Below are 52500 nucleotides of genomic sequence, written 5' to 3' on the forward strand. Positions count from 1 at the left end.
GAGACGAATGAAACAAAATTTTGCTTAACTAAGGTAATAAGATATGAAAAAACAAAAAAAAACAAAAAAAAACCCACCTCTAACCCCGATACCTAAGGAAATGTTTTAATTAAAGATAGAGGGACTCCCCACTCATTCTCGGCCATTGTGAGAACTTGAAAACGCGGGAGTGGTCAAGCGTGGCAGAGGAAAGATCACGCTTTCTCGCATTACTGGTACGCTGTCTGTCACTTTGTGCAAATGACTCCGTTTTCGTTTTTGTAACGCGCTTCGAATAAATTTTTGTCTTTGACCGAAGATAGGCTCTGTGCAGGTATCAGTAATGTTATTAATAATATAATAATCCAGGCAACATAGGTATTAAGCCTATATATGGATCATACATTGTGACACACCCATTAGTGTTTTCGTGCCGGCAACACCTATGGCCTTGGTAAGCATTTCTCCAGCGAAGACGGCTACGTCACACGTCTTGTCCACATACTGCAATCTCTCGCTGTGTCGATACAACCGCTTGTGAATACTCTAAAATCTGTGCCAAAATTTCTAGGACGGAGCTGTGCATGTTGGTAATGAAAAGCTGTCGGTGTTTAGTGTTGTTGTTTTTTTCAACTATTCTCTGCTGCCCCATTTTGCCAGGCTGTGATTCCCCCCCCTCGCCCCCCTCGATCCCCACCCACCCCCCTCAAAAAAAGACCTTTCATTGGTTGTGCTGTGTTGGCAGAAGGTCGCTGAAATCTGGAAATGTGGAAAACGTGCTCGGGAGAATTTACTGACATCGCCTTCGGATTGATCAGCACTGTACGCAGTTGCATAAGTAAATATCATCGGCTCCGATCGTCAAACGAACAAGCATGTGTTCTTTCTGAAGGACGTACCATATGAACAGATACATTGAACTGTTTTTTCTTGTCCGGCGAGATTGATGGTTCAGAAATGAAAAGTATTAACCACGGTGCCTGTTTTGTTTGATCACAGTCTACCAACAACCAAAAATGATGTCAGTAAGATTCCATGTTTCTTCTGTGAATGAAAAGGGGCATGGTTATTCTGTTATAAATCTAAATGACTATTTAATGTAATTATTTACAATTTTTGTAAACTCCAGGAAGACATGAGCCATTTTGAGATTTCTTTCTTTCGATGATTTCAACTGGGGCTTGGGGGAGGGGGTGGAGGCTCACAGAAACGTATGTCAGTGAACGTGCATAACATATCCAACGCCTCCAACGCCAACTTTCAACTTTCTGGCAGCCCAGACTTCTTTGTTATTAAACATTCATTACCCGGACTTCATTATCATTAAAACAACCGAAAGGTATATATACCACCCATGTCGAGTCTCCCAGCCAACGAGTTAGCTTTCACCATCGTCGTAGGGCTCATTCTGACAATCTCCGTGGTGTGCAACATTATGGTGGTGGTGGTAGTGATGGTGAACCCAGGTCTGCGGAACCCCACCAATCTGTTGATCTGCAACCTGTCCGTCGGCGATCTGATCCTGGCATCTGTGGTGCTGCCCCAGAATCTGCACGACCTCAGCCACGTCGATGAAAGCTACTTTGAAGGTGAGGGTGTGCTGATGCGACGGCGAGAGACAGAGAGAGAGAGAGAGAGAGAGAGAGAGAGAGAGAGAGAGAGAGAGAGAGAGGAAGGAGGAGGAGGGATAGGGGAGGAGGGAGGAGGAAGTGGGAAATGTTTGCGCGTGCTTTTTTTCTTCTTTTTTCTCTCGGAGAGAGAGAGAGAGAGAGAGAGAGAGACCGACATCCATTCCATGAGCGTGTATCCGTGTGTCGGAAAGAAGGAATGCGTGCGTGTCTAAATCACCTTGTATTGAATGGGGGAGGGGGGAATGAGAAAAAGCAGGAAGAGTTTTCGTTTCTGGACTTTGTTTCCAGGGGAATTTCGTTTCTATACGGTGTTTCCAGGGAATTCCGTTTCCATGTGATGTTTCGAGAGAAATTTCGTTTCCATACTATGTAACCAGAGGAATTTTGTTTCTATACTGTGTTTCCAGGGAAATTCGTTTCTATATGGTATTTAAGGGGGAAATTCATTTCGCTTGCATTTTCTCCTCCTCCATGAGACCAATGATCGGTGGTCTGGACGCTAGTCATTCGGATGAGATGATAAACCGTGATTCTATGTATGTTACGCACCTAGTGCACATAAAAGAACACACGGCAACAAAAGGGCTGCCCTCGGAAAAAATATTCTGTAGAAAAATCCACTTTGATAGGAAAACAAACACGCTTTCAGGCAGGAAAAAATATTTTTTAATGGGTGGCGCTGCATTGTAGCGACGCGTTCTCTAGCCCAAATTTCATACAGAGAAATCTGTTGTGATTAAGTGTAATACAATACAAAACAATAGACATAATGCGTTACAGTGTTTCCATAGGAATGTTCGTTTTTATACGGTACAGTGTTTCTAGGGGTAGGGCCTATCTCGTTTCTAAACCGTGTGTGACGAACTATTATACAATACAAAACAATAAATCCAGAACTGTACGTCATTTCCAGGAATGTTCGTTTCTATATGACACAGTGTTTCCTCGTTTCTACACCGTGTGTTTCCAGGTGCTTTTCTGTGCAAGGTGGTCTACACCTGCCCCCTCATCTGCATCATGGCCTCCATCTACTCCATGGTCGCCATCTCCTTCGAGCGGACACAGGTCATCCTCATCACCAGATCCAACAAACTCACCATCCGCCGCACTGTCATCCTGCTGGCGGTCCTTTGGATATTTGCCGTCGTCTTCGCTCTGCCCACCGCGCACGAGCATTCCGTGTACGTGCGGGACAGGAAGGAAAACGGGACGACCATACTGGGATGTGGGACGGACGGGGTCAGCTACGAGTACAGCGTGGTCAACGGGGTGTGGTTGCTGTTCGTCGCCTACCTCATCCCTTTGGTCATTCTGCTGGTCAACTACTGGAGGATTCTGCGCTATTTCTGGTAGGTATTAGCCCTCATGCTCAACACTCGGTACAGTGTTATAATTTGGAAATGCTTTCCAGAAGATCGCAGATGCTTAAATAAACTAATGACCACAGACACAGCCATAAGAAAAATATGTTATGTACACCTAGACCACTGAAGAAATAACATTTACAAATCCAGCTTCCTGTAATCGAGTAAAACGTATCAACTGGAAACTTAGCCCACGTAAAGTAGAGAACATAATCTTTTATTTGATAGGTCTCTGAAGTGATTGGTTTTAAGGAGCAATGTCCGTAACCTATTTTTGTCACCACCCCCCTCAGACCAGAAGCAGACATCGGCAAACTCATTTACCGCGCTGCGTTTTGAAAAGCGAAGGATACTCCACTTCGGGCGATCTGTTTCACTCACACTGTCTTGCACACAATTCAAAAACAAAACAAAACAAAACAAAACAAAAAAAAAAAAAAAAATATATATATATATATATATATATATATATATATATATATAAATAAACACTAACAGGAATTAGCCAAGGCGGTTTTATTTTCTTATATATCTTTTGGTTCGATGTATGCAGTATCGCGCTTGCTAGGGCGAAGTGAAAAATTATAAAAATACGATCCGTCAGTCATAGTTACACAGCATATAGCGGTCGGACCTACCTACAATGACAGTTTCATTTATCTGTTTCGTTTGTTTGTTTTGTTTTGGGTCATTGAGCTATCGCTATCACCAGTTCCACGTACGTGTATGTCGTTCGTCTTTTTCCCCATTGTCATTGTTGTTGTCCGAGTCGTCCCCGGACAGCCAAGGTCATGCACGTTTTCTTTTCTTTCGCCACTTTCCAACAGCAATCGCTATTTGTGTGTGTGTGTGTGTGTGTGTGTGTGTGTGTGTGCGCGCGCGTGCGTGCGTGTATACATGCGTGTGTGTGTGTGCGCGCGTGTGCGTGTGTGTATGTGCTTGCGTGGTGTATCCATGCACGAGCATGTGTATTTATATACATTATGTTTGTGAATCAGAAATAAGTGCAGCTACGATGTATTCTTTCCAGTATCACACTCTTTTTTTTTTTTTTTTTTTTTTTTTTTCCAGATCTGCCTTTCTTAATGGTTTTTGTTGTTGTTGTTAGATTTGGATGAGTAGATATTTTTTTAAATGCAACTGTTGCCCATTCGATTTACCATCTTCAGAGAGCTGTGATAATGTTTTTGTCATATGTACATTTAAGTGGATGGTGCTGGGCGCTTTGAGCAGCATAAGTAGAATACAGGATGTTGCGCCACAAAAAAGAGACTGCATTTTTTTTTTTTTTTTTTGTTTTTTTTAAATTCTGATTCTGGTTAAATAAACTGTTGGCTTTGACGGTCAGGAGGAAGGGGATGTTCGGCAGGACTCCCAGCCAGCGAGACACGTTCAAGGTGCTGTTCAAGACACGGATGACTGTAGTCAAGATGTTCATTCTGGTGGCCGCCATCTTTGCTGTGTGCTGGGCCCCCTACTTTGCCATTCTGCTGTTGGAAGTATGTCAGATGGGGCTGATTTTATTTCTTTTTTTATCATATTGATAATTTACAATGATTTTGATTCATATAGCACCACTCTGACCGTGTGAAACTTGTTCAGCTGTTCTGTACATTGTGAAATTTGACGAATAAAACATGCATTCACTATTCAGACACTAAATTGATTGACAACTTAGAAGCACAATCCCACATGGACATCAAACCACACACCAACAGAAACTGATGTACGTACAGATACATATTGCTTGTTTTAATCGCTATTCCCTTTTCCTTGTTTGGATGATTGGTTGGTTGGTTGGATTTGGGTTTTATTTATTTTTAAATGCAGGTTGCTGTTGGTTGTTTGTTTTTTTTACATGCATCACTCAGTGTACACCGCATGCATGCATGCACACGCCCCCCCCCCCCCCCCCCCCCCACCCACACACACACCCTTCCCCCTACACACACACACACCCACACACATAGAGCCGAGAGACGGAGAGAGAGAGTAAAGACGGTAACAGAACTATGAAATGATAATAAAAGCACACGCGTGCACACACACACACACACACACAAAAAAAACAAAAAAAACAAAACACACGCGCCACGCGCACATAAATAAATATCACTAACTTGTATGTCCCCGTGTACTGATTGCTGCACACAAAACCAGTGATAATTATACAACATGCTATGCTGTTGAGTGCCGTCATTGTCATCATTACCATTTTGATGCTTGTCCACAGAAAATCATGGGCATTTCGGATGCGGAATATGTGACGGAACCTGGCAGCATGGTGAGGATCTTCTTCGCAGCCTTCAGCACGGCCTACAATTTTGGCCTTTACGTGGTCTACAACCGAAGCTTTCGCCAGGGACTTCTCAGACTGCTAGGAGTTACCGACAATGTGCACTGCTGTGGCAGAAACGTGCGAGTCCAGCCGTGTGACGACGGAATGAAGTCTGTTACCTATTAAATTAGGCAGCTGGGTCTGAAATATTTTGTATGCTCGAGAGCAGAACAATTAAGGTGATGGACGAAGACAAAATCAGATTATTGTGTAAAGGTTTCTATTCAGCAACTTTGGTTGCAGGTTCTTCAAGATATTTTGTGTGTTCTTGAGCAGAACTATTGAGATGATGAACGAAGATACAATCAGCATGAAACGTGTTAGCCTTGTGTGAGAAGGAGGTAAGCTAAGTGGGAAAAAGAAATAAAGGAACGAACGAACAAATGAATAAATGGATCAATCAATCGATTAATCAATCAGCCAACCAGTTAAAGAAAGGTATGGAATTTTTAAAAATTAAAAAGAAGAACGAACGAATGAAACAAAGAAAGAAATTGAACAACAGCAAGTAAAACGAAGTGAAATCGAAAAATACACAAGTGTGGAATTAAAAGGAAAAAAAAAAGAGCTATTCCTGAACAACACACCATTCATCTATCAAAACGAAAAGAAAAAAAATCAAATTACATAAATATGTTACAAATGAAGACAGAAGCGTGTGAAGGCCTTGCATAGTGTATAGATCAGTGAAAATATGCCTGAGATAAATGAATACAAAAGCAATCATGCCAACACTACAGAGCTGTAACATATGATGGGTTTGTTTTGTTTTGATCACATACTTTACATGATTATTATGCTGTAAAATCGTGCTGATTGTGTTGCATATCCATCTACAAGCTACAAGAACCACAGCTATGGTGTAGGTATTTACAGAAGTTATACTCAGGTCAGAGGTTTTCGTCTGCCATTGGTAACCATATAACCCAGTACTAGCTGCCGCATGTGGGGAGTAAAACCCGACAAGCAAATCCAAGATGGACGGGGTCCACAAGATTTGACTTGCCCAAAAGAAAAAGAAACCATTTGCAGAAACCTAGGCTTTGACAACACCGACAGACCTGGATGAATCTGGTGAACAGTTCTTCTGTGCAGTGCCCAAATGCCTTTTCACAGAGTTGAGAGAACAAGAAGAAGAAGAAACAGGAGTGGAGTAAAAGAACGATCTTCGTGCTCAAAGTTGCATTGTTCATGTCTCCTCTTCCCTCTTACCCATCCATCTTCTTCTTTGGATAAAGGTCTAGGTTCAGGGTTTTCATTGCTTTTGCTTTGTGTTTTTTCAGTCCCATGAGAGGCATGTGTTTGACTGGGTTGTCAGCAACATCAGTAGGTCCAGTCATACATCACTAACTTAAAGACCTTTCGCAAGAGGAACTAAATTCCTAAACTGACACTCAACTCTAAAAGATCCTATCCACTCTGAAAGTTCACTTTCTTCTGTCACAGATTATAGAATCAATGACTGATGAACACACATTAAATACAATTACTGAACTTTAAGATTAACAAATCCATTCTTTCAGAACAGGTTTGTATACAAGTGTGCATTTGCATGTGTGTGCGAGTACACACACACGTGTGTGCTGATGTATGTGTCTAGCTTTGTGTCTGCATGTGTTCACACACACTAACGACCTGAATTATGACCATCTAAATGAACATAAAAATAATTTCAATTTGACATGACCAGGAAGAGCTAGTCCCATGAAACAACTATTGCACTGACGCCCCAACAGTGAGCCAACAAGGCAGTTTTCAGTGGACCAAGTGATACTCCCCCACAGGAAACCCCCCCCCACCCCCTCACTTTATCCACAGTTGGTCTACATGATTCATGATGGGTCAACACTGACACACACACACACACAAACCACACTCTCTCTTTCCCTCAAGTGTCCCTTGACTCACAATTGAGAATAGCTACCAATACAGTCCTCACTGTCATTTAGTCAATGCAGCTTTCCTCCATGAACATAATCTGTTGAAGCCTTGGGGTGGGTTGCACGAGCATTCTTTAAGAGCACATTGAGTTGTGCTGCTGGTTAGGCATCTGCCTCGCAAATGTGGTGTGGTGTATATGGATTTGTCTGAATGCAGTGACACCTCCTCAAGAAACTGAAACTGAAACTGACAGGAACCATATAAAAATCAGGACATTGAAAACCTGCGCTCTGGGTGGTGGACATACAGTAAAGAGTGTGGCTGGACTGGCCAATATGGGAGTGACATACTGTGCACAGGTGAAGTCTGATGCTGGTCTGTCTGGCTTTGCACCTTTCTCTTCAGTCTCTTAGTCTCAGAACGCTGGGCAAGCGTCTCTTTGGAACTTGAACTGGCCTTTGTGCTCCATTTGTCTCCATTTGTCTCCAAGCCTATCATACAGTATTTGTATCTGTGTCTGCGTATTTATATGTATATGGCCATGTGTGTTTGTATAGATAAACGTGTACAGGCCTGTTGTGTGCAACAAGTGGGCATGAACGTGTGTGTATTTTGAAACAGATGCATGGACTGACTGAAGTAGAACTAAAATACAATGAATACTCAGCAATTGCTGATAAAAACCAACTTTTGATTTATTCAATCTATCAACAACAGATGAATTCAGTGTATCAACAATAGATATTAATTTCATGTAATGTTCAACATAAAATTTATAAAAAATTCCTTTTCACAAATAATTCCATCAGTTATACAACAGACAACTGTACTGTATGATAATAACATGCGTCTTTCTTTAGGTGTGTAATTTATATTCAAACAATTTCTGTAAACTGGGAAAACAAAAATTAGCTTTGACCTGTTTTGCAAATCATATGATCCAAAGATTTTTTTTAAATATATCAATCTAAATTCACTTTGGCTGTTTTGTAAATCAAACATATGAACCAAACAAGATTTTCTTTAAAAATCAAATCTATAACTCCATACACATCTTCATTATATCATATACTATTCCAGCAACCTCACATATGTACTCTGTATTTGAAACAGCAGAACACACACACTCACAGTCACACACTCTCAAACACACACACTCAAAGCTCACACACAGTGATACACACACACACACAACACACACACTGATCATTGAGTCCAAAATTACAGAAGTCAAAGCAGACACAGCTCTGCATATCTTCTAAACCTCATAGTTCTTGTTTTCTACAAGTACAGCTCATATGATAGTATTAGTAGTAAATGTAATATTAGGACATCCTGAAGTTATTCAAGGGTAATGTTTAAGCATACTCAATCAACAATGTTTATCTTCAACAAACAGTCAATATCTTAAATAAATAAATGAATAAATGAATTATAAACAGATAAATGAATAAATAAATAAATAATATAATGTATCATATTATATCATATTATAATAATCAATATGATATGTTATGATGTAATATAAACAAGAAAATACATCCCTTACCCTGCTTCATGGATAAAAATAAATAAATAAATAAAAAACCCATGGCATACAAAATGCAGTTTGTAGCTAGAGTTTAAAAAAAAATTGTTTCCAAGTCCAGTTACCTCCCTTTCAGTGAAAGATATTATTTCAGTAAAATAAATAAATAAATAAATAAAAATTCAAAAGAAAACAAAATACGTTGTGGATATAGTGCATGTTTATGGGCAAGTGCTTGTATTAAGCATGATCATAATAATGCATGGTGTACTGTTGTTATTTGTTGTCGCTGGCATCTTTTCTTTGATCAACACGCGTCAATAGAATGGATCATACAACAGACTAGAAATACCACCATGAACTAGGAATGACTCAGAAAACCTTCTGCATTATTGTCATTAAAGATCATCCACAAGCACAAAGAACAACCCATTCTGTCAAAATGAAATTTCATACACAGATGTCATGTCAATGTCTCCTTTTCTTCAGAGATAAACAGAACGTGGAGAATAATTAAGCAAACAATAGTATTGTTACCTTGTTGGTCCCATATAACAGAATTGGTTCCATCATCACAATTTTAAATAATAAATATCTTGGTTACCATCTTAAAAAGATATAGATTATGATCTACAAGTAATGCAGATGAAGGAAAATGTAGAACTTTTAAAATGGGAATAATGGAATCTTTCTTCCCCTGACACATGACCAATCATAATTACCAAAGGTGCAATAGTACTGTAATAATTATCTGGAAAATGCAACTGCAGTAGAGTGAGTAGAGGCAAAGTATGGACTATACACAAACAGTGTCATTCATAATGTCTGATTTTGAAAAAGTTCACCTATAATTTCTAAAACATGGTTTGGATCAGCAAGTCTGGTCAGGTTCCAGTAACTTCACTTAATTACTTATTCCAAGCTTGCAATCAGATACACTGCTGTTTTGATACTGTTACACCCCTATAAGTGACACTGGGAGACTGTAGATACTACAACCTATAGGTAATGCTTGCCAATATTAATCTGGGTGATTACAAACACCTTAAACAAAGTCAGACAATGTAAAACTTGTTCTGTCCACTGTGAATGAAATGCTTTTAAAAAAAAAACGTATGTTAAGCTCCAACTCACTGTCACACTGGAAAACTAATTTATTTAATTAACATAACAAATCCAAAATAGGATTAGAAATAGGGCTGCGTTATGTAAGTGATCTTATCAGCCCTAAGTTTGAATTTTGTAAAGCATTTTCCTTTGTCTATGGTAATCCTATTTAAACAAAAACATTTACACAAAGCAAAATTAGTGCTACTGAAGTTCTATGATGACTTGTACAACTCAGCCTAGGAGTTTAAAAAAAACAAAAAAAACAATATCAGAATCAAATATTAGCTGTACATCTCATTAAATTCATAAAAGCAAACAAAACACTCAAAGGTAAAATTACAAACAAAACCAGACAAAAAAGAAATCCAAGTGGAGTTTGGTATGGACAAGAAGAAACTGATGAAGTAAAATGGTAAACAAACCAATTTTTTTACAATATAAACAATGTGAACACTGATCAGAGCAATGCTCAGAGTTGTGCAGTTGACTGTTTCACATCAGCCAGGGAAATAACATAGCTGTACACTGTAAGAGTCTTGGCTGTAATACTGCTGTTGGTCACTTTCAGGACTAAGTAGCAAAATACATTTTATAAAGCTTGTATGCACACACGCCTCCAGCCACCAAAGACACAGTGTTGTGCAGAATTTTGCGCCGAGAGTCATCTTTGCGCACAAGAATAACAGGTGTGGTGGTGGTCAGGGAATGCAAGGGCAACTTTGGAACCTTGTTCATGTTTTTCTCCACCTGGTACTTGCAGCATGGGTCAAACTGCCAGGAGATGGCATACACCCCAGCACACAGCACGCTCAGGAACCCCAGAGGCATCGATATCTCCACCCGATCAGGAAACAGTCCGGTCACAGCCACAGAACCCAATCCTGACAGGACAGCTGTCTTGTGCAGACAGTTGCCACACATGATCCACTTGGCAGCCTCATCCCCCAGCTTGGAGGGTTCGATGACAATGGTCTTCACACCGGAATCCAAGGCACGGTCCAGCTCCACCTCAAACTCTTCCTGGGAAGACTCATGCTCATAGATTTCACGGATCACTGTGCAGTCACGCAGCCCTTTGCGTTCTTTGTTGTTGTTCTGCACTCTGAAACAGAAGATGAAACAAAATTACCTATCCATTGTTACAGAACAGAGTTAACCTGTATACATGTTCACACCCATACAAAATATCCCCCCAAAGTCCCAAATTATGTGGTCTTTCATACACAGCTCTCCAGTGACCTAAGTATTCTTTGCCCCTCCACAACCACATCTGTGGAAAAAGAGTGTGACTGCTTCAGTATTGCCAAGTAATAGCAGATCTGTTCATGGATAATACAATACACATTGTGGCAGTTTGGAGAGAAGCTTCTTAGTATGCATCACTTGTCTTGTTGTCGATGACTGATCGAGCAACGACATAAATGCATGCACCTGACGGGCCTGCAGAGAATCAGAGGCACATGTTATCAGAAGAGATGAAATTGAAGGCAACAGACTCTGCAGAAGATTTTTTTTTCCTCTTGTAATATTTACTGGAGCCAGCAAACAAAATTCCTTCTAACTTGTCTGAAAATTTACTTTTCTATTGAACTTCTTTAGTTTTTACCAAATTCTGTTTGACTCCCTCTACTATAGAACAAAGCAAGCTCTAGTCGGTGATACTCAAAATGCTACAGACTTTTGCAACAAAATATGAAGTTGGCTGCCTGTGCTAAGGGTGCATTGGTCTTTCCATCTAAGGGTTTTGGGTCCTTCCCCAACAGTGTCAATATCTTGAGTGGAGTGATGGCCTAGAGGTAACGCGTCCGCCTAGGAAGCGAGAGAATCTGAGCTCGCTGGTTCGAATCATGGTTCAGCCGCCAATATTTTCTCCCCCTCCACTATACCTTGAGTGGTGGTCTGGACGCTAGTCATTCTGATGAGACGATGAACCAAGGTCCTGTGTGCAGCATGCATTTACGTAAAAGAACCCACGGCAACAAAAGGACTGTTCCTGGCAAAATTCTGTAGAAAAATCCACTTCGATAGGAAAAACAAACTACACACATGAAAAAATACAAAAAATGGGTGGCGCTTTAGTGTAGCGACGCGCTCTCCCTGGGGAGAGCAGCCCGAATTTCACACAGAGAAATCTGATGTGATAAAAAGAAAAAAAAAAAGAAATATAGGCCCTTTAGAGGGTGAAGGTTTTTCTGATCTTCCAAGTCAATAGATACAAAATATAATTTTGCCTGAAACTCCTTATATTGTACATCTGCATGTGGAGAAGATTAAATATGCACGTACTTTAAAGATCCTTTAATCAGTGTTTAAGTCTGGACTTGTTGATCATAGAAATTATACAGAAATTACTCATTTGTTCAGTTGTTTAAATGCGACTGTTTTATTCCATTATCCTGTTGAACTTTATATCTCTCTTATGTACTATTCTGTGTGTGTTGTGTTGTGTTGTGTTGTGTTGTGTTGTGTGTGTGTGTGTGAGAGAGAGAGAGGGAGAGAGAGAGAGAGAGAGAGATAAACTCGTATACTGATCAATGTAACAGATAAAGTTTCCAAATTGATGAAGATTTGCGAGGCCACAGGCCTTGATTGTGTGACAAAACAGAAGTGAACTGTGAACTTGAACTTGTTGAAGTGTGACAACTATCTACAACATATTGTTTTTATTCGCTTGCATTCCATATCAATGTATTAACTAAATCGAGATCAATCTGTAAAAACAAAAAGAATAACAACAAAACAAATTATCCCATCGATCAATGTTTCCAATTTCGAATCTCACCTTGAGGCGGTCTCAGCCATTTTCAATGGAAACGTAACTTCAAAGTGACAAAAAGCATCGCCTCCCTTTAGTTACTTCAACACCAACGATTCACATGATCTGTCTGCAGAAGATACATTCGTCGCTAACTGGCGAAACCGCTCTTATGTTGTGGGGTTTCAGTGTGCGGTTCATTTGAACAATACAAGCAGTGTCATTGAATTTACTAAAGCTCACTATTCACATTGTGTTCCCTGCTGCTGTACAACTGGTGTGGAATCTGGAGCTGCATCGCAGCAAAATGAAACAGGACGAAGAAAAGCATCTATTAATCGGAGATTGTGACAAGCATGACAGTCCCAAAGATGAGTTTGTGCCACCAGTCAAAGTTGATTTTGGTGGAATGCCAGCGGCAGAATTTAGAACTCATCAGAGACAGAAAGGACGCAGTACTTTCATTCTTGGTCTGATAGCGGGTGTTTTGATCAATCTGCTCATCATTCTGTTTCTTCTTGGAGGAAACCCGTACACCGCAGCCAATGATGACATGTTTGACCCAATTGGTGAATTGCAAAACCAACCAGGAAGGTTCCAGCTCGAAGTGGCACAGATCAAAGCCGAAGAATGGGTTGACCACTTAAACACTGATGAAGAAACCAACAATAGGGGTGTTAGCCATGTCCAGCAGAAGTCTAGAAACCAGACCAGCGCACTGGCCTGCTCTGTTACAGAGTCGGACCGATTTGACTGCTGGCCCGAATTCTGGTCAGCATCGCAGCAGTCGTGTGAGGCACGAGGTTGTTGTTGGAGACCGTCATCAGACCATGTGCCATATTGCTTCTATCCAGACAATTATGTCAGTTATGCTGTAAGTTCATACACATCAACAGCCAAGGGCATGACAGCCACGCTGGACAGGAAAGCGGCATCTCCCTACCCCAATGATGTGATGGAACTCCAGGTCGATGTCATTTATCAGACAGCAAACACAGTGCGCTTTCGGGTGAGACAGTTTTACCAGTATCAATACTATCATATAAAAACATTTACGGTAGTTTAATTGTTAAGATTTATACAAGTCCAGGAATTTTTTACCCTAAAATGGGTGATTAACATGTTTTCACATAATTATTGCACACACGCACGCACACACGCACACACACACACACACACACACATGCACAGATGTTTCTGAGCTGCTTTCCATTATTTTTCTTCATAGATTTTTGGAGGTGTCAAACAAATAATAGGATTTGTATACATGTATATAAAATGAACTTGGAAGCACATGCACACGCCAGCACACATGCACACACACACACACACACACACACACACACACACACACACACACGCACATGTACACACACTCACATCACACTTCTCAAAAATTTATGGTCGGCTGGAGTTGGAACTTGGATCAATGTTGTGAGCACACTGACAATGACTGACTCACAGTCACACACACTCAAGGTTGTGTTTTACTGCTCTCTCTGTCTCTGTCTCTGTCTCTCTCTCTCTCTCTCTCTCTCCTCTCTCACACTCACACACACACACACACACACACACACACACACCCTGTTGCTTCTCTTCATTCTCATTATTTTCAAGACCTAAAAAGAATTTTAATTACACATAATTAAAATACAAGAGCAAGATGATCATGATGTGTGTGATTTAGAGGATCAAACAATGAAATTGAAAATGTATTGATAAGGAAATGCTTTTATTGCTCTTTTTTTCTTAGTCTTTCTCAGTCTTTTTTTTTTTTTTTTTTTTTACTAATTGTCAGCAAAATTAAGATTATCATTATGTTTCCCGAAGTCTGCTAGACACAAAAAAAAGTTATCTCATTAAATTATTAATTAACCCCTTGACTGCTTCTTCTGTTGAAATTTATGGAGCTCATCGAGCCTTCTGTGATGCGTAGAACTACAGTAGAAGATTTCCATTAGAATTACAGAGGCATGTCATCAAATGTTTATCCCTCGTTCATAAGGAGAAAACCATTGAACAATACCAGATAGGCTCAACAATTCTCATGAAATCGTTTTTTGAGAGGAACTTTAAATTTAAAACCAGTCTCCTTTAAAACGTAGGAAATTATGAATGATGCAGACATTGAAGATAAAAACTTGTCAAATGATTCAGAAGATAAATCTAACAATTCTGGTGAAGAAGAGACAGGCTTATTCAACAATTCCTTTTTGTTTTTTTCTTTTTGTCATTGTTGTTTCATTTGTTTCATTTTGTTCTTATGTTGAGTGTTTGCGAGTTCTTTTGCAGAAATATTCACAAAATAGTATAAACATTCTAATTTCAGTAAACACTCAATAAATCACAAACATGGCGAAGTGAATCCTTTTGCTTTACATGTGTGAAAGTAGAACTAATAATGCTTTAGTCTGTGTACTTTCATGGATAAATTACCACCATTTAAACTGAACTGTCAAGCTTCAGTCGTTTTAGTGTGTGTGTGTGTGTGTGTGTGTGTATATATAGAATTATATATATATATATATATATATAAATACTGATAAGCTTATTTTCCACAGCATATGAAATGCAGCTGACCTCAGAAAGTGTCAGCAGTCAAGGGGTTTATCAACTGAATCAGTAAATGAATTTGTCACACTCTTGACATCAGTAAATCACATGACTTTAGACTTATGACTTTCGCCAGTTGATATGAATCATGGCAAAAGCATTGTGACAAAGAATAATGAGAATAATATATTTATGCTTTGCTGTTGATGGGTCTGTTTCAGTATTTTCTAATCTTTTGCTTTCAGGATAACATGAATGTCATCTAGCTTTGCTGATGATGGATCTATTTCAGTGTAGGGTATTTTTCTTATCTGTTGCTTTCAGGTTTGTTTGACTGTTGACTCCTGAATGTGTGTACATACTTGCACGTGCAGTTTTAAAATGGTGTACTTATCAGTGCTGTTTAATCTTTTGTAGATGTTTGCCCCAACTTCTGGACACTGCACATGATTAATATGCACATGGTACACGCACACGCACGCACACACACACACACACACACACACACACATGTATTTTAGCATGTGTGCAAAACTGATGCATGTATTTATATAACATGTAGATGTATACATACACACTGCAGGTGCACAAACATAATGTGTACAACACAAACACACAGGGACAATATATGCATGCATGCACATTCTTGGTTATTAACATGCACACATGCTTCTGCGTGCGCGCGCGCACACACACACACACACACACACACACATGTACACCAAAAGCAAATCAGGTCTTTGGTAGAATAGATCTATCATTATATTAACTGTTTCTTTTCAGATCTTTGGCAAACAACAAAAGCACGTCAGGTATTTGGTAGACTAGATCTGGCCTCATAATAAATGTTTCTTTTCAGATCTTCGATCCCCACAACAAACGGTATGAAGTGCCCATGACTCTCAACACCAGCTCTGGCACTGTCCCCTCAGAGCAGACAGATTACAAGGTGACACTGCAGAGCAGTCCCTTTGGCATCCAGATCGTCCGTCGTAGCAATGGTGTCATTCTGTAAGCAACTTCTTTAACTTTTTAATGATGATAAGGATATAATGATAGCACTTGTAGTACTGAGCAGTAGCCACATGGATCTGGTAGTAGCACCAATGTTATCAGCAGCTGTAACAGTAAATGGTAATGATCTTACATTTGCTGGCATCCCGCAATTGACAAGTGTGAAAAGCAGTATACAAGGCTGGCCTTTATTAAATTTGAAAACAAAAACAAAACAAAAATGCAGAAAGTAATAATGGAGAGGTAGAATAAAGAAGATAAGAAAGAGGAATTTTTTGTTCACCATTGCCAACCAGGTAAAATATTTTTATCTCAATTGATACATCGTACAACCAGCTCTTTTTTTACATGTGATGTCACACACACAAACACACCACCAGTTACATCAGCAGGTCTGACTCTATATGTGTTGCAGGTTTGATTCGCGCAACATGGCACCTCTAGTGTACGCTGACCAATTTATCCAGATCGGAACACGGCTGTCCACCCCCAACATCTACGGACTGGGGGAGCACCAGGGGCCTCTGAGCTTGGACATCAACTGGAACCAGCTGGTCATCTGGGCCAGGGACCAAGCCCCAGATGTAGGTGACCACCCTGAAAAGTTTTGGTTTGCAAAGTTGTTTTTTTATGTAGGTGTCCACCCTCAAGGGTTTTGGTTTGCAAGGTGGCGGTGGTTTTTCCATGGGTGTCCATGTTCAAAGGTTTTGGTTTACAAGGTGGTTGTCATAAATTTTTACGTAGATGTCCACCCTGAAGGGTTTTGCTTAGCAAAGTGCTTATCAACTTTATGTAGATGTCCGCCCTCAAAGTCTTTGATTAGCAGACCGGTTGTCATTTTTACATAGGTGTCCATGCTCAAAGGTTTTAGTTTGCAAAGTGCTTATCCTCTTTACACAGATTATGTCCACCCTTAAAGGTTCTGGTTTTTAAAGTGGTTGTTTCCATTACATGGGTGTCCACCCTCAAAGGATTTAGTGTGCAAAGCCATCATCTTCTTCATCTATGTGCAAGTATATACAGTCTGATGCCCTTTGTGATTTGTTTGTGAAGTTGTTGGCCCATATGCAGAAGTGTCGCAAAATTCATGTCAGTTTGACCACTTGTTATTTCCTGGATGCTGGTAGGGAGGGAGGGGTTGTTTGTTTTGCAACGCTTATGATGTTCTCCTTTTTTATATTACAGAGAGGCAGGTGAAAAAAAAATCGTAGATCTGTATAGATAGATTTTGCATGAGTCTCTCTCTGTATATTCATGTATCTGTGTGAGTATGAACTTGTGTACTTGTGACTGTGTGGGTGTGTATATTTGTACTTTTGTAGATGGTATGCTTAAATGAAATGATTTATAGATTCTGAGTTTCAGTGAGTATCAATCATAGATAGTGTTGAATGTTATTCTCAGCTTGTCATCAAATCTTTGACAGGGAGGTGGCAATCTGTATGGTGCCCACCCATTCTACCTCAATCTGGAGCCTGGGGGAAACGCTCATGGCGTTTTCCTTTTCAGCAGCAATGCCCTGGGTATGACATCTCTGCCTCCCACTTGCTTTACTGTCTTTCTTGATTGGCTGTGTGTGGTATGTTATTGATTGTTGCAGTCTTTGGATAAACTGAGCTCCCTTGTGCAGATAAAATAACCCATTGCAACAAAAGGGTTGTCTCTTGCAAAATTCTGTAGAAAGACCCACTATAATTTTAATACGCTTCCAGACATACAAAAAGAAGGAAAAATGGTTGTGCTGAACTGTGATGACATGCTCTCTCCAGGAAGAGCAGCCTGAAGTTCACACAGAGAAATCTGTTGTGACAAAATGTATTACAAAACAATACTGTACAATGCAGTTTGATACAATACCATATGCCATGTATGGTGTAGATTAACAAAGAAATTGTAGTAAAACTGTTTTTCAGAGATATGGAACACCAGGCCGAATTAAAGGTGTGTGTTTTTGCAGCTCGCAAAGGTGGTCACAGATAATTATTAGACTAAATGAATAATGCTGAGCTGTGATAATGCATTAAATATGAGATAAGTTGATTTTCAATCTGTGGGACGCTACTTTTTAACGCAAATCTGACCCCTTCGTCTTATCAGCTGTATGCACCCTATCTTTATCTGAAAACTGGATTCTGACACCACTTGAGGCCACCTGTCACAACAAACTCAGTATATGACAACATTGTTGATCACAATAAATGCTCACGATCATGCTGACCAGTTACTCTTCAGTATGGTTCATGTTCACTGTCGAATCAAATTAAAACCAAATATCATGCTACACCAAATTTCAACTGAATGTGATGGCTGTTCACCCTTAGGCCATGAAAAAAGAGCAGTGTCTGAGCTGGGGATAAGTTTATGGTGTGAAAATAGAAAAATCAGAAGTGAACTGATAGTTTTTCTGAAGCAGAATACAAATTACAAAGCAAAATTGCAGATAAGTCTGAAAGCAGGGCTTGCATACTGGATTCTGATTGAACAAGTTAATGAACTGTGGCTTTGCAACAGTGTACATTTGACTGAAAGCTTGTAAAATTGTAAGAAAAAAATGTTTTGAAAAAAGAAGAAAAAAGCAGCAAATAACAGAGCAAAAGAACAGAGTATCAGAGCCAGGTCACCAAGCAGACGAAAACAAGTTGGATTCTGATCCACTTTTTCGAAGGTCAGCACACCTATTGATTGATTGATATGGATACTTATATATAGTGCCTATCCTCGGTCGGAGACCAAGCTCTAAATGCTTTACAAACACGGGGTCATTTTGCCTACCTGGGTAGAGCCGACTGACGGCTGCCATTGGGCGCTCATCATTCGTTTCCTGTGTCATTCAATCAGATTTCAGGCACACACACATACATATTTAGACAAACATATAACATTTAACATTTTACGTGCATGACCTTTTTTGTTTATTTATCCCCACCATGTAGGCAGCTATACTCCGTTTTCGAGGGTGTGCATGCTGGGTATGTTCTTGTTTCTATAACCCACCGAACGCTGACATGGATTACAGGATTTTTAACGTGCGTATTTGATCTTCTGCGTGCGTATACACACGAAGGGGGTACAGGCACTGGCAGGTCTGCACATATGTTGACCTGGGAGATCGGAAAAATCTCCACCCTTTACCCACCAGACGCCATCACCGTGATTTGAATCCGGGAACCTCAGACTGAAAGTCCAAAGCTTTAACCATTCGGCTATTGTGCCCATCAGAGTACTTTCACTTTATGGCATGGCGGATGGGGCTTATTGGATGTGTGTACCATGTACGAGTTAAAAAAACTTGTTTCATGAAATCCACGGGGTGCGCCTAATGCACTGCAATGCCTTGTAAGCCGAAAATTATGGCAGATATTTGGTTAGACAGTTCATTCTTGGGTAATTCACATGTTGATAAACTAATGGACTGTATGGCTTGCTGGCTGGTTAATTAGTTGATTGATTGGTTGGTTAATTTTTTGTTGTTGTTGTTTGTTTAGTTGGCTGGCTGGCTTAAGAGTTGATTGCTTTAATGGCTTATTAATTGGGTTGGTTTAATTCTTCATTATGTAAGTTCATTCTTTCCTCTTCCTTTGAATTGATATGAGAAAGTCATTTTAGCAGACTGTCCTGTTTTTCTAATTGAGTTTATTAAAACAATATTTGATAGAATGCTGGCAGCATGAAAACATTAGTTACATAAACTACTGCACACATCAGTTTTTAGTATTTCAGACAACGTTGTGATATTTATGTTTGATTGTAAATTTTGTTCAAATATTCTTTCTTTTTCTTTTTTCTTTTTTTAATGATCATTGTCATTTACCTTCTAACATTTTCTGCTGTCACTCATTGTTTGGTTGTATAAGAGATTCATATTTCTCACAAAATACTATAAAAAAAATAAAATAAAATAAAAAATAAAAAAATAAAAAAAACAAACAGGCAATTTATTATTTTTTTCTGAAATAATTTAGGATTTTTTTTCTGCTTTTCTTCTCATCCCATTTTTTTCCATTATTTTAGGAAATATGTTTTCTTCTCCCAGAGGTGGCTCTTCAGCCATATGCTGGAGGAGAGGGTGGTGTGACGTACCGTTCCCTTGGAGGCATTTTGGATTTCTTTGTGTTCACTGGCCCCTCACCACTGGAGGTGGTGGAGCAGTATGTCTCTCTTATCGGTCGACCTGTCATGCCGCCATTTTGGTCACTGGGGTTCCATCTGTGCAAGTACGGCTACACAGGCACCAAGCAGCTGAATGATGTGATCCAGAGAAACCGAGCTGCCAAAATACCTTACGTATGTTGATTGATTGATTGCATTTTGTTTGTTTTTTGTGTGTGTTTGGTTGCTTTTGATGTTTCGGTTTCAAGGAGAGGACAAATCATGCACACTAATCTGTATATGCTGCTACACCACATCTGTTCTGTGAAAAATAACGCAAACAAGGGGGCAGATGCCTGGCCTTTGCATAAACCCAATGTGCTGGTCAGGTCTTAAGATGTTAGTTCTATGCAGGATAAATGTACAATGGAATATGTCTAATGCTAACGTCCATATTCTAAATATATTTCTGTTTAATAATTACGATGTAGTAATTAATTGCAATGTTTTTAAAAGCGAATATGTGAAATGCTTTTATTTCAGAACATATGTTTATTACTCTTGTTTGATCAAGTAATCCGCGTGTGGGGGTGGGGTGGGGGGGGGGGAGGGTGTGATTATCTGGTTGCGGTTTTCCGCAATTTATCTTTATTCTTATCTTATCTGTCTATTATAATCAGTGTGCAGTATAGTAGGCTATGTTTATAATTATATTCAAATAATGTTTCTTAATTCTTTCTGTTTTTACATTAAGAATACTAGTTATTACCTGCAGTGTGTGGATGTATGTATGAAACGGTGTATGTGATATTTTTTACATTTATATCTTCGTAATATTTGTAAAAGCTGTTGTTGACTTTTACAGTTATGGTCCCCATGTTGTTTACTTGTCTATGTTGTGATAATGCACCTGACCAAATTTCTCCAGTTGGAGATAATAAAGTTATTCTTATCTTATCTTATCTTATATGCTAGGAATTGACCTCATTGGTTGTGTTCAGATTGAAGATAAACACCCATCTTCGGTGATTTGGCTGATGGTGATTGATAGCCATCCCAAAATTCAGGGAAGAAGAACTGTTTTGCACTAAACTGACACCTCCAGAATGACAACACAGTAATAAGCATGGACACACGGATGCCATAGTTTATGCTCAGTTTCTCAAGGGGGCATCAGACAAAACAAATTTGCCAGAGGACAACACTTATGTTGCCATGGGTGAATTTTTAGTGTGCCAAGTGTGTGCTGCACATGAGACCTTGGTTTATTGTCTCATCTTAATGTCTAGACACTCAGTTTGATTTTCCAGTCAAACTTGGGAGAAAGGGCAAGACTGGGATTTGAACATAGACCCTTACAGATACTGTATTGGTAGAAAAGTGTTTTAACCTTCCTCCTAAATTGATGTTGGATACACACTGATTCAAACAACTTCATGAATGTCTTCTGTGTGGTCAGTAACTTGAGCTGAGCAAGCACTTGTAGACGTCCCAGTTCACAGATTGTTTCATTGTCAGCTGGCATGAGCATATCTCTCTTGACCATATGGTTGTCAACAGATAATGACAGCTAATCTGTTGTCAGTTGTCATTTTGTCCCTGTAAAATCAGAGTGCAGGTGATTGCAGCTGATTTAATCCCCCATATAAAACAAAAAGAACTGTAACTTCCATACCAGTGCATATCATACCTTGGGAGGTAGGCATCCATCAGTATCAGGAGACAATAGATTTGTGCTGTGAGTGATGGACTGTGGAGTTGTGCTCTGGGTGATGTTTCAGGTGCAGCACTGGTTGTGGCTTGACAGGCCTATTCGAGAATGGTGGCAGTGTTGTGTGTGTGTGTTGCATGCAGGATGTCCAGTGGAGTGACATTGACTACATGCGGGCCCGCCTGGACTGGACATACGACGCCAATGGCAGTTACGCTGGCCTGAATGAGCTGGTGGATGACCTGCACCAACATAACCAGCACTACGTCATTATCGTTGTAGGTTGATTTGGTTCAGTTCACTACAGTTTAAAGTGGGTGTCAAGGGTGAGAGAAAAAGAGAGGGCAATATGGGAATGGGGGAGGGATTAAAAAAGAGGCAGTGTTCGGGAGTAATAATAAAATGCAAAAAGAGAAAGCAGCCTTAGGTTTTCAGTGACAAATTTTATATATATATTTATAGAGAGAGAGAGAGATAGGAACATATAAAGGCTGCAAAAAACAAAATTGTTGGATTGTTGGGGTCTTTTTGCTCTTTTTTCCATTCTGTAGGCTGCTATGAAAGAGGGACAGCTATTTATATGTGTTCTATCCAATGTATGTACACAGACACCTGTTTTGTGATAAACAGGATCCTGGAATCAGTAGTACTCAAAAGCCTGGAACCTACCCACCCTTTGATGAAGGCATCAAAATGGACATTTTTATCAAAAACGCGACTGGACAGGTCCTGATTGGCAAGGTTGGTGTTTGTTTGTTGGTGGTACTTTTTTTGTTTTTTTGTTTTGTTTTTATTTGACTGAGTAGCTTTTTCATACCTTTGAGAGTGACTGTGTTTTGTTTTTCTTTTGTCTCATTTCTCCATGCAGTTGTCATTTTTAGGAAGAAAGAGAAAAAAAGAGAGATATATACAGTCGAGACCGGATGTAAGAAAGTCGTCGGGACCCACTTTTTGTCTTCCATACATCCGGTCTTTACTACAAGCGGATAACCGGATGTATGAAAATATTGAGGATCGACTTTCATACATCCGGCCACGCGTCTTTTACTTGAGAAAAGTAGTTTTTTTTCATGTTATTTTTGTATTTACTTTTTTTTATGTTTAAATGTTTTCATATATATCCTAGTAAGAAGAAAAGGTTTGTGAATAACAAGTGGAAAAGTACATGTACTTACATACACACAGTCAGGACAACCGGTAGAAAGAGCAACTGTTTGTGGGAACTGTTCTGCTTTGCATGTGCCGTGCACTCCCCCCCCCCCCCACCCTCCCTCCGTGCGTGTGTGTGCGCGCGTGTGTGTGTATGTGTGTGTGTGTGGCACGACTGTATTGTGTGTGTTCCCTCCACAACCCTTTTGCGCTTTTGACGATGTTTTTGGTCGTGGAATCTTTGTAAGGGCCGTTGACGTAGCAAATAAAATTTTCTGAGTTCTCTCTCTCTCTCTCTCTTTGTGTGTGTGTGTGTGTGTGTGTGTGTGTGTGTGTGTGGTGTTGTTTTCTTTCTCAACATCACAGTATGTTGATTAAATTAAAAAAATTTACTTTTTTTCTTATTCAACAAAATATTACCAAAAAAAACTGTTTTGTTCGTTCTAATAAATAGTATTTCAATCAAGCTATAAATAAACATTATTATGAACCAAAATGACATCCGTAGCGCTACAGTATAGATGCAAAATACTCTAACACTCTTTGACAGAAATAGACAGATGGGGGCATTTAGAGAAGGGGGCACATAGAGACGGGGGCACATAGAGATTGGGGCACATAGAGACGGGGGCACATAGAGATGGGCGCACATAGAACACTGTACCTTAAAAATATAACTGAGTTTAGGGCAGATAGAGACGTTTTTTGAGTGCTGGGAGCAGAGACGAGGGCACATAGCTACGCACCCCATACACACACCCAACTACTGCACCCCCACCACTTCCTCCCCCTTCCCCTCACACACACACACACACACACACACACACACACACACACACACACACACACACTGATGCGCTCACGCACACACACTGACACGCACACACACACACACACACACACACACACACACACACACACACACACACACACTTGTATTGCCTCCGCTATGCGGTCGCAAACTTTTTACTACCAATGTACTGCTACCAATTTCCAAGCAAACTGCTGGGCACATTGAAGTCATATTGCATATGCGGATGGCTCAAGGCATATATGTGTAGGTTAAAAATACAGGGGCACGGGCACCGAGACAGGAAGATAGACAGGCAGACAGACATACACACACACAGACACACACACACACTATCACGCACGCATGCGCGCACACGTCAGTGTGCGTACGTGCACACGTACGCACGTGCACACACATACACACACTGTGAGACACTGATACCCACTTTTAGAGCGCGGACAGTATGAACATACAGTTTCAAATCAATCAACAAATAAAAATTCATAAAGAAAAAATAAGAATAGCCCACCTGCATGACGTAAACCAGTCCAGCAACGCTTTGTCCACAGACGCCAGCTGAGAGCTCCGTGCCCGCTTGCTCGTCGTCACAATATCGCCGCTTCTTGCCTGAGCAAGATATTTGTTCTTGTCTTTCATGATATTTGACAGCGTTGGCAGGGGGACACCTAAATTAATGGCCATCTGTGTTCGGGATTTGAATGGACTGTCCTCTACTGCCTTTATGATTTTAAGGCGCTCAGACAATGTCAACACTCTGCGTTTGCCTGTACCTTTCGCTTTGCGGTGCGGGTCCGCCATTTTGCAAGATCGAGTCGCTATGGAAGGGGAAATAATTTTACGGGGAATTTACCACACTTTGGTGAATTTGGTCTACTTTCGGTTTCGTTTTCTTACAACCGGTCTTGCAACAGCGCATTTGTGCTGCTCGGGACCAGAGATTTGCTTTCATACAACCGGACTTTTATACATCCGATTTTCATACAACCGGAAAATGCTAAGTAATAACAAAGAGTAGCTTCTGCCGGGACCCTGCCTGCCCCTTTCATACATGCAGACTTTCATACATCCGGTGTTTTATACATCCGGTCTATACTGTAGTGGTATTTACAGCTGGCAAAGATATCGTCTCTTTTAAAATCACCACAACAGGTCAGTCAGCCAGTACCAGTAATTGTTTATCAGATGGACTTAAACTGAAAACTTTTTTTCTTTTTCTTTTTTGACCAAGACAAAGGGTTTATGTTCATTTATTTATTCACTTATTTGTTTGTATATTAATAGATAGCTTAACACACATTTTCCTTGAGACCTTGTGACAACCATCATGACTATTGTATTTATTTGTTAGTTTACTTCTTTGTTTATTTGTCAACACCAATGTACTGTGTAACATGCTAGGGTGTGTATCTGTTTTGTGTGAACAGGTGTGGCCAGGTTTGACAGCATTCCCAGACTTTTTCCATCCTAATGCTGACCAGTACTGGTACAACCAGATGAAGAGCTTTCATGACCAGATCAGTTATGACGGCATTTGGGTGGTGGGTGTTCTGTGCTATGCTCCAGTGTGTCTGTATAAGATCAGTCTGAGTATGCGATGTTGTTATTTAAAGGAGTATAAGTTTGGTCTGGTTATACTTTTTCTGTTATTTAAAGGAGTGTGTATTTTCGGTTATTTTTCAAAAAATGATTAGGCATTTGGGACTTACACTCCTGTGTTCACCAGTGATCAGGAATCAGGGCACTTTTTATTGCCATGTTTTGTATCCTTGGAAAAGGTGCTTTGCTCAGATTTCCCTCTCTCCACCCAAATATGAATGGGTACCTGACTTTAATTGGGAAAGGGTAAAATCATAGAGAGGATTGGACCCTGCCTTCCAGTGCTAAAATGGAAACGGTGGAAATAGATTCGCTGCCCTGATGGCCGTAAAAATCTACGGGAACCATTGACCTTTTTGTTTTGAAAACTCTGTGTCTTGCTGCTGTGTACTGTGTTGTATTGTGTCACATGGTGTTGTGGTTTATTGCATTTTGTTTGGTGAAGTAACATTTCTGGCAATTTGTTAGAAATAATAGTGCGTGACATATCTGTGAAAGGCAGTGCTCTCATGAGGCATACCTTTATATAGTATGGCAGTGCTCTCATGAGACCGAAAAGCATATCTTTACATGGGATATTATTACTTTTATGATATCTAAAACAATTTTGTAAACTGCTTGTGTCATTGAGTGTTGCTGTTCTTCGAAACAGGTTCTGAATTACATGCCTAGTACATTATTACTTATCTTCCAAAACAATTTGTGAACTGTTCATACATGTAGTGTGTATGGTTTGTTCATAATCTATAAAATACACTAAAGATCTTTACGTTGTCTGTGATACTGTGCCACTCTTTAGTTATTGATTCTGTAGTCTTTGATACCATGTGCCCTTATGAAAACACATTATACGTGTTGAGAACACATTTATTCAGAGTTTTAGCAAATTCTAAAGGTATTTCTTTTCTTCTGTATGGTACCAGTTTCGTATATGTGTTGGTGTACATGTGCATGTTTGCCATATTTTGTGATGTTTCATGGTTCTCCAAAGCAGATAATGTATCTAAAGCATGCAATAATAACTGTATTTTAAAGTATTTGGATGTTTTAGAACTTCTTAATTAGTAAATATTGCCCAACATTATGCAGATATATGAAATACCTGCATATATGAACATCCAACGTGTTTTGATAATGCATTTAATGTACTTGTCATTATTTCCATTTAATGATAATCTTGATATATCCAAGTATTATTTTTCCCCTTTTTTTTTGTATGCGTGTGTGCGTATGTGTGTAGATATTTGGATGTGTGTATGCTTTGTAATGTTAAAATGGAAAATTTTTAATAAAAACGTACAAAAAAAGGAAAAAAAAAGAACATCCTACATAATAGAGAGCAAGTAATGATTTAAGGTCTTTAAGTCTTGCATAGACTGAAATGTTGAACTTCTTATCCTCAGTTCACCAGTGATAAGGTTTTGTTTCAGCACAGTACTGTGTCCTTGGGAAAGGCAGTTAAGTCAGATTTCCCACACTCCACCAGTGTGTGAATGGACCTGACTCTGGTCAGGGCAGGTTAACCCTTTCACCACCAAGCTCGCATTTATGCACAGGCGTGGTAGAGGACCCATGTCACTGAAAGGTGACCATTCATTGGTCTGTTATCAATGAACCTACTGCTCTTAATGTTCGGTGGTAGGATAGGCCATATTTTCTATACATCGAAGGGGGAATCCCCAGTTATTCTTAGCCACTGTCTTTTCTGTGTTTATACCACAACGGAATATTTTACTCTAAATTGACTGGCGGTGAAAGGGTTAACACAGTGGAAGGAAAGATCAAACCTAGCCTTTCTATACCAAGCCCTAGGACACAGGATATGATATTGCTGCCCTCATGGCTGTAAATGGCTATGGGAGCTTCAGCCTTAACCTTTTTCTTTTTTTTCTTTTTTTTAAAATCCTTGCCACCCTGCCAGAATATTGCCTTCAAGCACTGTGTCTTTGTGTCTGCTCTTTCATGTACACAACCAGTCAAATGTCTGATAATCATTAATTTCAGATGTACATGGAAATCTTAGTACTGTTGTTGCCTGAATGCAGGACATGAATGAGATGTCCAACTTTGTGGATGGTTCAACGGTTGGCTGTACCAGTGGACCTTTAGACAACCCCCCATATGTTCCACCCAGTGAGTGTCATTATTTTAGTTTGTGTGTGTGTTTTTCCCCATTTTTCATGTTATTTTGTCTACCATGTTTTGTAACACGCATTGTACAAATTGATAAGTGTTGCTGTCAATGATTCTGTCTCTGTCTCTACTTTTGTGAGTGTCCATTTTTGGTTGCAGGGTTTGCATGTTTGCCATTTTGTTTGATTTTTCTGACCTTTTACATGCTTGATTTGTCTGACCCTTTACAATGAAAATTAAACACCAAAAGGACGTGATGTTTTCTGTGAATTGCTGTAACTGTTCCCTTGTGATAAGTGAAACTGCCATCCCATTGTGTTGTTGTGAAGGCAGGGGAAGAGTAGAAGGGAAAATGAAGAGCAAGAGAAAAGAGTGAGTGTGTATGAGTGAGTGAGTGAGAGAGAGAGAGAGAGAGAGGAAGGTTGGATCAGAAGAAATGAGAATATAGGCCTTATGATAATGGAAAGGCAGTGAAGAGTTGATTTCACTTTACTTACCCTAACGGTAATAACCAAAAGATACACCTCTACATTTTTAGCCCATGATTTCAGTCTTGCAAGTCTTTTTGTTTGTTTTTTATTCATTTGTAAAAACGAGAGACAAATGATGCCGTCATTATCTTCTTCAGTTAATCAGTTAATCCATTTTTTTGCTAGCTGTGATCACAAAACACTCAGATATGTAGATTAGTTGTTGTCATCATTGTCATTATTATTGTCATTCCTGACAGAAATCAATGGGAAGACGCTGCATGCCAAGACCATTTGCCCTTCTGCAAAGCAAGCCTTGTCCACCAATTATAACTTGCACAATATGTATGGGTGGAGTGAAATGCGAACCACCAGAGCGTATGTATTCTTTTCTCCACTTCTTTGTTGTTCTGCATTATGTTCCACTGCTACATACACAGACTGCTTTTTTCAGTTTGACATACTGGAACATAAACCTATTATTTTCACAGTTAATCGGATCTTGCTTGTTCTGTTACACTGATCAGAGACATGTGATTGGAACTTTTTTCTTTCTGTCGAACATGATTCTGTCAATCTTTATGCATTTCTTTTTCAGTGTGATAGTTTCGTGATTTTTCAAAGGAAAGTTCTGCCTCACAGCATTCATTTGAACTCATTCATCTCTGAGCATACATGGGTTGGGCTGTGGTTTGTGCTTTTGTTGCTTTGATCATGTTGATAATTCCTTCATGCAGTGATCAATGAAAATGTTGTTTTTGGAATCAGGATGAGCATCATGGGAATGATACTTTTGAAACTGCGCAGAAGATGGGTCAGCAATGACAACAGCAAAAAAAACCAAAAAAAACAGCAACCAAAAAACACATGAAAAAACATGATAACACAAAAAGATAAGGAAAACGGTCAAAAGTTGACATGGATAATAGGGAAATTGATATTTCACATTATGCAAATGAGGGGTTTTATTTTCTGTGAACACCCATTTCATTATGTGTGTGCATTTTAATGTACTGACACATGACCTTTTTGTGTGTGTGTGTCTTTTGGGGCCTAACACATGACCTTTTTTGTGTTTGTTTTTTTAGGAGCCTGACACATCACTTTGTGTGTGTGTGTGTGTTATTAAGTGGCCTAACACATGACTTTTGTTTTGTGTCTGTGTGTTTTTCTAGGGGCCTGACCAAGCTTCTGGGCAAGAGGAGCTTCATACTGTCACGCTCCACCTTCGTTGGGTCAGGGCGTTACGGCGCGCACTGGACCGGGGATAACAGGTCTGGGTGGATGGACCTCTACTATTCTATTCCAGGTATCTGTTGCCATCATCATTCTGTCTCTCTTTGCTTGTTTAGTGTTGAATAAACTGATTTGTTTTGGAAGTGTGTTTTTTCTAAAATTTTTGTATTTGATGTATATATTTTACTTGTTAATATGTTTTTATATTTATATATTTGATGAAAATATTTACTTTTGACTGATTTATGCTATGTTACTTTTGTTATTGATTAATGATTTGTTGATATTTGATAAATTTTCTATTTATTGTATGATTTAATGATTGATCATTAGGGAAAGAGGTGAGGGAGGAAGCCAGATTTTTCCTTGCAGTGGTAGATATATTTGTGGATCATTATTTTGTAGATATTATTGCAGCAAGTGAATTTTGTTTTCTCGGTGTCCTTGTGTGCTACATTTTATGTTTTTGACTACATGCAATTATTCTTACCTAAAACATTTATCTTGAAAGAATTTAAGTGTATGTGAGTGAACATGTGTGCATCTGCATTTATGTGTATATGTGTTTGCCATTGATGTGTGCCTGTGCATGTGTACATATGTTTTAGCATTTGCAGTAATAAGTTCTTTCTGCAATGTATTTTGAAATGACAAGCCTTGGAGACTTTGCCAGCCAGGTTACTGAGGCGGTCATTATAAGAGATGCGGTTTGACCCCAAGGAAAATCTGCCAATCGACAGTCATCTCCCACCTTTTCTGATATCTGCCTTGTTGATTTTTGTATACTGCTTCCTGCTTTTTCTTTGGCTTCTGTATTTTGCCATGTTTGTGTGTGTGTGTGTGTCTATGTTGTTACCACATTCAGAAAACTGACTGGTGAAATAAATTTGGAAATAATATGGAAACATTCTTTTTCCTCATTTGCAAGACAGAATACTGTTTTAGCATGTGTGCAAGAATTTTGATGACAGTTTATGAAAATAAGATACCAAGCATGAAAAGATTCTGAAGATTAGACAGCATTGTCTTGCCTTGTCCTCTACTGGTTATAAAAAAAGGGAATATCTGTCAAGACTTCTGCTTTTCATGTTCACAAGTGAGATATGTCTTCAGCCAGTGAAAAGGAAATAAGAAAAAAAATATCTTCAATATGGACTGTTTGATTGGTGTGAATGGTCTTTTTCTTTATCTGCAGATATTTTGAACGCCAGTTGATTTATGTTAATGGTGTTTGTCTTAATCTTGAATGCCAGTTGATTTATATAAATGGTGTTTGTCTTTATCTGCAGATATTTTGAATGCCAGTTGATTTAAATTAATGGTGTTTGTCTTTATCTGCAGATATTTTGAATGCCAGTTGATTTATATTAATGGTGTTTGTCTTTATCCGCAGATATTTTAAATGCCAGTTGATTTATATAAATGGTGTTTGTCTTTATCTGCAGATATTTTGAATGCCAACATGTTTGGAATACCACTAACAGGAGCAGATACATGTGGTTTTGGGGGTAATACTACCCGCGAACTTTGTATTCGCTGGATGCAGCTGGCAGCATTCTACCCCTTTATGAGAAATCATAACTCGCTGCACATGAAGGTAAACAGTGGGACTTAACGAGGTGTCTCAAGGCTTCTTTGTTTGCCTGGTTTGGGTTTCAAGCAACTAACAAATACAGTCACTTCCGTTGCCCCCGTTTTTTTCTCACACCAGTTTGCATGCTTTTTCACTTTCTTTTTGTTTTTTAAAGGATTCGTTGAAAATATTTTGTGATTAGAAAACTAAAAATGATATCAAGTAAAAAAAAAATAATAGTAATAATAATAAATAAATAAAAATTAATGAAGCAGCTATTACTGAATTAACCAGCTGACTGAAACTAACAAATTGAATTCACCACCTAACCATCACCTTTGTTTAACCAGTAAACATATTACAGTCGCTTTCAGTCCAATAAAGACGCACGACTCCAGGGTAGTGGTGCTTTGCGTATCCCTTCAGCTTCTTGGCACAGAAGTGAAAAGGATAGAATGAAAACTCCAGATACTTCCTCAAAAACTTAACCACACACACACACACACAAATGCCGGTAAACAAATTTCGAAATTTCCCATCATTTCAAAAATGACTTGAAAATGACTTTGCAGATGACACCTGAACAAAACAAAAAGGAAAAGTTTAAGGGGGGCTGGGTGGGAAGGGAGACAGAGAGTGCCAGTATCAAAACCCTGCAGAGACAGTCACTAGTGTTATCAAAATTTCAAAGGGTGTGTTTTAATTAATATTGCTGTTCACATTTCTTCCCGGAATCCCTGTTATGAGCAGTTCATAGATTGTTGAATTTATTTTTTCAGCTGTCCCTGTACAGTATTGTTGATAGCTGAGTGCATCAGTTGCAGTCTGATCTGGTCCTGCATAAAAAAAAAGTTAGTTTGAGTGCTGCAGAGAAAATTAGTTTGGAATATTTATTATTGTTGTTGTTGTTTTTCTTATGAGTCATACACTGATTTCATTGCTCTTTTATTTCAGCTGTTACTGTTTCTGTTGAAAAATTCTTGATACAAAATGATGTTTTGTATTCACAGTTTCACGCTTTTTTGTGGGTGTGGTTTTTTTTTGGTTTTTTTTTGGTTTTGTTTATTGTTTGTTTTGGTTTTTTTGTTCTGTTAAAGCAGCATGTCAGTGTTGCAAGCTTGTTGCTAACTGCTTATTTGTCTGCTGGTGGAAAGATGGGTTCCGTTGCTGTTGTCAGTTTCCATTGCTGTTTCTGTGGACACATTGGAACTTGTGATGCTCAGAACGCTCAAAGTGATTTCACAGGAACAAAAGATACATTCCTTCACCAGAGATGAAATATCTGACATCATCACTTCCTGGATACACCTGGGCTTTTTTTCGCTACAGCTCAGATTCTGTCGTAATTGTACAGGCTGATACATGAGACTTGTTGGAAGTAAATGTGGTTTGTCTCACAGGCATCTTGAATACCAACATGTTTGGGATTCCCATGGTCGGAGCCGATATTTGTGGCTTCTTAGATGAAACAACTCGCGAGATGTGTATCCGTTGGATGCAGCTTGGTTCTTTCTATCCATTCATGAGAAACCATGACTCTATTGAATGCAAGGTAAAGACAAGTTAGTGTTAAATTAATCATCTCTTTTTAGAAGGGGGTGGAGGAGGGAGTTTGTTTTGTCTGTCTCTGTCCATATATATAAATGTGTGTTGTGTTCTGTTGTGTTGTATTCTGTTGTATTCCTTGTATTATATTGCATTGCTTTGCATAGTAGTTCAGTGTATTATGTTGTAATCCTTAACATGAATAATTTGTCTGTGTGAAATTTTTACTGATGTAATCTGCATGTTTGACTTCCAGAATAGATTTTTTTACATGACAAAACTCTCCTTGCTTTGGGTTCTGTTTTTGTGTGCAGTTTCGACATATTGAAAGCAAAATCTTATATCTTACAAACAAGCACTAGTACCCAGACCACCTTATGAAGCCTACAGGAGGAGAAGTTACTCCATTTGACCACTACTAGTACCATGATGATACCTAAGAGAGTATTCTCATCTCGGCTCATTTTGAAAGTAAAATCAAGATCATTTTGAAAGACTTTGTGATAATATTGACACTTGCTGTACTGGTAGAAGGGAAATTTTTCCAGAGTTTTCACTACTTTTCAAACAAAAGATAAGTGTTGTTTGTGTTATCTTGAGTTACTACACATTAAGTATTCCATATGGCTTGCACAGTATGTGCCCAAGTCAAGAAACCCAATCACCTCAAGAAAAAACAACAACAACAACAAATCAAAAGCAAAGAAACAGTGGGTATTGTGCAAAAGAAGCCATTGTCAGATATTCTGGGAGATTACTAGTTCCACCTTTTTTTATTGAGATTATTGGATTTGGTGGGGGTTGTGTGCTTGATTTGGTTGCTTCAGTTTCTGTTTATTTTTCTTTATTCATGCACATTTTTTTTTATATGTTTATTATTGTATCTTTTTCAGGAGATAAGGGGAATGCTATTAAGATAAAAATTAGTGTACATTCTGTCCATGATACTATGACGCAAGAGAATCTATAGCCTTTATAATTAAGCAATTAATTCAATGATTGATCATTTTATTAATCAATCATTAATTTGATTATTTTGTTTGAATAATTGATACTTGGCATGTTAGATAGCTGTTGATAAAAATTATTGGTTATTCATTAAGGTATTATTGATTTGTTATTTCACTTGATGAAATGACTGTTGCATTTATGTCTGTTTCATTTATATAATTAATATGTGCGCATGCCCATTCTTGTCCAGCCTCAAGATCCGGCCACCTTTGATGCAGTAGCTGTGGACTACATGCGCACTGCTCTTGAAACCCGTTACAGTTTGCTGCCTTTCATGTACACCTGGTTCTATCTCAGCCACGCCACAGGAACGCCGGTTATCCGACCACTCTTTATGCTGTGAGTGTCAGCAAGTTTGTTTGGTTGTAGTCATTATGCTGTGAAAGTGGCTGATTTTGTTTGGTTGCACCCTTTGTGCTGTGAGTGTGAGCGAGTTTGTTTGGTTGCAGTCTTTATGCTGGAAGTGTCAGTGATTTTGTTTGGTTGCACCCTTTATGGTGTGAGTGTTAGCGAGTTTGTTTGGTTGCAGTCTTTATGCTGTGAGTGTCAGCAATTTTGTTTCTTTGCACACTTTATGGTGTGAGTGCCAGCGAGTCTGTTTGGTTGCTTTCTTTTTGCTGTAAGTGTCAGCTGTTTTGATTGGTTACACTGTTTATGCTGTGATTGCCGCTGATTATGGTTGGTTTGTGTAAATAGCAGTAGAAAGACACAGGTCCATATATTTGAATTGGGCATAAAAAAAATATTCTGGACTGTAAGATTCCAGAACTTTTTTTTCTTCTTCTTTTTTAATCTTTACAGATGTATTTGTATTTACTGTCAAAATTGATTTTTCTGCAGAATTTTGTGAGTAACAACCCTTTTGCTCCTGTGGGTTCTTTTATGTGCACTCAGTGCATGCAGCACACAGGACATCAATTTATCATCTCATTTGAAAGACTAGCACCTAGACCACTACTCAAGGTCTCATGGAGTGGGGAATAAAAATCCTGGTCCATATTGGATTTGAACCCATAGACAATCGCTTTGTAGTCAGGCTCATTACTACTAGGCCACGTCTTCACTGCTGAGGCAGGAATTTTAGCCATAGGAAGTGGTGGATGCCAATAAAGAATCATTCATCATCATCATCCATTTTTGACCTCATCATCATGCATGAATGAATCCTTTCAGAGAGAAAAAATGAATAAAAAATACATAAATTAAACAAAAATAAATAAATTGATGAACAAAGATACAAATAAAAGTTAAAAAATTCAAAAAAACAGTATGCAGTGTATTTTATTTTTAAATAACAATGAAACAGACTAATGAGTTAACAGTTAAAAAGTTTCCAGGTTAATGGATTAATGAATTGTTGCCCACCACAACAGTTCGGGTCCAAAGACAGAAACAATTCAGGAGGAGACTGAGAGCAACTTTTCCTTCTTACACAATGTCCTGATATATACAGCATTGTCAGTATTGTTATCAGTTGTGATTGTGAATTTTTATTGAGGGAAAAGATTATGCAGTTGTGGGGGTTTTTTTGTGAAAAAAAAGAAGGCTATTGAATGTTATTATCAACAGTGTAGTGCATTGATTTCTTTTTGAAATAGGTTTGATTCTCTGATTTATTTTAAAAGTGTTTGTGTGCGTGTGTGTGTGCATGCGTGTGTGTGTGTGTGCAGATTCCCGGACACAGAGAAAATTGACAGACAATTCATGTGGGGAGACTCATTGCTGGTGTCACCTGTTCTGGAAGCGGTAGGTGTCAGACCCAGTTCTGTCAACTTCCACTATTTGTCCTGTTCATTATTGTAGATAAATAGTTAAAAAAAAAAAAAAAAAAATGTTGTGCAAGAAGAAGCTGTTTTCATATTGGTGGTAGTGGAGATAGTTCAGTAAGCACAAGGATTGATTTTGCTTTGGTTCAGCAGCTGAATAGAAGTGGAAGTAATTGTGTGTGTGTGTTAGTGTGTGTACATGCATGTTTATGCATGCATATATGGGTGTGTTTCTGTATATTTGGGTCTTTTGTGTTATTTTGGTTGGTTGGTTGTTTGTTTTGTTTTGTTTTGTTTTGCTTCATTTTGTTTTTGTTAGGTTTTAGGGGTGGGGGGTGGGTGGGGGGGGGTTGTAAAAGAAAGAACATTGGGATTTTTTTTTCTGTGTTATTATTTTTTCTCAGTTAGTGTGTGTGTGTGTGTGTGTGCGTGTGTCTGCTCTTTATCAGTATATCGGAGAAGATCAACCTGCCTTGGTCTTACTGAGGAGGGTTTTTTTTTGTTTTTTGTTGTTGTTTTTTGCTGCCCCATCATCTGCACCGTTTCAGTGGCATTACTCCCACGCTGCTCATTTAGATTCCCCTATACACGGCCACACCCAGGTTCGTCCGTCACAGTTCCAGCGGCGGCAGTCCACAGGGAACCATCGATGTTAGGTCGCCATGAGGCCACACACCAGAGGAGACCCTGCACTGCTGCTGAGTCACTTCGGTGGTGTTCAGTGGTGCCTGTTCTGTTTTAATGTACTTAGGACACCACCTACTAAGCCCCCTACTAACGACAATAATGGCTTAGTCGCGGAGCCAGACTGAGTGAGCGTCCCTCCCAGAGTGGAGACCACCACCACGTCCCTCAAACAACAGCCCTCCATGAATCTGCTGACACTGACGACATTGACAGGACTCACCCCAAGCACGGAAGTGGAGGGGCATCGAAACTGAGGTCACCATGAGAGCAGGGCATGAAAGGCCACAGACTTTGAGACTATTTTGTTTCTATTGATGTCGATGAAGGAGGAGGAGGATGACGATGATGATGACGATGTTGCTATAGAGGTCCATTTTGGTTTGGGACTGTGTGACAAGGCTGTACTCTACGCTTCCTGTCATAATGATATCCCGGCGTTAACCAAGCCCGAGAGATACAGACACTTGCAGTGTTGGTCAGGTAATTAGAGCAACACACCCAAAGACGCATCCTTGAAGTGGATGACACTCGACTGTGTGGTCCCAGTCTCCCCATTTAAGCCCACAGCACACTCAACTCTGGGTAGGAGCCGGCCACGGGCCGAAAAACCCACCTCTGCTGGGATTCGAACCCGCGTCCTTCCAGCCGTCAGTCCGCGACGCTAACCACTTCGCCACGGCGGCTGGTTTACTGAGGAGTTTTAGTTTCAGTCCAGTCGCAGTTACCCATGCTATATTTTTCCCCAGTTGAACCACACAAACATCATCTGTTGCAGAACGTGACGAAAGTAGATGCCTATTTCCCGGCAGGCCTGTGGTATGACCTGTATGATGGGTCACTGTTGCCGACCGTCGGGGAGGAAACGGTGGTGCTGAACGCTCCACTCAGCATCATCAGGGCCCATGTTCGAGGGGGTTCAATCCTCCCTACTCTTCCTCCAGCCCTCACCACCAATGAAATGTGAGGACAGTTTGTCGGTCATCGTCTGGAAAAATTGTTGAAGTAGTCTCTGCAGCACCAGTATGATAGTCATCTGTGTCTGATTACCACCAACAGAACAGCAGAGGAGGCATCTACTGTCCCAACTATCAGGGCTGGATTATCATGGAGAGTGTCTTTTACACCTCCACTCTCTCGACTGATAGTCGGCACTGGGATAGTACCCAAAGGAGAACTAGCCCCCAATACTGCAACACAAAGACTAGAAAGAGCCAGAGCAGTCTCACCTCCTAGTTTTTGAGTCATAGTCCTTCACAAAAAGCTACACTATAAATGAATTCCCATTGCAGCAGAGAAACCATTGATCTTACTGTTCTCACTTTGCTGTTTTACATGTATATAGGACTTTTCTTCTTTTTTTTTTACCTCTCTCTCCTCTTTTTTTTTTTTTTGGTTCCATCATTTGTGCCATTTCAGTGGCATTACTTTCATGCTGTTCATTCCAAGTCCCCCTTACCCAGCGACATCTGGGTTCATCTGTCACAGTCCATAATCCATGGGGGGTGGGGGGGGGGGGTTGTTCCCTACACTCTGCACTATTTGTCTTACCAGGGCTCAACATTAACGGTTGCCCGACTGCCCGGGGCAAGTAGATGATCGTGTCGGGCAAGTATTGCCCTTACCGAACTTGCCCAACTGGGCAAGTTATATCTTCCAAGACTGGCATGTTTTGTTTTCAAAAATATCTATCACGCTTCCGATACCAATCGTCTGACACTCTTCCTCTGGCAGACGATGTTTTGAGTCTGACTGTGACAAGTGGTCACAGGAAAAAGAGAGCTACCATGCAGCTCTAAAAGGTGATTTGCTATTGGTTGCTATTTTTGGAGAGGCAATGGTAATTTTTCTTATAGCGTAGTTAATCTTCCGTCCATCACAACTAAAAAAAATCACGTCACAACGTACTCTTCCACTTTAAACAAAAAACAACAACAGAGTTTGTTTCTATGACAGACCTGTTTACCAGTACCATTTTGGGGAAATTTGTACATCATTTTGACTTAGAATACACCAGTACACGAAAATAGATTTCAGTACAACTTATGAGGAAAGAAAAAATATTTTGGCCAACCAGAGTTTTCTGGTCCACAACAACAAAGTTTTGACGCTGCTCACGTGGTGACGGGTTCTTTGGAGGCAAGTGAAAAGTTCACTGCCAGCACCTGACTGTCAGTGTTACATGATAGCCAGCCAGGCCTGTCTGTAGTCAGTCCAAGAGGGCAACCTACATGGATGGCCGTGCCCATCTTCCTTCCCCCCACTTACCCACCCCCACTCTTCCTCCACCTACACCTCACCCCTCCACTGGCAAGGTTGTCAAAATCACTGCCGCACTATCCCTTCACCACCCTCCCCTCCATTTCTTTGACCGTGAACTGTCTGCCTTTCTGTCTCATTCAGTCTCTCTTTCTCTCTGTCTCTCTCACTCTCTCTCCCTAGAATCTCAGTGTTAAGGTCAAGTTGTTAATCAAAAGGGAAACGGCCATTCTGTAGAATCATAACTTAAACCAAGTCAACACAGACATGATCTCCACAATCCTCCCCCCGTCTCATTCCTTCACCCCCCTCTCCCTAACTTTCTCTTTGTCCCCTCCTGACACCACCTCCCATATCGCAGACTTGCTTATCCTTAGCTTATCAAAGTCCAGTTCTGCTGAGGGGATCAACACATATCAAAGGACATTGTGGACAGCTCCATTGCTAAGCAACCTCCATGTAGATAGAACAGCTGTACCACCTTCCCTCTCTGGAACTGTGACCCTTCACCATCCCCTTTCACTCACTCATTCGCACACACACACATTCTCTCTCTCTCTCTCTCTCTCTCTCTCTCTCTCTGATGCCGGGTGAGAACAACTGAAACCCATCCTGGTGTGGCCATCCTGGCAAATGAATTTTCAACAGAGTTGCTCTACCAGGCAAGTGAGAAACAATAACTGTTGACCCCATCTAACAGAATCGTACTTGGATCTGTCAAATCCTGACATTGTTTGTCTCACAGTACAAATGCTGGCTTTTCTTTTTAACTCTGCATGTTGCTGTTTGCAGTGGAGGTTAAAAAAAGATATAATTACTGTGGCTGACAGTCAGCTGCAAAAACATGCCGAAGGCAGTGTTTTGTCAAGTGAGTCTGAGATAAAACTTGTTTTGGCTGTTCAAAACAACAGTTATCTTTGGCGAAACCCAACAAAACAAACAGTTAAAGAAAAGGGTTTGACTACTTTGTATGTGTGTGTTTGTGTGCGCGTGCATGTGAGCATTTGGTGATGCATGCAAGTTTCTGAAAGTTGGGCAAGTACAAATTCTGTCCGGGCAAGTGAATTTTCCAGTGACTTGCCCGACTGGGCAAGTGGGAAAAAAAGTTAATGTCAAGCCCTGTCTTACAGTACAGTCTTAATGGTTTGACTTTATGGTTTCTGATTAATGATAGATGGCTTCTGGAAATTACAATATTTCTTCTGTTTTCATTCAATTTTCTCTGTAAGCATGAACAGAAGATGGGTAATAAACTAAGGGAGCTACTAATCACAGCTACTTCTGATTTCTCAGCTTGTTTGGAGTAATGTTTTGTACAGGACAGGAATCAGGCCTCTGCTGGTCTCTGTGCTATTGGGTTTGGGTGAATATGTTAGATTTAGGCATAACATTACAAGGGAAAATTCCTGTCTCTTTTGTGTCATGCTGCTTCATCAGTGAAAGCGTTACAGGCGGACCAAGCCGTTCAAGCTGATGGTGGCCCCTGATGCGAAATCCTCTGCCTCTGGTCTGTTGTACTGGGATGATGGAGAATCACTGGGTGAGAACTGATTGATACTTTGATAGTTACTTACTTGGTGCCTATCTTCAGTCAGAGAACAAACTCCCAAGTGCATTACAGAGTCATTTGCACAACAGGTTGCCTACATGGGCAAGGCAGAACGACAGCTGCTTTTAGGTGCTCATCATTCATTTCCTGTATCAGTGTGTCAGGCTTCAATCACTCACACAAACACACATGTTTATTATCATGATGACAGTTGAAATGCTAATACAAAGAAGACTGGATGGGTGTTTCGGTTTCCTTCAGTGCTACACTATGGGTGTGGGGGTTGGGGTGTCTAATTCTTTGTGTGTGTGTGTGTGCTTGTGTGTGTGTGTGTGTGTATACCTCAGAGTGACTAAAAAAAATTGAATGAGAATGAGGGATATATGTAGTATAAGTTGTGTTTTCTTCAAGGCATTTTTTATTGCAAACTATCAAGACACTGCACTCAATGCTTGTGCTGTTTCTGTTGTTATGGACTTTTGATACCATTTAAAGACTGTAATTTCCTTGTCAAATCAGATCCTGTGGAGACGAACAAGTACTCCCTGGTTAATTTCACTCTGATGGGGGTAAGTTTATTTGTATTACTGAAATGTCAGAATTATTGAAGTTTTTACAACTGTATTCTTTCTATCATCTTATCACCATGAGATAAATCAGCATACTGATGTTGGTTGTCACGTGAAAGAAGAAAAAGAAGAAGAAAATCAGTATTTACTTGAATGTGAAAACATATTCTTGTAGCATTACTTTTAAGCATGCAGTTTTTTCAGTTTGCCAGTTCACTTCATATACTTGATATTTGGTGTTGTTTACTGTGGTGATGTCTTCTTTTTGCATACAGGTGTTTTTTTTTTTTATCATTTTGCCAGTTCACTTCAGACACTGTTGTTTACTGCAGTTTTTTTCCCCCACATAGTTCAAATTCACTTCAGGTACTTGTAAGTTTGGTGTTGTTCACTACAATTTAATACTCAGGTGTGATTATGTCTTCTCTTTCTTTTTTTACCTTTTTTTTAAGTGATGTCAGTGTTAACCAGAGTATCAGGGTACCCAGTTTAAAATGATGGACCCATATGTACCCACCACTTCACCATGTTATATAGTTCATGCAGACTGTTGATGCAGTCAAGTGATTGATTACGCACATCACCACATTGCAGGGGAGTAGGGACACTGCTGGTGGCTGAATAAACATGCTCAGTCAATCTTGATTCACCTTCATCTGTTTCTCATGGTTAGCTCACTACACTTACGATGTTTTGTACTGTCTTTTGCAGACAGTACTGAAGAATGGTGGATTGGAGTGTTTGTGGGACTGACAGCATACAAATGGTACACGGTTAGCTACACTTAAAGATTTTTAACACTTGTCCTTTGCAGTTTCAGTTTCTCAAGGAGGTGTCACTGCACTCAGACAAATCCATATATGCTACACCACTTCTGCTAGGCAAATGCCTGACTGGCAGCATAACCCAGTGCGCTAGCCATGTCTTGAGTGCATGCATATGTATTTATGGACCCATTAGAGTGGATTTCTTCTGCAGAATTTTGCCAGAGGATGACACTTATGTTGCCACAGGTTCTTTTTCAGTGCACCAAGTGTGTTCTGCATATGGGACCTCGGTTTACCATCACATTCAAATGATTAGATGTTGAGTTTGATTTTCCATTCCAACATGAGAGAAAGAGCAAGACCAGGATTCCAACCCAGACCCGCACAGACGCTCTGTTGGTAGGTGATTGTTGAAACCATTCTGTCACCTTCATTCATTTGCAGACAACACTGAAGAATGGTGGATAGTAGTTTTTGTGGGGCTGACATTTTACAAACAATTTATGGTCAGCCACAACTAAAGATATGTTACACTTGTCCTTGTGCAGACGACACTGAAGAGTGGTGTGGTGGCTGGTAACTTCCCCAACATGACACTGGACAACGTGAACGTGCTGGGGGTGGACAGTCAGCCAAAGTCTGTGGTTCTCAATGGGAAGACCACTGTCAAATACATCTACAATGCAACCACCAAGGTATGCTGTACGCTCGTTAGTGTGGAAATGCGTTGGTGTGCACACACGCACACACACACACATGCACACACACTCACAAGCATGCATACACGCACATTCACATGCATGCACATTTATTCTCGCACACTCATAGGCACAGAAACACACACTGACACAGGCACACACACACACACACACACACAGAGGCGCACACACGTGTGTGCACTTAGTGTAATCACCAATAGTTTTGTTGTAAAGATAAATGTATCTAAATGATTGCTTGATTGTGACATGACTGTCTTATTTTCAAAAGAAGCTTGCTAGCCAGAAATATGTGTTTATACCCACCAGTGGAAATCTGTTATATTGAGCCAAACATTTTGCCTTTTTTTTTCACTTTTTCTTTTAAAGAAGAGGAATAAAATTTTTTTTTTAAATTCAAATCTGCTGTGTGCATCAAAGGTAAACTGTACTACTGATAGTCTACCTTATTGTTTTGGTGTGTTCAAGTGTTTATGTCATTTCTGATGCATATTGATTGATCAAGGACTGTGTTTGTACATCATGAACGTGGATTGTTTGTCTGTCAGTTGTTTGGCTGGATGCTGGCTTGTTGGTCCATCAGTTTGTCTCACACCTGTGGCTTCTTAATCTGATCTTTGTCTCATCTCCTGTTTACTTCTTTCTGTAGAGTTGCTTCATGTTCCTCTTTTCTCCCCCTTTTTTTTCTCAGTCTTCTTCTAATGTATTAAAAAAAAAGAATTGCTTTTTTATTTTCAGGTGTTGTCATTGTTTGAGCTGAACATAAACCTTCTTAACCCCTTCACTCTGACCTGGACACCGTGATTTACCATACTGTTGATCAGCGATGTGTTCTGTTCAAATTTCTGGAGCTGATTTGAAAATAAGAAGTTGTTTTGCCATAATGTGCAAACTAGATGGACTCTCTGATATGCCATACTGTTTATCAGCTTTTGTGTCTTTGGATAACATTTCTGATGCTGATTTTTTTTTTCATGTCAGTGTGCAAAACCATATTCTCAAGTTGAAGGGGAAGGGGGGGGTAAGACACCTGACAATCATGTGTGTACTTATTAGTCTTCAGCTGATTTAAAAAGAAATGATTTTGTGTTTTCTGAGTGCCAAGGTGATGAGAAAGTGTTTTGTGTTTTGATAATGCTGACACATTGAAGAATTGAAAATCAGATTATACAAGTTTCACAGACCAAGAGAAATCTGCATGTGCATTGAGAAAGTGAAGTCTCAGAATAGTCTAAAACAGTCTGTATTTACAATTATAGTGCCTTTTAAAAAAAACAAAAAAAACATAAGTGAAACAAAATTATATTTCACCAGGGTAATGAGGTAAATAAATGCACATGCTTTTTTTTTCCCCACACAACCCTAAGTATAAAAAAAGAAGAAAAAGAAAGGGGATGCAGGGAGCAGAGAGAGAAGTGGGAGACAGAGAGAAGGGGGAGAAACACCTGACAGACAGACAGAGAGGGAAGATGGAAAGAGAAAGAGATTTGACAAGATAAAATTTGGTCGGGTTTTCATTTTTTTGTCAGTGAATACTGCTGTTAGTAGAATGGCTGATTTGGTGAAGCTACAATGATAGTCTGACTTGTCTGCATACAGTTTCAGTTTCAAGGATGTGTCAAAGGGTGCAGACTGATTGGTATACACCACACCACATCTTTTTTTTTTTTTAAACATAAGTAAAAGAAGCAGATGCCTGATCTTTGCATAAACCCATTGTGGTGATCATGCCTTCAGAGCGTACCCTAGGTTTTTGTAAAACATTAACATAGAATGAAATAAAGACAAGAAAATAAACATTGAGGGCAGAGGACGGGAATAAAACAAGAACAAAAATGGGCCACATTCACCAAACCTGCATACACCCACACACTGGAGCACACTGAAATAAGGTTGCTAATGCACACTGACAAACACACTCAAAAATGAGAATGATAACAACAACAATGAAAACAGTTCCAACACCAAACAACACTTCAAATATTTGTTGTTCATTGCATATGTTATTGCTTGACGTATCAATCACATCAGCCAGCCACACCTCTGCACCCAACCAATCCACCAACACACACACACACACAAATGCGTATAGGCAGGGCACACACACACACACACAAATAGAGACAGAGTCAAGAAGAGAAAAACAGAGACCTACTCGGATGGAAAGAGGACAGTTCTTATCTCTCCAACACATCCATGCTTCAAGTCACTGGTATTCATAAGTCACTATTGTCAATCAACAAATCAATCAGTCAGTCAGTTACTCAGCCATTTTTTGAGTCAATCAGTCGTTTGTTCAATCAGTCTGCATGCCATATGATTGAATCGGGACAGTTGCAGTGGTTAGAGTGTTTATGATCAGCAGTGTAATATTTGTTTCTGATGGTCAACAAATAGTACACATTCACCAAGTCAGTTAGCATACAGAATACAGTTAATTGTTAAATGATTAATATGAGAAGAAATGTACATGTGAAATTTGGTTTGTGACTATAGCTTGCACCATGCAGTGTGTGTGTGTATGTATGCATTATTATTTTTTTCTTTCTGACTATAATTTGGTCATTGTTTTCATGGTAGATGCTGATAGCATTTTACACCATAGTGTTTCCATTTTGACATTCCTGGTGTGCAAAATGTTTCATTGCTTTAATTTGAACTGTTTAGTGCTCCCTTTTGTTATGTTTTTGTGTTCTAGATTTTTCTTTGTCTGACATCAGTGCCATAACAAAACTTCCATTAAAAAAACCCACAACATTCAGTTACAATCTGAATAATAATTATTATATTGTGGTGGTTTTGTAATGCGTGCACTTTCTTTTTAAATTTTAAAGTTGTTTTGTCACATTTTTACATGACTGTCAAACTGATTTTTTTTTTTTTTTTTTTTTTTTTTTGTTGCTTTTTAACAGCAGAGGAAAAAGATATCTGAATGTGGCCTATGCAAGTAAAGTTGTTTTGTAACATTTTTACCTGACTGCCAAAGTGAAAGTTTTTGCATTTTAACAGCTTGGGGAAGTTACCTGAATGTGGTCTATACTGCCAACCGCAAGCTGTAACACCCCCATCCCTGCACGGTCAGTATCTGCTATCTTCAGGTACTGAACATCTGCAGTTGTATTTAATTTGGAAATTGTTGTCTGAAACAAACATCTTCAGGAAACTTTTTATCCCAACTTGGTGGTGAAAATAACTTCTAGTGACTGGTAGCCATCAGGATCTACCCAGTTCTTGTCACTTTGACATGACAGACATCTCTCCTTTCACAAATGTATAGATCTCTTCATTCAAGTAGAAAGAGTCAATGTGCAATTTTGAATTAGTGATGGTGTATGCATGAACAGACAAGAAGTCCACACTGACATATTGTGATATAAACAGCCAATCAGTATTCTGTGTTGTTGCTGTACATGTGTATGTTTCTTATGCAAATTGTTTGGGGTTTGTTTTTTTTTTCACTTTTTTGTGGTATGTTCTTGTTTTGTTTGTTGTTTTTATCAAATTTTACACATGCTCACTATACAAATTAATTCAACACTTTAGTTCAAATGTTTTGGGATAAAGTTTTACAACAGACTGTGGGGAGGTAGGGGAGAGGTGTTGGACCATGTGACATAGATTTGCTTCCAGCTCAAAACTGTTCACTAACTTCACAGTCTGATGTGGATTCCTCTCTTACTGATGCGGATAACTGTGTGATTTAGTTTTAATGAATCCTTCATGAAAGCTGCAACTTTTCACTTCAGAATTTTCTGTGTAATGCTCTGCTGTTAATGTCAAAGTATGTTTACTGTGCATACTATATTCTGCCTGACGCGTTTCATTTTGCATAATAAATCATTCAGAGTTGTGGAAGCATGCAAGTTAAAGATCAGGATTTAATAAAACATTTAAAGCCAACAACTATAGGTGAAAGAAAAAATTGAAATGGTTTCATCCTACCAGAGTTACTGTATCAGCAGTTGGCTGACAAGTTTTCAAAAAGTAAATATGGCTCTAAGAATTACATTGACAGATTGGCTTTTGCACAAATGTTTGTTTTCTTTTCTGTCTTGCTTTTTACAAGGAATAGGCAGTTGCCACAAGAAGAAAGAACATTTTGTACAGTTGCAGATTGTGCAGGTGCATCTTTCTTGTCTTTTTTTTTTTTTTTTGAGGTGGAGGGATGGGGTTAATTCATTTTTCTGTGCACGTGCACTTTTTCTGCATCCCTAAAAGATGATGGTTCATTACTCTTTCTTGTGCATTACTTAAAACCAACTCCTGCATGGAGGGCAATATTTGGATAAAAGTGTTAATGTCAATGCCATCTAATACTTAAATTATCTTGCTGATGATCATAATCATACTTAAATTATTTTACAATTCTTACAGCCAAATCATTTGCTGATGAAGGTGTATACTTGTGAAAACATTATATATCAGAGATTCAACATCTCTGCATGTTGTGTTTACAAAATAGTTCATGCATAACTTGTTTTCTGGTATCAAGAATTAGAAACTGGTTGGTTTTTTGGGGGTTTTTTTTTGCTTACTAAGATATATACAATTATATTTGCACACCTTTGAGATTTTTTTTTTTATAATGCTTTTGTACCTATTCATGTGTGAAATAAAACTCAGTTTATGGGAATAATGTTTTAATTCCTTCAAAGTTTGTGGAAATGTGTGTGTGTAAAATTTATCAGCTTATGTTCTTCACTAATACAAAATCACTTCCAGTATACTGCGGCTGCAGTATCAAATCATGTACAAATTTGTCCAATGATGATACAGGTCTGTTTAATCACAGAAACTGACCTGAAACTGACTACAATGTGTTATTTAAACCTGTATCAATGTAATACAGTTCATTTATTGTGTCATGGATGCATCAAACACTTTGTAGAGAATAAATCAATGGACTCATTTATTGTGTCATGCATATTAGATGCTTTGCAGAGAATAAAACAATGGACACAAAGAAATGAAACTTTCTGTAATAAAAGTTTATTTCAAAAGTTACTTTTCTGTACAAATAATCGTAATCTTCGTAAGTGATATGTCATTTATATTCAAGGCTGTATGCATAAAAGAACATATCCATCACTAGTATCAGGAACAAGTTTTTACAAAACAAAAAAGGAATGGGTGGGTGGGAGAGAGAACGGGGAGTAAGGAAAACATGTAAATTGGAATGCAAAGAAAAATAGAAGACTTTCTCCTAATTCAAATTTTCAAGGCAGTTTTCACAAAAAAACAAACCACTATGAAATATGTACATCTCAGGATCAGTTTCTTACTATAAGTATGTCATTGATAAGATTACATGCATAATTAAACATGGAAAAAATACTTGGATAACATATTTAGTATAAGTGTATCGTTTTCTCTGAAAGCAGCATTCACACAGAATATTGTGATGGTTTACCACATGCACACCTGATGATCAAGTATTTTACACTCTCTCACACACACATTTTACACAAATTGCAGTTTTCATTATTAAAAAAAATTTTTTTTTAAAATCCACTTGAACAGAAAAATGGCTATACACAAAAGATGCACAATTTACCATGCTCATGTATTATTTTTCTTCTTTTTCTTTTCATTGTCTTTTCCTCACTCAGTATGAAATGGGTAAGTGATATAATAAAATCATTAATAAATGTACTGGTAGGGTGAATGATAAATTTCACTAAAGTCCTCCTTCCAAAACACGGTGAACAATAAGCACTCTTCATTTTTTCTTTCAGACTATTTCTGTCACTGCATGATACACATTACAAAAACATGTGAACAACCAATGAATCAGTCTACCGTAACGCTATGTACATGTACTTACAAAATTTCATAAGCATTTTATTATCACTAATCCATTCTTAGTTTATCTCACTCAACACCATCAAGAGCATGAAACATAGTTGCTGGTTTTTATTAAATGGCACCTAAATTTTGTTGGCTAAAAAAACTGACACCAGGCAACTATAGATTGGGGAAAAAAACAAACTGACAGAAGCTTGCACATCATTATCCTTGTTAATATTGTTATGATTAGTAACACATTCCAGTGTTATGCATAAATCTTTTTATATTATTTTTTTCTTTCTGGCAAGCTTCCAAAATTTGTGCGCATTTTATTTTCAATTTCTTTATCTCCCATCCTTCAATCTATCAGTCAGTCATATTTTCCCCCTTGCATAAAGATTTTGGATCAGCCATTTGATATCCATAATATATATATTAATATGAACTCACAATCACCAAACTTCTGATATTCTCCCTTCCATTTCCCCTTCAGTCCATGGTTTTCATAACCTCCTCCACACATGCATGACAAGCAACAGTGCAGGTATCAGTAGAGCAGCCATGGAAGAGGGCAGAGAGGCCGAGTTGCACCCATCCCCAGAACAGGTGTAGACACAAGCACGGTACATGCGGTCATGGTCTGGGAACCATATGTCCTGGCACTGGTCCCCCATGTCTCTGGAACTGCAGAATCGGTGGGTACCTACCACACCTGGCCAACAACAATAACACAATGATTTCCACTGTAATGATCCAGGGTTATATTTCTGAGATTGTTAGGTAGACTGCCAACGAACAGGATGCACAACTACTCTTGATTTTTTACACATAACTATGCAAACAATGATATATCCCATATAATATGTACATACATACAAGTACACACAACCAATGTGCAAACATTCAATGATTCATAAATGTTGCATAAAATGAAAACATGACCGCTTTTTCAGATCATAATTTAAAACTACAAATTTTACATGAATTTCCAAAACTATGTTGAACTGGGATAAAATTTGAAGAGGAAGATTGTCACAGTCATTATAAATTAACATCAACTGCATTCAGAAAAAGGAACAAATGCAAATCATAACCAAAAGAAACCCCCCAAAATAACAATTGGTAACCTGGATCAGTTATTGCAAGATGAATTCATTTTGAACACATCAAATCACTCCTTTCCTGTTCATAGCCAGGCACTGGTGAATAAGTAGTTACAAAGTCACAGTGAGAGTGGTTCAGGATCACCATCACATAAATTACAAATTGATGTTTCTGATTTTGTGACATTGCAACATCACATATCGTCAGATCAGTACTGGAAGACTATTTAAAATCTACCAGGAACACATACAGGTCAATAGTGAGTCATGAGTCCAGTCCCAAATTGGGCAACCTTTTTTTTCTTTTTTGCATGTTGTACCATTCATTCAATTGGGGGCAATATCCACAATATTTCCCCTCAAGCCAGAATGAGTAGTGTTCACAATATGGCGTGGACATTTGCTCCATCAGTCACACAGAAGTGGAGGGGAAGAAATGTGGATATCACCCACTTGAGTTGGTCACTGGAGATAATCTTCACTTACTTGGGATTGAACCCCTTCAGCTGAGATATCAATAAGTCCACATAGCATATAACTGGAAGTATATCATATTTTTTCAAGGACATAGCTCATATTCAATCATAAAAACTCTGGCACTAAGTTTCCGATGCTGCCTACCTCCCCACAATCCAGTGACCTTGATGCAGTACTTGGCATCCCACAGGCGGCACTCCCTGTACTTCTGCTGGTTGGTACTGAGGCTGTCATCCCACTTCTCCTGACAATTGTGGTCCAGTGTTGAGTCACACTGATAGCAGTACTTGCCACTCACTGCACAACACATCCAACATTTGCTTTTTGGCCCAATTTTAGAGAAACACTGTCCATCTGATACTAAATGTTCCACATACTGCTAAAATAAAATATACCCATACTGATTCACAAAACAATACAAAATCTTAACGTGTCTATTGTATCTGACGAGTCATTGCCATAACTGGATTGTTCGTTGCTGTATGAATTTATGAAACCTAATATATAATATATGCCATTAAAAGATTTTCGGAAGGGCTCTTCGTTTTCATATGACCATAAAAGTACCTTTGACTTCAAGTGAATGGTATGCACAAAAGCAGGCCTACTACACAATAAGATAATATAGCAGTCACGTTAGGTACCGTTAATCATTATGGTAACTGATGTCGAGTTTGGCCAAGTAAATTTACGCGAAAATACTGTGCATAAACCAATCAGTACGAAAGCATACTGGTAATTCAACAATTCGATAACAAGAAATGTCAAAAACACTTCCGGACTTTCACTTTATTTCTGAACAACGGGATATACCAAAACCAAGGTTTCCTTTTCTGCTCATTTTGTTTACCTGCAAGGGCGTGGCACACAAGAAGAACACAGACAGCATATGCTCTGTACGGTGAGCTGCTCACAAATGTAGCCATTCTGCTTTTGTATTGCTCTGGATTGCTGTTACAAAGCACAGCGCCATTCACAAACTCTGATACCGGAAGAGTTCAAACGCGTTTTACCTGCGACACCTGTCGGTAATTCTTACCAGGTATTTTGAGGAGAATTACTTCCCTTGATGAAGGACAGCCCATCTAATCCTGCAGAGATGATGATGATGATATGGATATATTTATGTAGCGTCTGTGTCGAAGACACAATGTCTAAGCGTTTTACAAACACAGAGTCATTTGCTACCTTTTTGGCGCTTATATTCATCATTTTCCTGTGTCATCCAATCACCGAGACTTCAGTCACACTCAGTGGCCGCCGGCACTGAGGCCACCGCTCCGATAGTGCTGTTGTTGCTGCCACGATCTCTCATGATTTTCTGTTGATCTGTGTGTGTATGTGTGTGTGTGTGTGTGTGTCACGGTCACAGTGTGTGTATGTGTGTGTGTGTGCACGCGTGCGCGTCTGTATGTTTATTATATTTATTTATTATCATTATTGTTTTTGTTTTTCATTTTTCTTTTTCTTTTTTTTGTCAGTGGATTAGTTACTCGCCCCCTTCCCCCACGCCCCCCAACCCCCTTGCCGGCGTTTTATTTTATTTCATTATATATTTGCTTTGACTCATCATCATGGGTGGATCTCCAATGATGGGCAACCGTGAGAAAGCCTCGATCAGTGACGGAGCCCATCCCTCCGGGCCGCCGGTTCACTTCAGTGGGCAGGCTCACGGTGTGGTGGTGGTGGTGTGTCCATCGAGATCGATGATGACCATCGTTGTCATCCAGATGGGGGATGGGGGATGGGGGGAGGGTGGTGGTGGGGTGGGGGGAAGAATGCTCATGAATCTATCTGTGAGTGCGCAGATGGCTGAATAGTCCAATCTGCGCACGAAATGTCCGCTGACAGTTGGGGCAGACAAAGACAGGCATATCATTGTCAGGGAGCTTGTTTGCCCGTGACTTTCTGGCCTGCCTCTTCTGAACAGCTGCAGCAGTCCTGTTGGCCTCGCACAACCTGGCGCCTTTGTGCACAGCAGCGCGCCATTTGTCACGGTCCACTGCAGATTCCTCCCAGGAGTCAGGGTTGATATCAAACGCTTTCAGAGAGACTTTCAGAGTATCTCTGAAGCGCTTCTTCTGACCTCCGTGTGATCTCTTCCCTTGTTGCAGCTCGCCATAGAAGAGCCTTTTGGGCAGCCGATGGTCTGGCATGCGCGCCACGTGTCCAGTCCAGCGAAGCTGGGACTGCATCAGGATGGTGAAGATGCTGGGAAGGGTGGCTTTTGCGAGCACCTCTGTGTCAGGGGTCTTGTCTTGCCACTTGATGTTCAGTAGCTTCCTGAGGCATGTTGTGTGGAAATGGTTCAGCTTCTTGGCATGTCGTTGGTACACTGTCCAAGTTTCGCAGGCGTACAGTAGTGTGGGGAGAACTACTGCTCTGTAGACCTTTAGCTTGGTCTCAAGACTAATGCCTCTTCTGTTCCAGACATTTGCATTGAGTCTACCAAAAGCTGCGCTTGCTCTTGCAATCCTGACGTTCACTTCATCGTCGATTGTCACATTTCGTGACAGTGTGCTGCCAAGGTATGTGAACCGCTCCACCGCACTGAGTCTCTGACCGTTGACTGTGATGTTGGGCTCAACGTAGGGTTTCCCTGGGGCTGGCTGATGGAGAACTTCAGTTTTCCTCGTGCTGATGGTAAGGCCGAAGTTCCTGCTGGCAGTGGCAAACTTGTCGACGCTGAGTTGCATGTCAGCTTCAGATCCAGCGTTGAGGGCACAATCATCAGCAAACAAAAAGTCTCTGATGATGTCTGTCATGACCTTCGTTTTTGCTTGAAGCCTTCTGAGGTTAAACAGCTTGCCATCTGTTCGGTACTTTAGGCCGATTCCAACATCGCCATCTCTGAAGGCATCAGTAAGCATTGCAGAGAACATGAGGCTGAACAGCGTTGGAGCCAGGACGCAGCCTTGCTTGACACCATTTGTGACAGCAAAAGGAGCAGATGTTTCACCATTGTCCTGGACTCGAGCCTGCATGCCTTCATGGAATTGGCTGACCAAGGAAATAAATTTCCGAGGGCATCCGTACTTGGCCATGATCTTCCACAGTCCCTCTCTACTCACGGTGTCGAAGGCCTTAGTGAGGTCGATATAGGTGGAGAACAGATCAGCATTTTGCTCCTGACATTTCTCTTGCAGCTGCCTTGCAGCAAACACCATGTCAGTGGTTCCGCGCTCTTTCCGGAATCCACATTGGCTCTCAGGCAAATGACCTTGGTCAAGGTGTGCTGTGAGGCGGTTAAGTAGGATCCTGGCAAGTATCTTGCCTGCGATGGAGAGCAAGGAAATGCCCCGATGGTTATCACAGGCTTGCCGGTTCCCCTTTCGCTTGTACA

At 39.7% G+C, this 52500-nt stretch overlaps 5 protein-coding genes across 6 annotated transcripts; 3 read left to right on the forward strand and 2 right to left on the reverse strand.

Annotated features, from left to right (window-relative positions):
- Positions 1 to 1333: 1333 nt before the first annotated feature.
- Positions 1334 to 2963, forward strand: LOC143288292 (pyroglutamylated RF-amide peptide receptor-like). The gene is made up of 2 exons (XM_076596674.1): positions 1334 to 1568; positions 2581 to 2963. Exons 1-2 carry the CDS (start codon positions 1334 to 1336, stop codon positions 2961 to 2963), a joined length of 618 nt encoding a protein of 205 aa, XP_076452789.1.
- Positions 2964 to 4359: 1396 nt separating this feature from the next.
- LOC143293482 (uncharacterized) lies at positions 4360 to 5827 on the forward strand. The gene is made up of 2 exons (XM_076604377.1): positions 4360 to 4473; positions 5208 to 5827. Exons 1-2 carry the CDS (start codon positions 4390 to 4392, stop codon positions 5436 to 5438), a joined length of 315 nt encoding a protein of 104 aa, XP_076460492.1. The 5' UTR covers positions 4360 to 4389; the 3' UTR covers positions 5439 to 5827.
- A 2036-nt stretch (positions 5828 to 7863) lies between these two features.
- LOC143287129 (transmembrane protein 11-B, mitochondrial-like) lies at positions 7864 to 12647 on the reverse strand. Its single transcript, XM_076595077.1, has 2 exons — positions 12614 to 12647; positions 7864 to 10933 (listed from the first exon to the last, which is right to left on the reverse strand). The coding sequence occupies exons 1-2, from the start codon at positions 12631 to 12633 to the stop codon at positions 10402 to 10404; spliced, it is 552 nt and encodes a 183-aa protein (XP_076451192.1). The 5' UTR covers positions 12634 to 12647; the 3' UTR covers positions 7864 to 10401.
- A 42-nt stretch (positions 12648 to 12689) lies between these two features.
- Positions 12690 to 46700, forward strand: LOC143287103 (lysosomal alpha-glucosidase-like). Of its 2 annotated transcripts, none has more exons than XM_076595072.1 (19): positions 12690 to 13595; positions 15999 to 16150; positions 16569 to 16737; positions 17580 to 17676; positions 20187 to 20437; positions 22097 to 22231; positions 22584 to 22694; positions 25341 to 25454; positions 27558 to 27645; positions 28376 to 28493; positions 29291 to 29424; positions 30797 to 30948; positions 33671 to 33819; positions 35151 to 35226; positions 36709 to 36893; positions 39641 to 39729; positions 40258 to 40307; positions 41623 to 41769; positions 42529 to 46700. In XM_076595072.1, exons 1-19 carry the CDS (start codon positions 12894 to 12896, stop codon positions 42592 to 42594), a joined length of 2985 nt encoding a protein of 994 aa, XP_076451187.1. In that variant the 5' UTR covers positions 12690 to 12893; the 3' UTR covers positions 42595 to 46700. The 2 variants fall into 2 exon arrangements, with proteins under 2 accessions (XP_076451187.1, XP_076451186.1); XM_076595071.1 differs by lacking the exon at positions 30797 to 30948 and adding an exon at positions 32325 to 32476 and having other exon boundaries at positions 12691 to 13595.
- Positions 45920 to 50168, reverse strand: LOC143287140 (UPAR/Ly6 domain-containing protein bou-like). Its single transcript, XM_076595085.1, has 3 exons — positions 50008 to 50168; positions 49302 to 49454; positions 45920 to 48289 (listed from the first exon to the last, which is right to left on the reverse strand). Exons 1-3 carry the CDS (start codon positions 50081 to 50083, stop codon positions 48081 to 48083), a joined length of 438 nt encoding a protein of 145 aa, XP_076451200.1. The 5' UTR covers positions 50084 to 50168; the 3' UTR covers positions 45920 to 48080.
- Between the last annotated feature and the right edge of the window lie 2332 nt (positions 50169 to 52500).

The sequence above is a fragment of the Babylonia areolata genome, chromosome 1, assembly GCF_041734735.1.
Source record: "Babylonia areolata isolate BAREFJ2019XMU chromosome 1, ASM4173473v1, whole genome shotgun sequence".
NCBI lineage: Eukaryota > Metazoa > Mollusca > Gastropoda > Neogastropoda > Buccinidae > Babylonia > Babylonia areolata.

Excerpts from the sequence above, each read along its gene's own strand:
- LOC143288292 (XM_076596674.1), top strand. The coding sequence starts at position 1,334 with ATGTCGAGTCTCCCAGCCAACGAGTTAGCTTTCACCATCGTCGTAGGG. Across the intron at positions 1,569-2,580 it reads CGATGAAAGCTACTTTGAAG|GTGCTTTTCTGTGCAAGGTG; the intron begins GTGAGGGTGTGC and ends GTGTGTTTCCAG.
- LOC143293482 (XM_076604377.1), top strand. The coding sequence starts at position 4,390 with ATGACTGTAGTCAAGATGTTCATTCTGGTGGCCGCCATCTTTGCTGTG. Across the intron at positions 4,474-5,207 it reads TTGCCATTCTGCTGTTGGAA|AAAATCATGGGCATTTCGGA; the intron begins GTATGTCAGATG and ends GCTTGTCCACAG.
- LOC143287129 (XM_076595077.1), bottom strand. The coding sequence starts at position 12,633 with ATGGCTGAGACCGCCTCAAG. Across the intron at positions 10,934-12,613 it reads ATGGCTGAGACCGCCTCAAG|AGTGCAGAACAACAACAAAG; the intron begins GTGAGATTCGAA and ends CTTCTGTTTCAG.
- LOC143287103 (XM_076595072.1), top strand. The coding sequence starts at position 12,894 with ATGAAACAGGACGAAGAAAAGCATCTATTAATCGGAGATTGTGACAAG. Across the intron at positions 16,151-16,568 it reads CGTAGCAATGGTGTCATTCT|GTTTGATTCGCGCAACATGG; the intron begins GTAAGCAACTTC and ends TATGTGTTGCAG. Across the intron at positions 41,770-42,528 it reads TCTACAATGCAACCACCAAG|GTGTTGTCATTGTTTGAGCT; the intron begins GTATGCTGTACG and ends TTTTATTTTCAG.
- LOC143287140 (XM_076595085.1), bottom strand. The coding sequence starts at position 50,083 with ATGGCTACATTTGTGAGCAGCTCACCGTACAGAGCATATGCTGTCTGT. Across the intron at positions 49,455-50,007 it reads TGTGTGCCACGCCCTTGCAG|TGAGTGGCAAGTACTGCTAT; the intron begins GTAAACAAAATG and ends TGTGTTGTGCAG. Across the intron at positions 48,290-49,301 it reads GGTCACTGGATTGTGGGGAG|GTGTGGTAGGTACCCACCGA; the intron begins GTAGGCAGCATC and ends GTTGTTGGCCAG.